The following is a 62,411-nucleotide window of genomic DNA, read 5'->3' as shown; positions in this document are numbered from 1 at the left end:
TTAGGCCGTTGATTGTAGTAATTGAAGGTAAACTGGAGTCAAGAAGATTACATAACATAAGGCATATATAATCACACCGTCTAAAGTAATTCCATTGAAAAAAAAAGTAATTCCAAAGAAAATAAAAGAAGTTATAAAAAAGGATAATAACTAATCAACATTAATTCATCTTCTTTCTCTTCACGGTTTCTATTACTTTGAAGCTCTCTGAAAATCTCAGGAATAACCTTCAATTAACATTAAAAGCCGAACGAGTAGTGATTGGCAATACACAAAAGTTTCATATTTTTGAAGCTAGAAGAAGTGTCAAGAAACTTAGATTAGGGTAAAAGGTTTTCTTATGATCAACGTTAAAATCCTTTGCCTTATATACAACAGCTAGACCTAAGTACAATATGTAAATAACATAAACATACATCGGTTGTCGATATTTACACATACTACCCAATACCCCCCTTCCCCTTCAAGTTGGAGTATGTAGATCACAGATACCTAACTTGCGAACAAACTCATCAAACTCCTTGCGAGCAAGAGCCTTTGTAAAAATTTCTGCAAGTTGTTGCTTCGTAGAGACATGTTTCGTGTTGATAACTCATCGTATGATCTCATCTCTGATAAAATGGCAATTTGAGCGAACATATTTTACCTTTGCATGATATACCGGGTTTCGGCTGAGATGAATGGCAGAGAGATTATCACAGTACAAATGTATCGTAGGGGAGCAATCGACACCCAATGCTTTGAGAAGCTCTCATAACCATAGAATTTCGCTCACCGTATCAGCCATCGCCTTATTCTGCTTCTGTGTTTTTCAAGATATTTGTGAATCACCTAACTGAATAAACCAAGCCGTAATGTACTACACGTGTTGCAGCTTCCCAATGATCAGTTTTTTGATCATTCATGAACTGAGAGAGCATATGTATCGCATAGGAGAGTTTCGGACGAGTCACAACTAAATAAATCAGTCGACCCACAAGGTAACGGTACCTAGTAGGGTCAGATAGAGACGCACCAATGGTTTAGCAAAAGTGTGATTTTTCTCTGTAGGGTGAGTTACTGGTTTAGCTTCGAGTAACCCAGTCTCAGTGATGATGTCGATGACATATTTCCGCTGAGAAAGATACATCCCAGATGAGTTCCGCACAACCACAATACCAAGAAAATATTTCAGAGGTCCTAGATCTTTCATATAAAAACATGAGCTGAGATATTCCTTGAATGGAAGAATCAACGATCCGCTTTGCTTCCTGAGATAATGAGATCGTCTACATAAACGAGTACATGAAGACGGACCTGACCCTCGACAAAGGTGAATAAAGAATAATCAGAGCCATCTTGTTTGAACCCATACTCCTTTAATGCCTTTGTCAACTTGGCAAACCAGCATCGTGGGGCTTGTTTCAAGCCATATAAGGACTTGTGAAGGCGACAGACTTGTGTACGATCGCCAGTGCAAAAACCAGGAGGGAATCTAATAAAGACTTCTTCCGCTAAATCTCCATGTAAGAAGGCAGTGTGGACATCCATTTGATGGACTTCCCAATCGCTTGCCACATCCACTTTCAAAAAAGAACAAGCGCTGACCATCTTACAAACCAGAGCACAAGTTTCTTCATAGTCAAGACCATCGGTTCCAAGAACAACTAATATGGCCTTACAGCATTCAAGAGTTCCGTCTGATCGAAATTTTAAAGTGAAAACCCACTTACATCCTAGAGCTTTCTTTCCCGGTGACAGTGTTTCAACTGTCCAGGTTTCTCTGTCATCAAGTGCATCAATCTCACATCGCACCACATCTCTCCAATGCTCATCCAACATCGCTTCTTCAAATGTTTTTGGTATAACCGCTTCTGTTATCGCTGTGAGGAAAGCACGTTGATGTTCTGAGGATTGTGAGCAACTCAGGAAATCATCTATGGGATGCCAAGATGAATCGACAAACTCACTATCTGATCCAATATGAGTAGTGTTGCGAACATAACCTTGTAACTGACAAAGCTATTTTTTGTCTACAACCTCTGCCCATAGGAACCTCTTCTATAACCTCATGTGCTGGTTCTGGTTCCGCAGCAACATGATCAGAAACTGCAGTGTCATCACTCTTAGAGACCGTATCTTCATCCTCACTAGAACCCGAAGGGTGAGCAGAAATTTGAGGTGACTACCTTATGTTGTGTTGTTTCCTGCTCAGGGGTGGGCGCTGGGATAGCATCAACAGTAGATGTATGTGGCGTTGGAGAAGATGGTTCAGGAGTAGTTGATGGTGGAGGTTGAGTTTCTAACGAAACAGATGGTGATACAGGCTGTAGGTCGAATAATTCTTCAAACAGATCAACTGGAGGAGAACTAGAAGCAGAGGGAACCATAGTAGAAATTGGTGGTGTGTCAGCATATGGAAATTTCGTTTCAATAAAAAAAACGTCCCGAGAGACAGATATGACTCCAGTGTCGAGATTATAAACCTTCCAGCCCTTTTTACCAAAAGTATATCCAATAAAAATATAACGATTGCTCCGTGTCTCGAACTTGTCTCCACTGTGACGTTGATTGTGTACATAACACAAACAGGAAAAAAACCTCAAATGATTCAAAGGAGGAGGTCGTTATACAAGGCCTCGAATGGAGATTTTCCATCAAGAACCTCTGTTGGTGTACGGTTTATTAAATACCCTGCTGTTAAGACACACAAGCTCCAGAATTCCACAGGAAGATGAGAATGAAAACGGAGCGCTCTTACGACGTAAAGGATATGTTGATGTTTCCTATCGACTCTGCCGTTTTGTTGCGGTGTCCCTACACATGAGGTCTCATGTATGATGCCATTGGTGCAGAAATAATCTGTAAGACAGAGGAACTCATACCAGTTGTCACTCCTTATTGTCTTAACTTTCCGAGCAAACTGGCGTTCTACCAAGGTGATAAAATTACATAGAGTAACCGCGGTATGGTTTTGTTCGGTAGTAAAAATATCCACAAAACTCCTGAGTAATCATCAATAATAGTCAGAAAATATCGCGATCCACAAATAGAGGTAGTGTGGTACGGACCCCATAAATCACAATAAATGAGGTCAAAAGCTGAACTTGTCTTATTATTACTCAATGGAAAAGAGTCGCGGGTTTGCTTAGAACGAATACAAATGTCACATGATTTATTATCAAAGCCAGTACTACTAAAATCAGAAATCTTCAACATCTCGATTGCCTTCATGGCCGGATTCCCAAGGCGACATTGCATTGCCACAGATCCCGCGGTAGCTTATCAAACTACTGAATTGACGCAACGGCCTCACACCCACAAAAGAAATAGAGTCCATATTGTTGTCTACCCGCTCCAATCAGCGTCAGTGTGATGCAGTCCTGAATAATGCAAAGTAAATCAGATATCTGGAAGAGACAAAGTCGATCCCGAGTAAGTTGTGACACAGATATAAGATGCATTGTGACCATCGAGAAAAAAAACACATTGAGCAACTGGAGTTGAGAACCAAGATAGACGGTTCCTTTCATATGAGCTGTAGTAAATCGACCATCTGGAAGTTTAATGAAAACCGGTGGCATCTCACACACATCTGTAAGAGATTCAATATTGCTTGTCATATGGTGAGAAGCACCAGAATATATTATCCAAGATTCAAGAAAAATATACCAGAAAAGCGATCATGATCACCCGTATTGCGTTCATTAAACACATGCACCAGAGTATTCCACTGATGATCATTCAACCCACTGAACCCAACACGATCAACATCTGTGATAGTCGTATTTCCAACGAAAGGAGTCACTGAAGTCGAGACTTGATGCACCCGAGTAGAAGGTTCAACTCGTTTCGAGGCTGGTGGCTGAGACGTCACAACCCAATTCTCTGAAGATGATACTCATGTATTTGGTGAAGCAGTTTGACCGGTGGATCGTGGTCGACTTCCCCACCAAGTAGGATATCCAATCTTCCTGAAGCAGTTTGCAGCAAGATGGCCTGTGCGTTCAAAAAGAGTACACTGAGCAGAGGGATCTTTGAGTTCTGGCTGTGAACGTCCTCGATGAGATGCATGCACCACAAAACTCACACCATCATGTCGTTCTTCCATCGTACGACTAGCACGCTTTGATTCTTCATCCTGTGTGACCACCTGATACGCTTCATGTAGCGAAGGAAGTGGATCATGAGATAGCAAAGACGACTTCACGGCACCAAACACAGATTCGTCAAGACCCATCAAAAATTGGTGGAGTTTATCTTCTTCTTGTTCTTTCTCAATCTTTGCAGCAGTCTTAGCACACTGGTAATCCACCAAGCTCGTCCAGATCTTCGTCAATTTACCATAATATGCCTCAACGGCGGTTCCTCGTTGTTGACAGTTATCCAACTCTGTTTTCAGACGCTGAACCCGCTGACCATTTTTAACCGAGAAACGGTTTTGAATATGTGTCCAGAGGTCATGAGCAATCTCATGGTGACACAATGAACCGCTAAGATCGGGAGCAACTGTTTGCTTTATCCAGGATACCGCCATAGCAATATTCGCCAACCAGTCTTCGAGATCTTTAGAATCGTCACTTCAGAACCTGGCTCTGATACTAACCTGGCGCAGCGTACGAATGGGTGAACGGTCGATCTAAGAATTTAGCGTTCTTCGAGACCTTTTCGTGGATTGATCAAGAGTTTCTTTCGATAGCTTCTTGAGACCAACTTCTTGAGAGACCAATTGAATCGAGTCGCACAAGGTATAAAAGCCAAAGCTCTAAAATCAAACGTGAAAAACATGAAGAGTTATAGCTCTCCTTATATAAGGATTCTAAAGCCACAAACCAGCTTAGAATAGGAAATAGAAAGCCAACTAGGAAAAGGAAATAACAAAGATAATCCTAACTTGATCAAATAAAGAAACCTAATCGCAACATGATAGTTTGAACATATCATGTTGGTGCCACTTGAACGGATGCCGCTGCATCAGGATTGCTCCCATCAGTGAAACCAAACTTCTTTCTTGCACGGAGAGCCATACGAAGGTTTAGAGCCCATTCATCATAGTTGGCTCCACGCAACTGAGGTTGAGATATGATCGATCATGGATTGTCACCAGATGAGAGGTCATACGTGTCAATTCTTCTTTGAGTTGTTTCCAAGCGAGCCCTAGCTGCGCCATCTCTTGTTACATTTGTATCTTGTTCTCCAGACATCGTTTCTGACCAAGGAATGTTTCGATAGTATGAACGAAAACACTAGAGCCAATGAAAAAAGAGAAATGAAGAGAGGCGGCAGAGGATCGTATGAACCAAGTTATTTGGTTAGCGCTCTGATACCATGTCAAGAAACTTAGATTAGGGTAAAAGGTTTTCTTATTGATCAACATTAAGATCCTTTGCCTTATATACAACGGCTAGACCTAAGTACAATATGTAAATTGATAACATAAACATACATCAGTTGTCGATATTTACACATATCGCCCAATAAGAAGCCTAACAAGATGGTGCTTTGTTTCTTTAGGAGAGTTTGGAAATGCTCTTTGTATTCCTTATAAGAAGAGACCGGTTCCAAATGAACCACATGCGTAACTCTTATGTCATCCACAAATCTTATGAAGTGAGCAACCAATGCATCAAGCACTGAATAGTGAATACGGCATACGATACTTCTTTAAAATGTTTTATGAAGTACTTTTTAATTAAATATCAGCCATACAAACTACATTTTAAGGGTATGACTGGTTTTCCCGTTACCACCCGCAAACGCAGCTTTTGCGGTTGGTAGCGGTTGCTGGTGTTTTGCAACAATCGCTCAAACCGCTCTAAACCGCTCCAAATCGCTTTGAACCTCATAAATTCAAAAGCTGGTTCCATCTAGCGTTTGCGGTTGCGGGCGTTTGCGGGAGGATAAAAGTTATTTTTTTTCCAAAACAATATAAATACAAAAATTCAATTAAAAAATTAAATTGAAATTATAAAAATGCTAAAATATATCAATTATATTTTAATTAATATTATAAAACTTTAAAATAAAAATATTTTCTATATTTTTTAAAAATTTAAACTATAACTTTCTAAATATAGATTTTATATTTATTATAATATTATTATTTTTTGATATTTTTATAATTGTATAAAATATAAATATTGTTAATTTATTATTTAACCGCTGCTGCATTTGGTAGTTAACCAGTCATAAGTATCCCGCAAACGCATCAATTTCTAACCGCAGAACCAGTCGTACAAATCTCTTAAAACCGCCAGAAACCTCAACCACCCGCATCCGCAAACTCCCGCAACCGCAAACGCAACCGCTGCGGTTGAACCAGTCAGGCCCTAAGTAGATAAATCAGTAATAACGTAAACGAATAATCTGAAAATGATAAAAATGGAATATTTATGCAAATCTTTGTAAAGCATAACATGAGTGGAGCATAGGGAAGGGATAGAACACTTTTCGAGAATACTCCCTAAACTCACACTCTGAAATTGCATGTCCCCAACTGAATAAATAAAATCCAAAGAACAGAATACCAAAACCGGCATATTCTGATGATAATTTGCATAAAAATTCTAGAGGAGGATATATACCTAACAATGTTAGGGTAACAAAGCGGTAATAATATTTTTTTATTGAACGTACTCGGCTTGATACATTGCGTTAGGAGACAATTTCTCCATCGTTTCCTTTTAGTAATCAGCACAAAGCTTTCAGCATTTTCCCAGTTGTATATTCACTCATAATCTTGGCAACTCCGCATCATATTGTCTCAGAAGCGTGAAAATAACTCTTCTACACATTGTGACACTACAGATTTTACTGTGCTAAGTAGATGGAATGGAGAGAAATAAACATTGCCCTTTGTATAATTTAGTTAGTTCAGGGTTCAATTCAGGAAAATAACTCTCTTTTGCATAAAGTCAAACATGAATGAGCTTTACAATTTTTAATATAGAATACCAAACAACAAGAACAAGAAGTTGAAGCAAAAACACAAATAAAAGATATGTATCAACGCACACAGGTGTCCTTAACAAAGAATGACTCGAACAATCCTGATTGATATCCTCGTGATTCACAAAATGTAAAAAACAGAAGCATGACTAGCGGTTTTGAATTGAACCAAAAATTTTGGATTTTGGTTCATGTTCAGTTATGGGCACTGGCGAACCCAAAGAAAAAAGTTAAACAGAGGTCAAATATTACATATGTTGATCATCAAAGAGCTTCAGACTCATGTTTCTGAAACACTTTTGTACACTAAATTCACAATTTGTGTTATGAAACAAAGTAAACTATGTCTAAAATTATAAGTTATTATGTATTAATAATGTCAAGTAAACACACATGAACAATAATTGTATAACATTACACAATATATATAGTACTATAATATAAACAATATATTTAAAATGTTCATTATAAAACCTATGTTAAATGCATATAAAATGAAAAACTTTCCGGCCGGATGCACATATCAAAATTCTAGTTAATATTAAATATAACCCATGTTTAGATAGTCTAAATACATACAAACATTCAATATTGATTGCTTTATCCTCCTCTCGGCATCTCATTAGAAAAAAGTATCACAAAAACATTTCTATTGTGGTGGTGGGTGGGTGGTGGTGTTGGTGATTCACAGCTAAGAAAATATACGGTACGGAACTTGCCTTATGATATGTTAGAGATTCGTCAAACTTTTATATCGGGATTAGGCTTGCAACATCTGTGTATTTGGTCTAGAAGCTTTTATTATTCTTTAAAAGAAAGGAAAGGCTTTTATTATTCTTTAAAAGAAAGAGAAAGCTTTTTATAATTAGACATTTATTGCTAAATTGAAATAAATTTCTCAACCAATAGTATTATAAAAGAAATTTAAAATTAACTGGATATATCAAATTTGAGGGAATTAAGCATAGTTTAGAAGTTAATTTCTAAGAAATTTTAAAATAACTTTAGAATATTGACCATGAAAACTGATAAATATTAATGAGTTTCCCGAAATTTGGTAAAGTTTTTCTCATTCGAAATTGATTTATTTCCCTTTTTATTACTTTTTTTCCTTCTTATAGTTTTTATTTGCGAAGTTTCTCAAATTTTTAATTTGTTGAGAAATGCATTTAAATAGTAGTAGTGACATGTTCTTTAGTCTCTAAAATAAATTACGTGTTATTCACTAATTTCTTTAAGTGTTAATAACTATGTCCATATTTCATATAAGGCTAACTAGATTTTGACCCGTGCAACCGCACGGGTGTTTGTTTTCACTTTTCTATACATAAATTATTGTTTTATAACATAAGTGGTATATATTTTTTAATGTTAATCATATACATAAATATTTATATAACTATTTCAAATACAATAATTTTATAATTTACATGTTATAATTAATTAATTGTTTAAACCGTATGTAATTACCACTTCTTATTATATATTTATCTTATTGTATTTGCATTTAGTTATTAAGCAAATTAATATATTAATGAGAAAATATATTTAAAAATTATTTTGTATTTAATTTATGCTAAATTTTGACCCGTCTTTCAAAACTGGATTTCTTTTTACCAATATTAGATAATTTATTATTGTATATATAAAAGTCTAAGATATGTTAATTTTTAGACATGTATTATATAGTTTGTTAACTTTAAGATGTTCTATCATCATATTATATTTTAAATAAATAATTTATATTTATGAAAATAAATTTTATAAATTGATCAATTGAATATAATTTTATCATATTTATTTTAGTATAATAATTATATTTTAACATGATCATGACTATAAAGTAGATAAAATAGGATATAATTTATTTATTTTCGTTTTTAAACGATAACTTAAAATACATTAAGTTATTGTTTAAATATTTTTACACAGATTTATTAAAATTTTAAAATATAATATATAAATATATCTTATATTTAAAATGAAAATATATTATGATTAAAGTAGTTACAAAGATTTTATATTATTAACTTTAAAGAAATACATGTTAATTTTTATACATGTATTATATAGTTTGATAATGTAAACCCATCTTACCAACATATTAAATTTTATTTTTAAACATAAATATTTTATAATTACGAAAATAAAATAAATAAATATATAAATTTAATACAATTTTATTATATTTAGCTTAATATAATAATTTTATTTTAATATGATTGATTATGATTATATAATAAATAAAATATTATAGATTTTTTATTTTTAATTTTATATAACTGAATATATTAATGTATAATAATATTTTAAACTAATTTCAAAATTAGCAAAGATATTTAATATAATTTCAAAAATGAAGATCTTGTAAAAATCTTTTTAAACAGATTTGTTAGAATTTAAAAATAAATATATTTATATTTAAAATGAAAAGATATCAAAAGATATTATGATTAAAATATTTTAAAATTTCTATTTATTATTAATCTGAACTAAAATGTAATATGAATTTCTATGAATAGGTCCATTAGGTCTATTTTTAAAAAAATCACACATGAATCAAGGTTGTGACTTCTGTTTTAATATATAAGATGTAATCCTCTTATAAAAAGTGATATTCAACATTCCATTCCTTTGTCTTCGAGTTGACAAACTGATTTACCATTAAAAATGAAACTTTCAACCTAGTACGTGGTTGTGGAACCAAGAGAAATTAGACAATCTTATTTGCTTATTTTCTCGGTATACGTATTCAATTTGAGTTATTCTATAAATGCTTTAGAACTTGGAGGGTGAAATAGTTAGTGGGAGACAAAAAGGAAATGGTCATGACCTAGAGTTGGATCAAATCAAATCACTGCAGAATTAAATTATTCGAAATTACGTGATTCAGGTGGATAATCGTGAGTTATTTCTAAATATAAAGGAGATTTTACAAAAGTTTGAAAGAATGTCTTGTTCGTAGTTATGGATTGATGTCGATTCATATATCAACAATGATCTTTGGGTCCCTTCCTAATTGTATGTACGGCTCACACATATTTTCGTGGTTATTGTTTGATTATTAATAATATCCTCTCAAGCTAACTTTATATAACATTATCTACATAGATAGTTGACAAAATATCCCCTATATATTAATCATGGAACATTATAACACGTTTTTATAGCCACGTATCATCACAAAGATGATTCTTATAATTTTTAGAAAAATAAGTTGGTCCATAAAAACTTATAATATGTTTTTATTAAACTAACTATCAAATTAATTATTAGTGTACCGAAGAATATTTTTTTATTTCTTTAAATAAAAGCTACAAAATTACCTAATATGGTTTACATATATATGATAATTAGTGATTATGAAAAATACATATTTGATAACAATTTTGTACCCTCTCTCTTTTTTGTTTAATTTTATATTATTAAAAAAATTAAAAAAATCACATTAAGGATATAATAAAAAAATGTAGATTTCTTCTTATATGTTATATTTTGAATTTTTAAAAACAACTATAAATTACTAAAAATGATAAAAAATTGCACATTGAAAATTTTGTGATCAATGGTTTAACCATTTTTTGTCAAGCAAGATATAAATGATCATATATCGTAGGAGTGAGCGTTTAGATACACGTTCGGGTTCGTATCAGGTATTTAGGATTTTTGGGTATTTTAGTATAAAGGTATAGAACATGTTCGGGTATTTCTACACTTTGGATCCGGTTCGAGTATTTTATGTTTGGATTCGGATATTTTGGCCCAGGTTTGGATATCTTAATTTTGAAGAAAAATAAAATAAATTATTCATTGTTTAAATTATTTTTTGTATTAAAATATATATTTAACTTAACTGGTTTTCTAATTTTCAAACGATTAAACTTTTAATAGGTTTGGAGATAAAACTTTAAAAATAGAAAACCACTAATTTAGTTGTTGTTTTGTAATTTTAGATGCAACTTTTGTTAATGAAAAAAAAATCTTGATATGTATTTTAAGTGAGTAGCAAATGATTTTATGTATATTATCTGATTTTGAGCAATGTACATCATTAATATAAATAATTTGAATAAAATGAGAGGAATAAACTAGATATATAAGGTTAAGTATACTTATGTTTGGTTATCCTCGGATATCATTCGGGTTTGGATATTATCTGTTCAGGTTCGGATATTATCCGTTTGGGTTTGGATATCCAATCTCTCCGAATTCAATAATTGTTTGGTATTTTGCTACTTCGGTTCGGATTTTCGGATCGGATTCAGATACGTGTTCGAGTATCGGATAAAATGCCCAACCCTAATAAATCGTATGAGAATGAAGTTTTATTAATAGATATTCATATTATATATATATATATATATATTAATATCATTTGAAATAAATTATGTACTATATACACATATATAAATATATAAATTTTAAAATTTCCAATGAAAAATTATTGAGATCTTAATATTTTAATTTTGAAATTTGTATTGAAAAATCTTACATTAAATGTTTTTGTGATTAATGGTTAAAATTTTTGTTACAGTAAATATACAAATGTTAAAAATAATATGAGTAGGAAGTGTCAATAATAAATATTTATATTAAAATATACTATATATCTATGTCACTATCAATAAATTTTAATTTATATCATATAAAAGTAAATAAATGATTGTTTTGATTTTTTTACAAAAAACGTGACTGTAAATTAACAAAAGATATTAGTTTAATTTATGTGATTAATCTAATGTATATACTTTTATGTATACAAATTTATTTTTTATATAGGTGGTTTTTGATATCTTATTTCATTCTAAGAATCTCAGAAACACACTTCTTCAAATCGGAGTGATTTTTAATATCGGAAGCATATATTATTTCATTCAGATTAAATAATTTAGTGTTGATTTTTATTCATGAATTTTTTTTGTGAAATATCATGACAAGATTCCAATAACCTCCTTTTGAGTTTGTTCAAAGAATGAGAGATTTAATCATTCGTCTAATATTGTTTCTCCCTATAAGAATGAGAGATTTGAACTATTTATTATAAGTTTTATGGTTTATCATTTAATAAATCAAACAACTTTTAGTTTATACATAATTTGCATATACTAGAATGGTAAAATATTATATATATTTTTATCTGTGTGCTCTTAAGTAACTAAACCTCAAAAGCCTAGGTTAATAAAATAAGTAATTTTTTTTTAACTTTGACATGATAATTGGACAACATTTCTTTTGAATGTTAACCATAAAAATTTGACATGTTTAAATAAAATTACTCCATTTGTGACAAGAGTTCAAAACGATTAACAATTCTTTTTTGTTTATATAATCAGTTAGGAATGTGTATTGGGGTATCCGTTTGAATACAAGTTATTTTTTTGGATATTAGTTTTTGGCTTTCAAAATTAGACTCCATTCAGTACTATACAATTTTGGATAGGTTTCGAACTGGATCCTTCTGAATCTAAGTAGGTTCGGTTCTGATGTATAGATCCTAAATATATCCAAATAATCTATATATTTAAAAATATCATTAAACAATTTATAAGGGATTAAAAATCAAAAATCTGCGGATCAAAACCTAGTTTATATGTTAAATTTGAATTCGGCAGAAGATGTATTTGATGGTAGGATTGAGCATCTCGTGTATTGAAGTCGAATCTCGATGAATACATATAAATATGTTTTATTGATTATAGATGAACTTTACAAAGATGATTTACGTACCTTTTGAAAATGAATCAAACCATTTGTACTTTTATTGATGCTCTGACTGTTTTATATTATCTTTTTACTTGAAACCTTCTTATTTATATAATTTAGAGTCGAGATTATTTATTTTTCTTGACTTTTCTATATTTTTCTATCCATTTTGTTTTGTCATTTTTATCAGATTAATTATCTTTATATATTGCTTTCAGAAAAACTTCTCCCTACGTGTTACTTTTTGTTGTTTAAATAGGTCAATATGAAGTTTGGAAGAACTTTGTCGAGGTTGCCAAACCTCTATTATCGTATATATTATTTAAAATTTCTTCCGATTTCTAATGTGGAGATTTGATCTCTAATAACATCTTTATTTTCCGCTTTAACAATGATCTCACACAGTGGCGGAGGTAGAGGGTAATGAGGGGGGTCAATTGACACCCATGGATTTTATAAATAATGTTATTATTTACCAAATATATTTTGTTGACCCCTACCAAAACAGAATATTGACCTTTATGAAAATTGAATTTTAAAGAGTAGTCTAACTGTGACCCTCCTGAGTAAATTTCCTGCCTCCGCCACTGATCTCACACGTCCCTCCCCAATGATGGAGAGTTTACTCCATGAGCTTATTGAGCCGTCATGTTGAGTGGTCGTTAACTTTTGTGTTACCAGCAGTTGAAAATTAAATCTTTCTGAGTGGAGAGGTAAAAAAAAAATCTTTATTCTCCACCGTTTTTTTGTTATATCGTCGGAAGTGATTGCGGCGAACCATATCGAACATAATCATCTCCTTTTTTTTTTGGTAAACTCCGAACATAATCTTTTTGTTAGTATAACCTAAATAATTTTCTCACAATTATTACTGTTAACTGCGGTGCGGGGCGGAGCGGTTCGCAATATTCAAAGTCATAATATCTATCTCTTATATTTGAGTGGTGCGGATATGTGTATTCGTGAAGAGTTGGGATTGTTCTCATCTTTATGGGAGGATTCCTCAGAATATGTGCCATTTAAGGTTGGTGTTTCCTTTTTATTAAAGAGAGGTTGGCGTTTCCTTAAATGAAAAATGTACATAAGTGATGGTGACTTGATGTGTTTTCATTATTTATTATTAAATGTTCCTTTGTTGTATCATTAGTTTATTTAACTTAGAGCATCATTAGTAATAAGTTGTAATAAGTTTCTTTACCAACGTCTCTCAAGATAATTATATTAGTATCCCTTATATACTAAATCACAAGTCACACAACCAATCCTATTTTGCCACATGTTTTAAGTTTCTTTTATCAAAAAAAGTTAAAAAAAAATTGAAACAAAGCAGTTTTTGACATCTATATTTCCAACGAAAAAAAGAACAAAATTTTTGTATTCCTTGCCACGATCTCCACCTCCTCATCCTACATTAAAATCAGTTATTCAACAAATTTGTTTATTAAATGGTTTCAAACAGTTTAATTTCTTCCATGAGGTAACTGATGCTTTCATCTCTCCCATAATTTTATTTTGATATTGATAACATCCTATCCTCTTTCTTTTTCTTTTCTGGACGAATTTTCAATCTGATGGTGGCTGTATAGTAAATGAATAAGTGATAAAGTATCTTAATTCCAGCAATTAATTATGTTTTGTTGTACAGTTTGCATTCCTTATGTTTTTATTTTTTATTTCTTTTTTTTTTCAGAGGAATCATCACTTTTCTCATTACTGTTTTCAATGTAGAAAATGATTCTCAGCTTAAAACAAATAATTTAAATTGAAGTCGACAACGATTGAAGAAGAATTAAAGGGAAAGGAGATAACTTACACGAAGACTCTCAACCCACATTCCTGTTCATGTTTTGATCAATAGGTCAGATGCAAAACCTTTTAATTATTCAAAGTAGGCATAGAACAAAACCTTGACCACTAAATTTGTTTCTTTTTAAACAATAGTTAGTGTTGTAAACATTGTATGGCTGACCAATTATTAAATATCGAATTGGTAAAACTCTTAAATGACTAATTTTGGACAGTAATTTATATAATAAATATCATAGGATTAACATATATAAATATATCTAGATATGATTGAGGTGAATTCTTAAAACAAAAATAAAATATTATAAATAATTATTTAAGTATGCTTACATCTACAATAATATTGGTCAACCAAGTATACTATCTAAAATATGCAATTTTTTAATATACTTAAATATTATGTTATCATAATTTATTTTCTTCCGATTATTCAAATTTACTTTTACTAAATTAAACTAAAAAAAGGTTTTTGTTATCAATTAAAGATAAGAAAAAAAGAACAATGAATTAAATACCCGAGCTTTGCTCGGGTGAAATATACTAGTTTTAAAATAAAGTAACTACATAATTAAAAGTTTATGTGTTAAATTATCTGGCGTTGACATCTGTAGAATTATTTTTTCAACGCAAATGAAAAACATTTCTTGCTTTCTCTTCCCCTAGAGACGTTCTTTTCATTTCTTGCTTTCTCTTTCTTGTTTCCAATTTACATTTTTAACATGCAAGCCTTTTTAACATTGTGGCCAATAGATAGAGCGAGCGTAACCAAAACATCTGGCAGGTTGAGTGGAGAAAGCATATTCGATTAAAGATCGTTATAATAACTCATGACTTCCTAAAATTAGAAATATTTAGTGTTGTCATATCGAGACGATGTCATTTTTGGCAAGTATTAGTGGGGGAGCATGCTCTTTTTCTTATTAAAAAAAAGTATCATCAAATATTTGACTATAATACGACAAACAAAGCCATATTCGAACAACAACTAATTTTAAACGAAACACGGTGTCGAAAAAAGAAAGAGGAAAAAAAAACCCAAAACATAGGACTTGTGGGATCCCACCTATGCAGCCTTCGTATATATATTGCATCCTTCTCGCTTGTGTTGATGATAATTAAGAAGAAACCCAATATCTACCTTGAAAATTATATACGTTATAAGATTCAGATTCTAAGAGATAGTGTTTGTCTCGCAACTTCTAAGTGTTATAACACTATGGTGAACCGTCGTAGTTCTATTGCGTCTTTAACTTTGTTTATGTTTTTTTCTCTTGTGTTACATTTGCATTTTAGAACTATAGCGGCTGCACGAAAATCAGTTAAAGTGTTCAGTCCGCCTATTCCTCTCGAGTGGTCACCACCGCCACCCCCAAAAGAAGACTTTGCATGGTTCAAGATTAACATATACAAGAATATAGAACAAACTGCGTTCAGACCTACGGGTCCAGGTCCTAGCCAAGGCATCGGACACAAAGATCCACCAGGTGCACCATGAAAGCAAACGTGTCCAGCTTTGTGTCCGAGTAACCGTTGTGCTTGATGCTGATCTTTCTTTCGTTTTTCTCTTTAAGCAAAAACTTTGTCTTTCTTTGGAGTGGCTATGAACTTAAACCGATCAAAAAATGATGGGTTTTCTTCTGTTTGAGATGCTTAGAAGCATCTTTATCTGTATATTTTCACTCATTATCTCATAATAAATAAAAATATAAAATACACTAAATAGAGGTTCATTTCTCATATACCTGTTGAATTAAGTTCCACATCATTCAGTTAATAGTTGAAAATAACTAAAATATAAACTAATATATTTTTTATTGAGAAGTTCATATAGTTTCTCAGTGTTGATGATGCTCTTATATTTTGTTATAATTCGATTATTTGTCTAGATTTACATTTTCTTTCTCGGATCGTATCAATTTACACTCTACTCCTCCAAACGTATAATAGGAACATAATAATATTAACTATTACGAGTTACTGAACTGTTTATTATATATGATATGGAATAGTAAGGTTGGCAGCTTAGGTTTTGAAACCATAAAATTTGTCATTTCTCACTTCCTTCAGGATGACAAAGGAGATTTTAGAAGGAGAGTACAATACCAAAACACTTTAAGAACACAAAGACTCAAATTTTGTTTATTCTCTTGTCTTTGGTAGCTTCTCACTCTCCAACTATTTCTCTTTTCTCTTTTTCTTGCTCTTTGCTCAGCTGCAGATCCCTCTTGACTGCCTTTGAGCCTTTCGCTTGCCTCTTTATAGATCTTGTGAAGTTTCTCTTGTCTCCTTCTTTCTTGAGTTGTGATTTTTTTGTAAAATCAGTAATAATGTTTCCCAAGATGTAATACATGTGCTAACAATGTGTTTACACATTCACAAATCAATGAAATAATAGACTTCAATAGCCTTTCTCTTATCTTTGGATCTTCCATATGCATTAATAAACTCCAATGGCCTTTTTTCTCATTTTAATAAGCAAGAATGTTGGTAGCTTCATATTGATACAACATTTTAAGAAACATTTTAACCCTTCTTCCAACTCATAACAATAATTATCATTAGTGTCTATTACAATAATACTTAAGAGATGGGAACAAACAATAGTAACTAGTCAAAGCATATCATATTTTTTATAAGTTTGTGTTGAAAAACTTAGTCAAATTTAGTAAAACTAAGGGAAAAAATATATTTTGAAAATATGAGTTTTACATATCTTGAAGTTACTTAATACTCTTAAGAATAAAAGTTATTCAAAAACTAGCGTAGAAGACTTCCACGGAAGTCTTCTCGGATCAGCTAGAAACTTTAATAAACATGAATGTTGGTAACCTCATAAATATCACACATTAAGTTATAAATTTCATTCAGTAGCTAAAATATTGATTAATAGACATGAATTAACAAGAAAATGTTAAAAATTCTTTATAGTTTTAGTGAAAATGAAAGTTTATTAAACATTGACGCAGACGACTTCCACGGAGGTTGTCTGGCAGACTTCTAGGAAGTCATCCATTTATGTTAGTTTTGCAATTGATTTTTTACCTAGATGACTTACATGGAAGTCATCCATCTTTGTTTGTTAAAAAAAAAATTCGAGACGACTTCCATGTAAGTCGTCTAGAGAAAACATGTTAGTTTTGTATTTTACCAGATTGTGTCAGAAATTTAACTTTTCCTGGACGACTTTTGTGTAAGTCGTCCAGTAAAAAATTAAAAAATCAATATTTTGTTATACCTAGACGACTTACATGGAAGTTGTCTCAGGTTAGTTTTGCAATTGAAAAATAAAACAAAAAAAAATTATTTTTTTCTAGACGACTTACACGGAAGTCGTCCGTCCGACGACTTACATATAAGTCATCCAAGATAAGCAAGGTTTGACCAGAATCTCGGAATAAAATCATGGATGACTTCAATGTAAGTCGTCGGACGAACGATTTCCGTGTTAGTCGTCTAGAAAAAAATATTTTTTTTGTTTAATTTTTCAATTGCAAAACTAACCTGAGACGACTTCCATGTAAGTCGTCTAGGTATAACAAAATATTAATTTTTTATTTTTTTTACTGGACGACTTACACGTAAGTCGTCCAAGAAAAGTCAAATTTCTGACACAATCCGGCCAAATGCAAAACTAACCCGTTTTCTCTAGACGACTTACATGGAAGTTGTCTCGAATTTTTTTTTTAACAAACAAAAATGGACGACTTCCATGTAAGTCGTCTATAAAAGCACACCTACACCAAGAGATGCATGAGAAGAATATAAAAAACCTAAGTGTGGGAGAATGGAAGCCAACCACCGAGAAACTAAAGCTTAAGCTTGAGACCATAAACAACCTTCCAAGCGCACAAAGCATACACAAAGAAAAACACTATCCGAACCTGGAGTAGCAAATATGGCGAAAGGGAGAGCCACTAGAGACGTGATCAGCGATGAAAGGTGCAACAAGATGAGAGAACAAAGAAAAAAAAAGAGACTAACTGAAATCAACGAACTGTGGAGCCATCCTTGAGCTATAAAAAAGAACATAGAAGTCAGATCACCAAAAAGCAGATCTTGAAAATTAAAACGAGCAGAGACTGTCGATGGTAAACCAGGAAAACAACATCAATGACAACTAAACTTTGATCCAACCCAACGAGATGTAGTTTCTAACCTTAGCCAAAATCGAAAGAAAAAAATGACCAATATTGACCGAAATAATATACAACGCCGTAAGAAACAACCACACAACATAGAACTAATATGTCTGATCTATAAAAAAAATATCAGATAATCTCACAGAAAAAGTAGGTGAGGAAAACAAAAACACGGAGGTGAGTCTTTTCCCAGTAATGATAAGAAGCACTACACACCAGAGAGATAAACAAAATACATAAATGGTGACGGCTCAAGGTCAAAATATGAGGGAAAGTGCAAAAAAAACTAAAAAGAGTAATATTCAAAAATGTGAAAAACTAAAATACAATTTTGACGCTGTTAATCTTAGAATCAACAAATGCAAAAAGATAAAGTTATTGAAATTCAATACATACAACAACACATTATTGAATAGACAATCTCATAATATATTAATAAAACATAACATAATAAAACATCAAATCATGTTATTCCCAATAAATACTGACCATATAATCATATCATCCAAAAATCATATTTAAGAATAATAAAAAAATATTGGTTGTGACCCTCCTAATACATATTAAACTTACAATGATCAAAATAAAATATAATTTTTTGAAACATTATGATTTCATGTTATAGTACGTATTAGTTAATAGAATAACTATAAATTCTTTTTGCTATTTGTGCAACACTCTTCATAAATCTAAAATATAAATATATTAACATTTCATATTAACGCTGTCACTTTAATTTGTTCTACACATTTAAGACTAGAATTTTAAACTTATATACATCTAAAGTGCTTTATATTTTTAAAATGACTAACGTAGCTAAAAATGTCTAATACTGTAACGCATTCTAGTAGTATCCACTACAGCAGCGTACAAAAAATTCTACGATCTCTTCTACCATGTGGTATAAAGCATATGATATTATGCGTTTTGCAAAACTTGGGGCTGAATATTCTATGTATTGTCAAATTAAATGCAAGCATTTCGACTGTATATGATAGTTATATCTATACTATACTAAAAGTTGCATATCCTGAGTCCTAAAGCTATCCACGTAGGATTAAAAAATTAACCTATCATAAAGCTCCAATTCACCATGTCATTGCTTCTTTTTTCGAAATGAAAGTCATTACGTAATGGGCTTGATCGTTTGGCATGGGGTTGGGCTTTGGACTTGGTATGTTCGAGAGAAACGAAGGTCGTCTTTTTCTTTTAACAACTAAGAAGGTCGTCTCTCTTCTACCTGCGACGGCGCCCGATGCTGTTTGGGATTCTTTTCACCGTCTGAAACGATCTGCGTAAAGGTTTCGTAATTAATTACATTGATTCGCTCTCGCTCCCCCCCACTATGTGTCTTTGTCCTCTCCTTGATCTATCTTATCTTTGTAACACTTATATCTCATACTGATTACTTTCGAAATATCTTATGGCTTCAGATGACATGATTAGCTGAAGATGTTTTTGAATTGTGTGCAGTGTTCTTCACGGGGTGATAAACAGAGCAACAGATAGAGGAATAAAACCTCTTCATGTGGCTGCTCTAAAGCGACACATAGAGAGGATGCAGTTATTCTTGGATTTGGGAGCTTTTGTTGCTCATATCACTAGAAGATGGAACCTCAATAGATTTTATAGGTTATTCTTCTAAAGGAGATCTATAAATCTATATATATTTATATTTGTGAGATTTATAACTCTAAATTACGTCTGTAGGTTTATCTGCATACTGTGGAGATTCTGAAAAGTACATAATAAAACTGTCACAGGTTTGCCTTAATCAAGTTTGTTGTTTTATATCCTGTTGTTAGTTGAGCAAGTAATGTTGCTAAGGTATATATGTTATTTATTCTCACGATCTATTGCCAATATTTTCACTTGCTTAAAGGTTGCTGAAAATATATATATTCCTACTTTCACATCTGGAAAGCATGAAGTTCTCAATTTTTGAGGTTGTATTTCCCCATCTGAGGTTAGTTTCTTCTTCCATAATAATGAAAGATTCTTCTATAAAATCTACATCAGCTAATGGTGTTTTAGAAAAAAGTGTGTGAGGGTGTAGCAATATGGTAGAAGTTTGCTGGAGGGATTTACAAAGACTCAGGTGAGTACACTTGCAGTGAGAGATAAATTTAAATTCATGTCATACATTTTGAATTATGACTCTAGAGAGGAGTAATAGCATTCTCTGTTGCAAATTTTGTGGTGTCTATCGCAGACCCGTTCCTTGGATTAGTAGTTGCATGCATTTGTGTTGACTGTTATATCATGGTTAGCCACTGACGTATTTCTTAGATTCATCATTTGTTAATGAATACATTTGTTCTCCTATGACAGATGAGAAGTTTTGAGGTCACAAAAGGAGAGATAACTCCAGCTGGAACAACAAGGGAGTAGAAACAAAGGTGATTGAAGTTTGGGTGAATATAGAAGAAAGAAAATACTCAGATGTTTTAAATATGTTGATGCATAGCAATGCTTTTTTTCTGTCAACTTGCGTAGTAATTGAGTAGGAGAGAATGGAAAGCTTTCAAATACACAGATTTTCTTCTGATGATTCAGAAGAGAAATGTAGACGACGCTTGCTACCTCGGCGATCCAACGGTCCATGAGTTCCAAGAAGCTTGCTCTGAGCACCACCTCCTGAAAGGCTAAGGCGTTGGAGGACAAGCCTTCTTGACCAATGGTCCTTGCTTCTCACCTGATGTCTCTAACTACAAGAAGTCAGAGTACCCTCACTCTCACCAGACTAATATGTTCGGTCTGCACGGCGCCGTTGCGATACGCCTGAGATGCATCCACACTGGGGATGCTGATTTCGTCTTGGAGTTTTTTTTGCCTAAGGACTGTGATAATATGGAGGAGCAGAGGAAAATGTTGAACGCTCTTTTGACCATTATGGCTCATGTGCCTAGGAGCTTGAGGACTGTTACGGATAAGGAGCTCGAAGAAGAGAGTGAAGTGGTGGAAAGGGAGGAGGTAGTGACGCCTAAGATAGAGAACACATCAGAGCTACATCATAGTAATCCTCAGAATCTTGGATTTGTGTTTGATGGAGGAGACAAGCTGCCAAATGATGGTTTTGGTTTGAAAAGAGGTTATCACTACACTAAAGATACTAATATCAATGAGAGCAACACTTTTCACCAGTGGTGGTTTTAATAGTATGGCTGAGAAGAAGCGTACAAAGGCAGATAAAACCATCACTTTGGATGTTCTTAGACAGTACTTCGCTGGGAGTCTTAAAGATGCAGCCAAGAGTATTGGTGGTAAGCAGCATTTGATTTAGTTTTTGTCTGAATGTCCTAAAAATGTTTTCATATAAAACCATGACATTTTCATATAAAAATGTTTTTTTCTTCTTTAAGAAAATCTATGTGTAGTTAACACATAAACCATTATTCCCATGTTTGTTTCGCAGTGGTATTGTTGTGTCGATGGTGATGCAATATGCAGAGAATATTGTAAAGGTAAGAAACTGGCAAATGCATATTCAGTTCGCCAGCAGATTCCCTTAAGTAGTAGTCACTTTTGTATATAAGGTTTAACGTTTATCAATATGTACGTAGGTTTATTCAACATTAGTGCCACTGCTTCTCACTGCAGTTGTCTTTGTATACTTATTCAGTTTTCATGTTTCATTAACCTTCTTCCTGGGCTCAAGTAAGTTAACTGCATTTGCCTCTGTTCTGTCAATACAATCCATCTAACCATTTCACATAAAGTAGCCTAACATACGAGCTGATGTTTACTGTGTTCGCACTTTGCAGGAGATGTGAAATGGTCTACTGGAATCTTTTAGGATGAAATGTATATATTGTTATGTAATTTTTTTGTCCTATTGATATGTAAAGCAAAACAAAGGAGTTTGCGTATGAGAGAGAGAGAGAGAAGAGAGAGAGAGAGAGAGAGAGAGAGAGAGAGAGAGAGAGAGAGAGAGAGAGAGAGAGAGAGAGAGAGAGAGAGAGAGAGAGAGAGAGAGAGAGAGAGAGAGAGAGAGAGAGAGAGAGAGAGAGAGAGAGAGAGAGAGAGAGAGAGAGAGAGAGAGAGAGAGAGAGAGAGAGAGAGAGAGAGAGAGAGAGAGAGAGAGAGAGAGAGAGAGAGAGAGAGAGAGAGAGAGAGAGAGAGAGAGAGAGAGAGAGAGAGAGAGAGAGAGAGAGAGAGAGAGAGAGAGAGAGAGAGAGAGAGAGAGAGAGAGAGAGAGAGAGAGAGAGAGAATCACTACTTTTCTTCAGTTTACGGCTTGGGTTTCATCATATTCATTACGTCTAGAATCTCTACTTATTGCCTAATTAGCCAGAACATATTCTATAGACTATCATCGAAGGTCCGCACAAGCTACGACCAGTCAATTTTGATGGTTGAGGTCAGTTCCAAATATCTATATTATTATTTTCTAAAATAATAAAAGAAAATAAAGTAAGAAGAATTTTAAATAAATTTTATCAATTCAGTGTAACAAAAACCCATTTCAGTTACTTAATAACTAATTCAACTAATACACATCAAAAATTAAACATTATTCATATTAGTTTATTAGTGAACTAAACGATTTCTAAGTTATAAAACTAAGACATTTTTTTTTTGAAAAAGAAAACTAAGACATTTTTGGAAAAAAAAATGAGACAGAGGAAATAAAACCGCCTTCCTCTCCCAACAGTCCATTTCATGTTTTGTAGCCTTCAACAGCTCCCATCAAAATTAGATAAGTGGTTCAATTTCATAAAATACTCTCAGTCTGGAATTTTGGGCAAATGCAAATTAAAATTTATTATATTACATTTAAATACTCAAACAAAAAGTATATCAAAATTTATTTAATATATACGAAAAACCCGGGTGTAGCCCGGAAAAATTCTCTAGTGTATATATAAAGATAATAACTGTCGAAATATGATAAATCTATTATTTATTATGGTTTTATTAATTTGTGAACTTTTCTTTTAATTTGTTAGCTAAGTGTCTTGAATTCAGCTTTTTCGTAATTTTTTCATATTATGGAAAAACAATTTCATGACATTTTAATTATAATATTCATTTATTCAAAAACTATATGGTTTTGTGGGAAATGTTTTATAATTTATATTTTAATTTCCTGGTATTTTAAAATATATGTAGTCACTAAAAAGGATAATTTGCAGAAAAATTATATATATATATATATATATATATATATATATATATATATATAGAGAGAGAGAGAGAGAGGTCACATATTTATAGAATATTATTTTTTTTCCTTATCGTATTTGCATTACTGATGTTATAAACAATTATTGGTCCATATGCAATTATAGAAACCTATAATGTGTGGAAAGGTTCAATTTAAAATTAACTAAAAACAAAATAACACCTAAATTGTGGGATAAAAAAATAGACATACTTAATAATTAATTGATATGATCTCAAACGGTGGTGAATAGATGGGCGATTTGGGAGTTTCACATGTCTTTCGACGTTCGAGCCGGTCTCGTCATCTCTCTTGCGTCTATTTTTGACATGGACGTAAATAAGTATCGGCAAGTCCTATATAAAGACCATTTGTCGGAGATGTTCGTACCCTACATGGACCCAGTTAGTGATGATTGGTACTCTATCACTTACCTTGATTGTGGTGACTTCGGTTGTGGTCAATCTGCGGTGTCTCTTGAGCCGTATACTGATTGTCCCACGAATGCTGCTTTCATGGACGGTATTTTTGCAAGCCAAGATGGAACTCCTACAAAAGTATCCAATGTTATGTGCATTTTTGAAAAATATGCGGGAAACATTATGTGGCGACATACCGAAGCTGAGATTCCGTGGTTAAAAGTAATAAATTATAACATCGTATTATGAAATCTATCTACGTAAATTGTACAATTCTTTAGTGATGTATAATATTATAAAATAGTTATATTAACATAAAATGTTGTTGCAGATCACTGAGGTGAGACCTGATGTAAGTCTTGTAGTCCGGATGGTTACAACTGTGGGCAACTACGACTACATAGTCGACTACGAGTTCAAACCTAGTGGTTCTATCAAAGTGGGGGTAAAACTTTTGAAAATTTTCCATTTTAATTTATTGATTTGATAACTTTTTTTTGGTAAACTAAAAAAAACAAGTTATCAAATCAATAAATTAAGATGGAAAATTTTAATTTTGGTTACAAATGCTTTCAAATGCTTAACTGTTTATCATTTCCATTTTGGTTACAAATGCTTTCATACATTAACAGATTATGTTTACGTTATAAAAACGAACCCGATACATTTCCATGTATATATCGCCAAACATTTACAAATGATTTACAATTATTTAAATATGAAATATTAATTTATAGGTAAACACAGAATGTATGTGATAAATCAATTGAGATTCCAACTCAAAAAAGAAGTAGATTCAGAGATGTTCTTTAAAAACGCAGAATTATTCTCTTAACAAAATTTATGATTTTTTCTCATATTTAATTATTTTTTAATATAGTATTTATTGATGTAAACATTTAGGATATGTTGATTCTTTTATTTTCTTATAAATGTATTAGAGCACATTTATTCCAGTTGTTTAGGGGGTGCTTATCAGCTGTGGTCCCACAAAAACAATAAGCATCGCAGCTTCAGACTCCAAATTAAGCGCCTTGTTCTTTCATTGCTTGCACTGTTTTGCGGGCTCCATTGACACGTGGCGGTCCGCGATTGGTTCGTTTTTAATTTTTTTTTAAATCAGATAAAAAAATTTAGAAAAAAAAAAATTTAAGCACCCCATTTGGGATGCTAGGGTTAATGGTGCTCTTATGTAGTTAACTAGTTTCAACCTGCTATAACAATACAGCTTAGTTAATTTATTTTTATTTAAATTAATGTAATTTCCTAAAAATATTATAGATTCTTTATTTAAACTAAAATTTAATTAATATTTAGATAATATTTTAATAATTATTTCTAATTTAATTAGTTATTCAAATAATATGAGTCAAATATTTATAAGAATTTTATGATAAATATGAAATATCTAAACCTAAAACATATTATTTAAAATATCTAATAATAATTTAATTCAATGACATTTCCCGTAAATCAAACGTAAAACTGAAGTTAGTTCCATATAGTTATTAATAGAAAATAATCAAATATTACTTTTAACCATGTACAATCATTTGATTTTCTTGTCCTTAACATTGTCACTTGTGCCTACCTAGGTCGGTTTAACCGGTGTTCTAGAAGATAAACCTGTGGAATATGTTCACACATCAGAGATCAAAGAAGACGATATCTATGGGACCATTGTCGCAGATAATACCGTCGCAGTCAACCACGACCATTTCGTGACATTCCGTCTTGATCTTGACGTCGATGGTAAGGACAATTCATTTGTCCGTACCAAACTTGTGACCAAGAGGACTCAAAAATCTGTCGGCACACCGAGAAAAAGCTATTGGACAACGAATCGAAAAGTTGCAAAGACCGAGGCAGAGGCTCGGGTGAAACTTGGACTAAGAGCGGAGGAGCTGATGGTGGTTAACCCTAACCGGAGAACGAAGCATGGCAATGAGGTTGGATACCGTTTACTTCCTGGGACGGTTTCAGGCCCCCTTCTAACCCAAGATGATTACCCTCAGATTCGGGCAGCATTTACCAACTACAACGTATGGATCACCCCCTATAACAAGTCGGAGGTTTGGGCTAGCGGTTTGTACGCCGATCGTAGCCAAGGCGACGACACGTTGGCTGTATGGTCCCAAAGGTAACTTACATACATCACTATTTAATTGATCTATTATAATGTGACTCTTTTGCATGATTGCATGCATTAAGAATGCGCAAAACTAACACATTAGCTAGCTAGCTGGTAATCATTTTTACAAAAATAATATTTTTTCATCTCCTCAAATGCCCTTGACATAAAAATTATGCTAATTTAGATTAAAATTTAGGTTTTTCAAATATGACTCAAAATAAAAAGTCAAACACAAAACTAACCAATATATTTTTTGGAACTTTCATTTTCCCTATTCACTCCAGAAATCTGGATTATTCACAAAAATAAAATTATCTTTTTTTTCTTATCTTTTGTTTTCAAAATGAGTGTTTTACTCTATCATCTTCATCTTCATCAAGTATTTACAATATTATCATTGCCATCAATACACCAATCCACCATGAACAACCAATTTGAAGCTCTTAATGCACCAAAATTTTGATTTTTACTCTTCATATATATCTCATTATTTATGCACACAAACTACATCTCTTTCACTTTCTCTCCATATTCATAAAAAACCCCAAGATTTTGATTCTAAACTTTGTAAAGTTCAAACTCATGATTCTTGGTCATTAATAAGTGGGTCTGTTTCGTGGTGAAGTTCTGTGTGATAGGAGAAGCTAATCAAGTTATATCACTGGTTGAAAGTATGAAATTTTTTTTTTCCAAATTTTTCATCAAAAGACTTCCGTGTAAGTCTTCTGGTCGTAGAAGACTTATACGGAAGTTATAAGTCTTCTGGTTAATGCAGATGTTAGTTTTGCAATTGACTTTATGTGTGTTTTTAGAGACGACTTCTTTGAAAATCTTCCAACTTTTCTTTGTTAACAAAAAAAAATCTCAAAAATACCAGAGAAGACTTCTTGGTAAGTCGTCTAGGATAAACAAGTTAGTTTTTCAATTGACCGGATTGTGTCAAAAGTTTGACTTTTACTAGATGACTTGCACGGAAGTCTTCCGGACTCTCGGTGGAAGTCTTCTCACTGTCGGTAAAAGTCGTCGCGGGTTACTTTTATAATTGAAAAATAAAACTTACATATTTAATTTTAATTAGACGACTTCCATGTAAGTCTTCCAGAAGACGACTTACACGGAAGTCTTAGAGAATATTATTCCGAGATTCTGGTCAAACATTGGTTATCACAGAAGACTTCCGTGTAAGTCTTATGCCGGAAGACTCACATGGAAGTCGTCTAATTAAAATTATATTTAAGATTTATTTTTCAATTGCAAAAGTAACCTGAGACGACTTACATAAAAGTCGTCTAGTTAAATGTAATATTTAAGTTTTATTTCTCTCGTGAAAGACTTCCATGTAAGTCCTCTAGAAAAATTCAAATTTCTCACACAATTCAGTCAATTGCAAAACTAACATGTTTAATTGTTTATCCTAGAAGACTTACCGGTAAGTCTTATCTGGTATTTTCGAGATATTTTCAAAAATAAAAGTAAACCGATATTTACAAAGGAAGACTTCCAAAAAAGTCTGCTGTAGAGTAGAATTCTATGAAAGTCTTCCTTTGTACATTTTTAATTGCAAAAATACCTAAATAGAAGACTTCCTCGAAGTATTCTAGCGAACTACTTTTGTGGAAGTCTTCTATGTTAATGTTTAATAAACTTTCATTTCTCTGAAACCATAGAAGCTTTTAACATTTTCTTGTTAATTCATGTATATTAATTGATATTGGGGCTCCTGAATGAAATTCATAATTTAATTTATTTTAATTATGAAGTAGCAACATTCATGTTTATTAATATTTCTAGCTAATTCGAGAAGACTTCCAAAAGTGTTAGTTTTTGTAAACTTTTTAAGTAACTTTTAGATATTTTTTGAACTTTCAAAAGTGTTATGGTTTAATATGTCTTCTTAGATCACATAAGATATACTTTTTTAATTTTCATGAGTTAAAATTTCAATATTCACTTAAAATTTAAGCTTCCCACCTAAATTTTAATTTTCCGCTTAAATTTCCCGCTTATATTTTATTTTCCTTTTTAATATTAAGTCCTCCGAGAATATTTCTTGGAAGACTTCCGAAGACTTTCTGGAAGACTTTCGAAGACTTCCCAAAAGACTTCTAGTGAAAGAGCTTTATGTTTGAACTTATGTAATGTTTGATATTTTTTGAATTTGACTAAGTTTTCTTAGAAGTCTTCTCCCTTAGTTTTTTGCAATTTGATTAAATTTTGATGTTATTTTGTTTTGCTATTGAAGTTGTATCAATAACTTCAATAAATTCAAGTATTTTTGGCAAGATAATATTGTAACCATGAACATATTTACTAAAAATTTCATTAATATCTCTTCAAATTTATAAAAGAATTCACAACTAAAAGAGTCACACATAAATCACAAAACATTCCATAAATAAAACTATCACACATTGAGTTAAAGATTATTTCTCCACAAAAATAAGATTGGACTCTATTTGACATGGGAGAAGACTCCGTCAGAAGACTTCCATAAAGTCTTTTTGAGAATTATGTTTTAGAAGACTCTGTCAGAAGACTTTCTAGTCTTCTAGGACATTATATTTTAGAAGACTTCCAAAATCTGACTCAAATCTGATAAATCTACATATCCAAAAATGTTCAAAGAGATTAGAGAAAAGTTAGAGAGACATGAGACAAAAAAGAAAATTGATATAAATTTTGGTGTTTCCAAGTTCAAATAGATTAGAAAGAGGTTAGAGAGTTTTAGTTTGAGAAAAAAGTAAGAGCTTTATGCAACTAAAGATTAACTAATGAAAACAATCAGACATGGCGACCTACCAAAACGCTCAAAGTACATTCTGTTTTTTTGTTTGGTCATAAAAAACTATTTATAATTTCACTTGCTTTTTAGATTAGTTTTGCATTTAATTTAAGTTGGGATATACCTTTGTGTTTAAAATCAAGTTATGGGTCATATTTAATAATTTTCCTTTTAAAATTTAAGGGACTGATAAAAAAAATAACAAACATAAAGTTCACTAATAATTATAGAAATATAAATATTAGGTTTAAAATTTATGAAACCAACACATTTGTATGCATATAACAGTTTTACGTAAAGTTTTAGATATTATTGTGTACTTAAGAAACAAATTAATGACAATTTATCTTTGTGGGACTAAATTTGTGTAACTCAATGTTAATTACAGGAATAGAAAAAGAGAGAATAAAGATATAGTGATGTGGTACACCGTCGGATTCCACCATGTTCCATGTCAAGAAGATTTTCCGACAACGCCTACGTTGTCTAGTGGCTTTGAACTCCGGCCGGTCAACTTTTTCGAGCAAAATCCTGTCCTCAAGACCAAACTTATCAAACTCACCACCACTCCAAAGTGCACTCCTTCTAAGAACAATTAATAACTAGTTTATCATTCATGATTTGATCCTTTATGAGCATTTGTGAAGACTTCAAGAGATAATTATGCGTATCTATACAATTCTCATAAACTATTAATAAAAAAAAACTATGTAATGCATTTTCATCATAATTTTTCAATTTATAATTATTTTAAATAATTTTTATAAATATATTTCGAAATTAATTTTTTTTTTTATATTTTCACTTATAATTGTAATAATCCTAGAAAATGTATTAAAAGCCGCAATGTTTTTTTCAGACTTCCCATTCTACATTCTCACTTCTATTAATTTTTAGTTTGATACTTGTTTTGAGAAATTTACTTTTCTAATACTTATATTTTTATAACCTTAACAATCCTACGAAATATTTTTTTATAAGTGTGTCTTTAGTTTCACTTTTCGATCTATATTGAGTTGAGTCTTTTGGTCACCAAAATGAGTTTATTGTTTTGAGCCATTCTCTATGTTTTTAATTTGGTCATCAGTCGCAATTCAAAATCAGGGCCGGCTTAGATAGGGGGACGAGCGGTGAGACCGCCCCAGGCCTAATCCGTTGTCCCATGTTTCTTAATAGATAAGGATCCGATTTTTTTTAAAAAATACTTGTATTTTTATATTAAAAATAAGAAAAGGGGTCCAAAATTTTTTTATATGAAAGTATTTTTTATTTCCATAGATTTATTTTTAAACATACTTTAGGTATTCTGAAAAAATACATATATCTATCAGATTTTTTAAAGAAAAATAGTAGTTTAAAAATTAAATTTTAATTAAATTTTTTTACACTAGGACTCATGACACCATTGAGCCAGGCCTGTTCAAAATGAATTTATTGTTCAAAGCCATTATCTCTCCCCCAGTTACTATTCAAACAATGAATTTTGATCGGTCTCAAAACTAAAAATTTTGTGACAAAAAAATATAAGTTACTACAAAAAGGCCACGAAATAGAAAACATGGCTATTTAATATAAATCGTAACAAACAAATTATAAAATTAAACGAGGCTTAAACTTGTCACGGTTTTGCCATCTATACTTCATGGAAAAAATGTCGCAAAGTAAAATGTGGTTAAAATCATAGCTAATCGGCAAAATTATTTTTTTGGCCACATTTCAATCACAAAAGATTTTCTTGGCCAATCCATAAAATATACTTTTGCCATGATTAAGTCATTTTTTTTTTGTGTCTGCTATAAATAGCTACGGTTTTGTCATGAATTTTGTGTGCTATTTGAAACCATAAACATGATTTTAAACCCTAAATTTTGGGTAAATTCGTTCAAGCTCTTTGTAATACTATGAAAACGAGAAGTAAGTAAATAATAAGTAGGAATCAAGATCAAAAGTATTGTTTTGTTTATCTTTATAGTTGGAACTACAACATATTGGATAAAAACCCTAGTTCTAGCCGCCTAGCTCTATAGAAGAATCCTTATCTAGTGTTTGGGTCCCTCTATTATAGATAGTCGTTAGTCGGAAATTAGGTTTCATCCTTTCAAATCCAGAAATATGGAAATATCTTCCTTTAGTATAAGTTTTCCATTTTACTTAGAGGCGTGAATGAACCCGGGTGTGGAACCAAAATTTGTTTAGGCAGGAATCAAAGGGTGGCATCCTACTCGAAAGCATGAGTGGTGACTCCCTGAATTAATTATCCCCAACAGTTTTCCCCTTATCTTTTGATTTCACGGATGAAGTTAGGAGATAACATTTGCACTTTGATCGACTAGAGTCATACCTTCTCATAAGGTGTATGATTAGGATGTTGCTGCTTCAAAGTTTTTCCGGGTTGTTCTGGCCTGGACCATATAAGAACCCGGTACTTGATATCTAATCGCGAGTAGTAGAAGAATATATATGTCGATCCGTTGGTGATTTTAGTCCATGGTCGTACGAGATCATGTGATCTGGTGGTATTTGTGATCATGAATTCATAATTCAGTGATTAACGAGATCCGTCTTTTGGCGGAAGGATTTGGTGGCACATGATTTGAGGGGCACATAGTCTTTTAGGCACATTGCAGATCAGGTAAAAGAATTGTCGATATACTTCAGTGTGTACCTTGTATTCCTGCTTCTAGTCAGATGAATCCTGGCCTGGACCAGGAAATAATTTTTATGATGCCACAATGAGCAAAGATTTTCGTTTGGATGATAATGATCGCGTAGATCTGCCAGCACCTATCGAGAAAAGTTTTTCATCTTGCAGGAAGCATAAACTTTTAGTTTGGAGGCTGGAGCAGAGATTTGATAGGAAGGAGAACTTATCTTATAAGTGAAATCCGTTATGGTGGATTATTTGAATTTCTTTGGGGGAGTTTATTTCCCTCTTAACGAGATATAGTTGTTATGGTCATCGAAATATTGCTCTTTTCTTTTTTCATTTTCGGAAAGAAACCTAGGCTTAGGAATGTTAGAATTTGATATACATATGCCCATGGAGTAATCCTTTTTATACCTACTTGACAACTTTGTTTTCTAAAGCTTCGAACGGATGGAAGAGTGTCTCAATTTTTTTTTTCCATCTTCTTTCGTAGGTGCATGAGGCCAAAACAACTTTTTGAGAGCCACTTTTCCTTCCCTAGTTCTACATGGAGTGGTGTTCCCAAAGCTGATCATGTTACAGTGGCTCCTTGAGGTACTATCATCCCCATGGTTTTGGGAGGACCGGACTTTTTTGAGATTATAGAGGACAAGATTCTTAAAATCCAAACGAAATTCTCCTACATCCATCGAATGGCAGAGCCCAACAAGATTTGAACGGGCTTTTGATGGAGGAATGGATGAAATTCCATTTATGAGACCTTCCTGGTGGCAGGTTTTAGAAGGGGAACACATGCTCTAATAGCGGAAGTTTCGTCGTACTTTGGTATTTCTCCTTCACAACTCGATCCTCTTACTTGGCGAACTCTAATTTTCGCCAAAGTACTGAGAGAGTGCATATCCTTTAGCATATATAAGATTTTTTTATGATATTCCCTTACTCCACTAGCTAATAGAAGAGAGTTCTATCATATTTGTTCCCGAGATGCCCAACTATTTGTGAAGGAACCGTTGAAGGCTACCTGAGATATTATACCTTTTGGGAATCACTGGAATATGAGCTATATGTTTATGAAGGTCAGATGGAGAGTTCTATCATATTTGTTCCCGAGATGCCCAACTATTTGTTAAGGAACCCTTGAAGGCTACCTGAGATATTATACCTTTTGGGAATCACTGGAATATGAGCTATATGTTTATGAAGGTCAGATGGGCTTCTAGCTTTCCCCTGTTTTGGCATCTTGTTGTAAAGATTCTTGATTTCGAGATCTGGATTATTTATATAACTCTTAACTAATATGCATCTTCGTGTTAGCTTTCTCCCCGTCAGTATCATTTGATACGAAATCATTGGTGTAGGAGGCATTGAGCATTTCTAGGATATTAGATGGGTTTCATTCTTGGTGAGTCGGGAAGCTTTGTTTCACTGTCATATCTAGGGTAAATATCCTGCTCTTTGTGGTTGTAATTACTTTGTGGGTGTTACTTACCTTTCCATTTTTATTTTATATTTATAGAGAATAGGCTGGAGGTTCTTGCAACGGCTATTTTTGAGCGGGCCATGTATTGTAAACCCAACAAAGAATTTCGTCAGTATCAATTTGTGATGGGGTCGATGATGATTCAGGAGGGCTTTATCCTATGTCGGTTCCTGACAGAGGATATATACCCTCTGGAGACCTATCTCGCTAATGGCATTCTTTTTTTTTACAGTTTTAATTTTTGGTTTTTGGATTTTGTCATTGGTCATTCGATGACCATTCTTTGTTTTTGAGAACATTTTTTTTTTTATGTATTGAGCTTTATTCACTGCTTTACTCTTGTTTGTTTTTTTTTGGCCAGTTGTTTGCATTCTTCTTTCTAAGTTTCTTTCATTTCTTGTTGTCTTTATTGGGCCTTATGATCTGCTTGATCGGCCTTTTTCTTGGACAACATTCAGAAATATTATTTATTATTAAGGATCATGTAAAGATTATATACTTTTGTAGGAAATATTTTCTAATTTTTTAGAGACGACGCCAATTGTTTAATCTTGAAATTATACACTAATTTAATTGCAGGTTATTTGAAAAACGTATATTGATGATAAAAAAATAATTACAAGAAAATAATATGATTATAAGAATTATGTCAAATCAATAAGAACAAAGAAATGATATAACCTTAGTTTTTGTTTCAAACTGTATGTGTTTTTAGTCTCCTTATATATAGGATATCTTTTTTATTTCCTTTAAGTCAATCCAATTCAGCTCGATCGGTTTTAATTAGTCTGAACTAAGGTTCCGAATGGTAACTGCGGTTTGAGCAGTACGAAATAAGCGGTTCAACTATGGTACGGTTTTAACAGTTATAAAAATGTATAGATATATAGTATATATAGAGATTTTTGTTACTGTTAACTGTGTGGTCGGGACTATGGTTACCATTTGAAACCTAAATTCTATTTATTTAATGGATCTTGTCTGACATATTTTCCATCTCCAATATTCACGTGGTTCTGACCGACATTCACGTGGTCCTGACCTCATATATCAGATTATCTAGAAGATAGTTCGAACTTCGATAAAGAAAGTGACAAAACGTGGTCTTGATGAAAAGAAAATTAATTTAATTACAAAAGCTCGTGCAGTATATATTGGCAAAGCATATTTTTCCAGCTGTAAAAGTTCACGCTGGACCTTGACAATTATTACGCTATATGATATGGTTCTGCACTTATGCTTATCTAAAGAACAACTCTACAATATAATATAAAGAGAATACTAATTTTGCTGGCCTCTCAAGATCAAATGATCTGAAAATATGGAGTGTATTTGGTTGGCAATTAAATAGTATTTATATTGCTTTAGATAAACTATGATAAAAAGAATCATAATCATCAAGATCTAGTTAAAACATACTTAAGTTTTAACGGATGACTAGATTCTGATCTCCCATTTCAAAAGGTGGATATTTAATATTTGTATATTTTTTTGTAATTAAAAATCATATTTGTGTATAAATCTTAATCGAAATCTATTTTATAAAATAATAGCAATTCAAAAATTAATCCGGCATATACCTGTTTCTTTGTAATCATATTCCCGTTTATTTGTAATCATATTTGTCTATTCTAGATCTTGATCTGTGTTTCAAGTTCGGATGTAATGTTGGTTTGTAATTTTTTTTGTTTTTTCGTGTAAATATGTAGCATTTTTCTGCAATCTTTTTTTATATGTTTTAAAATTTAATTTTATATGTTTGTGTATAATAATTTTTTTAAATTATTAATAAGAAGTTTTGATAATTATATTGCATTTGTGATGTTGCATAACTATACAATTGTGCCATTCAATACATTAATTTTGCACTTTATTCTTAAACAGTTGTTATTATTTTTTAAATAACAAAGTATAATTATAATTTTGTTTAGTAATTAAATAGATAAAATGTAAACTAAAAATTTATATTATATTAATGATTTTTTTTTACAATTATAAAGTGCTTATCTTACATGGGCTTTTAACAAAAGGATATATATGAGAAGTAAAACCTACAATCAGCTTATACTATTTTATATTATTTTTGAAGTTTTTATTTTATTTTCAGATTCTAACAATAATATAAAGTTTTATAAAAATAATTTTTATTTTTACACACATATATATATATATATATATATAGTTAATGAATTTTATATGTTTGTGTATAATATATTTTTTTAAATTATTAATAAGAAGTTTTGATAATTGTATTGAATTTGTGATGTTGCATAACTATACAATTGTGCCATTCGTTACATTAATTTAGCACTTTATTCCTAAACAGTTGTTATTTTTTTTTAAATAACAAAGTATAATTATAATTTTGTTTAGTAATTAAATAGATAAAATGTAAACTAAAAATTTATATTATATTAATGATTTTTTTTTTTACAATTATAAAGCGGTTATCTTACATGGGCTTTTAACAAAAGGATATATATAAGAAGTAAAACCTACAATCAGCTTATACTATTTTATATTATTTTTGAAGTTGTTATTTTATTTTTAGATTCTAACAATGATATAAAGTTTTATAAAATAATTTTTATTTTTATACATATATATATAGTTATTGAATTTTAAATTAGATTAAAAATTAAAATTTGTTTTAATTACAATGCCAAATCAATATCCGATCCAATTTTTAAAACATTGATTATAGTATTTTACAAAATGACCAGATGTTGCTAAATAAGTTAAACATTGTTTTTAGTGCTGAATTTTGAACTTGTGCAAGATTTTATATTTAGCAAAATAGGTTAAATTTATTAGTTTGGGTGTCCATCAATTTTTATAAACATATAAAGTGGACAGTTAAATACAAACAATGCATCCGTTATATGTTTTTTACAATGCATCCGTCTTAATTTATTTTAGTGACCATTCAGTTTAGTTTGCTTTTTATTGTGAATTCAATAGAAATTGAAGTTTCAATATTTTCAATATATGATCATCCACCAACGTTTGAATTAGAGTGAAATGGTTCCCGAGATTTTAGGAATTAAAGTGGAGGGTTAATAAAAAGTAGTTATAGTTATTTTTAAGGAGGTTATGTGACAAAAAAATATAGATCATGTTTCTAATTTAATAGAATACTAGATCATGACCCGCCCGCCCGGTCGGGCGGGTTTTCATTCTTTTGCGAAAGCGGGTTGTGTTTTTTTTTATTGTAACGCAAAATTTGCTATGAAACTTGTGTTTTGATTTTGTTTGTGTACATTATGAAGTTAATTTTTTAAACAATTATTACATAATTGCTCAGTGAATTTATTATATTCTGACGTCTAATATATTTTGTGTGTAATTTCAAAACATTTTTTGATATATATTATATTTCAGTTTGGTTTATTTTCAGGAAAAAGTTATAAATATAACACTATACAATATTACTATACTATGTAATATATAAAACTATATATGTTTATATTTGTTTTAGAAACATAATTTGAACCAACGTAATCATAACACCAACATTCTGTCCCAACGTATACATGTAATTTACACGCAAACGAAATTGAACTTTCTTTTTCTCTTTCCCCATAGCTTGAACCGTTTTAACCCCATGAAGATCCACGACTTGTCCAATAACATCTGTATGAACAACAATACATAATGAATTTACGACAAAAGAATTCAAGATCTGTCCAAAACTTTAGTGAGATCATAATATTCATTACAAAGTAATCAATAAACATGTGTACCTTTAAGAAAAATATTTTTCTTCTCTTCTATATTCCTTAACTCATCGTAACTTGAAAGAGAAAGAAAAACATGATCAGATAGAAAATTACATCCAGTTACCACTGTGTCGCCTGAAAAATCAATTTGTATTGATGAATTGTTGGGCGATATTGTCCAGAAGCGGCTAGAACTTAAAAAGTATCGATAGTTTTCCACTCTCAAACCGGTAAATCACGTTGGAGACAAAAAAAATTGATTCCTTTTGCAAGATGCTGCAATCTTTACACCCTACATAACATAAAAATTCAAATTATATAATGAATACTATAAGATGGTAACTAAAATATAACAATAAACAATACTGACAGTTTCATCAGCTAAGAAGCATTCAAATGTGTCGCCTCCAAAACTGGTGTTTTGTTTCCAAGCATGAAGTACTTTAACGCGGATTAGCCAATTGTTTTTTAATGGTTTGACACCATTAAGTAATCGAAAGTGCTTAGTTTCGTCATTCTTTTTTTTGGAGCTTATCGTGGATGTGTAAATATGATTTAGAAGACCAGTATTCATAGTTTAATTTTGGGGCAAAGAAACGAATGTACCACCCAAATATTCACTAAACCAATTAAGAAATCTATAATAAATACCAGATTCCATAAAAGTTTTTATTTCAAAGTAAAATTCGAGATATCTATATCGGTTATGTAAATAATCATATGCATCGAATATACTACACAATTATTCCATAGGGCAATTTCCTAATCTATAATAAATACTAAATCACGCAATATGGTCACCAAGATATTATGCATATTTGATACGACTTGGAGAAAGGGCTTTTAAGAAAAGATGTTATTGTTAAGTAAAAATTGATGTTTCTGTTATGAAATATACCGGAAGTATAAATATAGATATCAATTATTAACAGAAACATAGGAACTTCCAAATCGAAATATTGTGTTTAATCAGTTTGAAAAGAAAAAAAAAGAGTAACTAAGATGAACTTGTGGTATGAACCGATGTTCAGAAGTGATTTTTTTTTTTAACAAAATATTTTTATAGCATCTGTTCTGATATCTATGTGTCCATCGAACATTAAAATTGGTGCATGTATAATGTATTCTTGTCGTTTGGCATAGTCTAGTGGTTGGTTATTATTTTTTGTTTATGTTTTTAAAATTCAGTCCGATTTTAACAGGGTTATAAGACATAGTCGACGGCTATATTATGATACTGTATAGTTTGTATTAACATAGATATCAGTATAGGTTCAGTTATGGTACGTTTAATAATAATTATGTGGTTGGATATGGTACGTCTAATTCATAAGGGATTAGGCGTTTAATTAAAACTATGAAGAAGTCGGTTATGGTACCTTTAATTTATAAGAGATAGGCATTTAATTAAAATATGAGGTCCACCTTAAAAATCTACCTAGAAGAAGTTGTGATGTTTCTAATTTAATAAGATAGATTTTTAAGTAGGTTATGTGACAAAAAAAGTATAGGTCATGTTTATAATTAAATAGAATATTAGGTGTTTGGCCGCGATTTCGCGGATGATAATATTATACAAAAAGTGCATGTTGTGTTTATAATGTTATAATTGTTGAATAATAATTAGAAATATTAAAATTTTAGCATTTAATAGTTTGATAATCAAAAATTTTAAGATCTATTTTAAGAATATATTAAACAGTATTTGAATCTAAAATTCGAAGATAACTGATTGTAAAACTAATTTTTATTTTAGCATTGGAAAAAAAATCTAATATATCAACTATTGAAATTGCAAGATTTAACCTATGAACGTATATGTAACAAAAATTTATTTAAATAATTTATATTTTAATATATAAATAGTGTGTTATAATTTTATATGATTTAAATGACTTATTTTTTAAAACATAATAACCATAAGTCACTTAAATTACTTCTATTTTAATAGATGAGATAATAAGTGTAAAATAATTCTATATGATTTATAAATCATTATAAATATACATATATATATAGTTATAATTAGATCTAGAAACATTTACCATTTTGCATCTAAACGAGATGTGCTCAAGATTTATAAAAATAGATTTGATAAAGGTATCGTAAATGATTTAGAAACTCTAATAAAATGATTTTTTAGGCCAGAATTAAAAAATGTTTTTAAATAATTTCAAAATCTTTATAAATGATTTATAAATCTCGCGTGGGTTTTAAGAAATATAAAATTTCTAATAATGCTTTATATACAAATCTAATTCTTTATATAAGAAAATACAACCATTATATTTATTTCTATGAAAATGTTTTAAAATATTTTAAATAATTAGGCTGAGGCGCATATTAATCATGCACACAGATCTGATCAGGCCCGATTGCGAGTGAACCCGTCATTGCCCACTACCTCCGGTAGATGGTGCTTTATGGATGGTTCATGGAAGGAACATGATAAATTTTCGGGACAAAGATGGTGTAGTACTCTGGAAGGATTTGATAGTTTGATGGGAGCAAGAAATACTAGAGTGTGTCAATCTCCCCTTCACTCGGAGATAGATGCACTCATATGGGCAATGGAATATGTGAGGAATTTAAGACAGTAAACTGTTACTTTTGCGATGGATTGTTCTCAGTTGGTGAAGATGGTTTCTGAACCTGAAGAATGGCCCGCATTTGTAAGTTATCTGGAAGATATCAAGATCCTACAAAGAAGTTTCCACAGCTCAGAGCTCATCCATATACCAAAGATGCTAAATTCAAGGGCGGATAGTCTAGCATGCAGTGCAAGAAAGCAACCCTTGTTTGTAGTCCATATGGATGCGGAGCTACCAGTTTGGTTCACATAGTCTATATGAGTCTGTTGTTTGCTGACAAAAAAAATAACAATAATTATAAGTAAATAATTTATAAAAATAAAAAATTTGATGAAACATTATATATTTATTCTATAATTATGCAATTAGTTACCATAAATTACTATTTGTAATATTATTTGTATTTTTTGGTAACTTGTATTAATTGGTTCTAGTGTTTCCTTTTATTTTAGATTTGATTAAAATAAATATTTAATAAAAGTCATCAACGAATCAAATTATAACAATTTTTTAAAACTTCACCAATGAGTGACACTTCTCAATTAATATATAGGGAGATATGTTAAAATCGTTTATATAATTATTTCTATCATACCATATGTATTTATTTAAATTTCTATAATGTAATCTATGATATTTAATTGTTTCTATAAACAAATTATGTTAATTTTTCTATCTTAAAATGTTTAATTGTTTGTTTGGTAATATAAAGATTAGATTAGGAAGTTCTAGGATTAGTTTCTTTTTTAAAACTTTAATTAAATAAATGAAAATTCAAATACGAACAACCAATTAAATTAAAAGAATTAATTCTAAACTTCACCTATAAATGACATCTAAGTACAAGTCACTTAAGTGACTTCTCAATTAATATATAGTAGGATATATGTTTTAATCGAACCTAAGAGCATGTTTATTACAGGTCTTTTAGGTTGTGTCTCTTAGCGTAATATAAAATACGGTCTCTTAGCTTTTAACTAAAAAAACTAAGAGACGTCTCTTATTTAAGAGATGTCTACGTCTCTTAGCTTTTTTAGTTAAAAACTAAGAGACCGTATTTTATATTACGCTAAGAGACACAACCTAAAAGACCTGTAATAAACATGCTCTTAGGTTCGATTAAAACATATATCCTACTATATATTAATTGAGAAGTCACTTAAGTGACTTGTACTTAGATGTTATTTATAGATGAAGTTTAGACCGTATTTTATATTATGCTAACAGACTCAACCTAATAAACCTACAATAAACATGCTCTTATAAAAACCTAAGTGTTTATTGATTTCTTCCGCGCCAAAAAAATATTAGTTTAAATCCTCTTACGGATACACATTTGCCTATAAATTTAAACATAAACCAAGTCCATTAAATCAAACAATAAACCGTTCACAAAGAACAATATGGCTCAACTCCACTTCACCATTTTCATCTTCTTTTCTTTCATTTTTGCAATCTCATCTTCAAGCTTTGCTCCACCGCGTCACCCATTTGATCCCTTAACCGAAACCGAACTCAAACTCGTCCAAACCATCATTAACAAGACGTACCCCATTGGTCCGAGCCACAAGTTTACTTTTCAATACGTTGGTCTCAACGAACCCGACAAGTCTCTAGTCTTGTCTTGGTACTCATCACCGAAACACAACATCAAACCACCTCCACGTCAGGCTTTCGTCATCGCTCGAGACAACGGAAAGTCTCGAGAGATTGTCGTTGACTTTTCTTCTCGAGCCATCGTCTCTGACAAGATCCACGTAGGCAATGGTTACCCTATGCTCACAAACGACGAGCAAGAAGCAGCCACCGAGCTTGTTCTCAAGTTCAAGCCGTTTCTTGACTCGGTCACAAAACGTGGTTTAAACGTTTCGGAGATTGTGTTCACGACGTCAACAGTTGGCTGGTATGGTGAGAGTGAGGCGGAGACGGAGAGGGTTATTAGAATGATGCCGTTTTATCTTGACGGGACCATTAATATGTATCTTAGACCTATTGAAGGAATGACGATTCTCGTTAACCTTGACGTGATGAAGGTAACGGAGTTTACGGATAGGTTAACGGTTATTATGCCGAAGGCTAACGGAACGGAGTACCGTATCTCGGAACTTAAGCCGCCGTTTGGCCCGACGCTTCAAAATGCCGTCTTTATGCAGCCGGACGGTCCAGGATTCAAGATCGATGGACACGTCGTGAGGTATAATGATTAACAACTGTTGCTAAAAAAAAAGGATTAACAACTATGACTTAACGGGAGACACACCGTTAAAGATGAGATCTTGCTATGCTCTATATGGAAACTAAAGGTTTAAATTTGAGGGAATAAATAGTTATTATCTGAATGCTTTTTACAAAGGGAAAAAATTGTCTTTTTTTTGTTATCGGTTCGTACATTATTTAAGAGATGTCTACGTCTCTTAGCTTTTTTAGTTAAAAACTAAGAGACCGTATTTTATATTACGCTAAGAGACACAACCTAAAAGACCTGTAATAAACATGCTCTTAGGTTCGATTAAAACATATATCCTACTATATATTAATTGAGAAGTCACTTAAGTGACTTGTACTTAGATGTTATTTATAGATGAAGTTTAGACCGTATTTTATATTATGCTAACAGACTCAACCTAATAAACCTACAATAAACATGCTCTTATAAAAACCTAAGTGTTTATTGATTTCTTCCGCGCCAAAAAAATATTAGTTTAAATCCTCTTACGGATACACATTTGCCTATAAATTTAAACATAAACCAAGTCCATTAAATCAAACAATAAACCGTTCACAAAGAACAATATGGCTCAACTCCACTTCACCATTTTCATCTTCTTTTCTTTCATTTTTGCAATCTCATCTTCAAGCTTTGCTCCACCGCGTCACCCATTTGATCCCTTAACCGAAACCGAACTCAAACTCGTCCAAACCATCATTAACAAGACGTACCCCATTGGTCCGAGCCACAAGTTTACTTTTCAATACGTTGGTCTCAACGAACCCGACAAGTCTCTAGTCTTGTCTTGGTACTCATCACCGAAACACAACATCAAACCACCTCCACGTCAGGCTTTCGTCATCGCTCGAGACAACGGAAAGTCTCGAGAGATTGTCGTTGACTTTTCTTCTCGAGCCATCGTCTCTGACAAGATCCACGTAGGCAATGGTTACCCTATGCTCACAAACGACGAGCAAGAAGCAGCCACCGAGCTTGTTCTCAAGTTCAAGCCGTTTCTTGACTCGGTCACAAAACGTGGTTTAAACGTTTCGGAGATTGTGTTCACGACGTCAACAGTTGGCTGGTATGGTGAGAGTGAGGCGGAGACGGAGAGGGTTATTAGAATGATGCCGTTTTATCTTGACGGGACCATTAATATGTATCTTAGACCTATTGAAGGAATGACGATTCTCGTTAACCTTGACGTGATGAAGGTAACGGAGTTTACGGATAGGTTAACGGTTATTATGCCGAAGGCTAACGGAACGGAGTACCGTATCTCGGAACTTAAGCCGCCGTTTGGCCCGACGCTTCAAAATGCCGTCTTTATGCAGCCGGACGGTCCAGGATTCAAGATCGATGGACACGTCGTGAGGTATAATGATTAACAACTGTTGCTAAAAAAAAAAGGATTAACAACTATGACTTAACGGGAGACACACCGTTAAAGATGAGATCTTGCTATGCTCTATATGGAAACTAAAGGTTTAAATTTGAGGGAATAAATAGTTATTATCTGAATGCTTTTTACAAAGGGAAAAAATTGTCTTTTTTTTGTTATCGGTTCGTACATTATTTTATTTTTAACCTGAAACTTTAGAACTTAAAAAAAAAAATTGAGTACAATGATTTCATCAGTAATACTTTAAAATAGTTATGATAAAACATGAATGTTGCTTTCACTAATTAATTTTCAAGCCAGTTTGCCGATAAAATTTTAAGCACCAGTCAATTATTCTCTTAGCTAAAATATAAAGTACAAAAAACTGTGTGCTACCTTTTCATTATTTTAGTATTAATGATAAATACAATATATGGGCAGGCGAGTAGTTACCATCTGAAACATGTGTGAAAAAGATAATTGAAAACTGAAAGTTCTTTGTGTAAAGGACCCATGGACAGTGAGTTTGGCTGATTTTTTCTATTTGGATTTGGAAATTTATCACATCTCTATTGTTTCCTTTCATGTGCGGTTATAACATTTACGTGACTAAAAAAAACTAAAGATCGCCCTATCCCCACACAGATACTTCAGATTTCAAACTTTGGAACTACTCTTATTTCTGAATTATTATTTTGCTATCTGTATAATTTGAATACTAACAATAGGTTGTCCACAGCTAGAAAAAAGGAAAAAACTAGCGCCTTCCATATGATGCAAGCATATATCTATTAAACTTTCAATAGTTAAAATCAGAAGTTTTTTTCTGCTTAAACTTAAATCAGAAGTTATTAAATACTTATTAACTGTATAAAATGTCGTGGTGAATAGATGGGCAAATTGGGAGTTTCACATATCGTTTGACGCTCGAGCCGGTATAGTAATCTCTCTTGCATCCATGTTTGACATGGACGTTAAAAAATATCGGCAAGTTCTATACAAAGGCCACTTGTCGGAGATGTTCATACCTTACATGGATCCTAGTGATGATTGGTATTTCATCACCTATCTTGATTGTGGCGATTTCGGTTGCGGCCAGTGCGCCGTGTCCCTTGAACCATATAGAGATTGTCCAGCAGGTGCAGTTTTTATGGATGGGGTTTTTGCAGGTCAAGATGGAACTCCTGCGAAAATTCCAAATGTTATGTGCATTTTTGAGAAATATGCTGGAGATATCATGTGGAGACATACGGAAGCTGAAATCCCAAACTTAGAAGTAATTTTACAAATATTATGTTTATATTATCATCGAGAATGATTATATCTTATGCAGATTCTTATGATATAAAAATGATTTTTGTTTTTATATATGTTGATGCAGATTACAGAGGTTAGACCGGACGTAAGTCTTGTAGCCAGAATCGTGACCACCGTTGGGAACTACGACTACATAGTTGACTATGAGTTCAAGCCTAGTGGTTCCATCAAAATGGGGGTAAAACAGTCTTATCCTGCCTTAGTCTATTATATAGCCTGCTATACATTTCCTTTATTATATAACTAGGTAATAATCCGCGCCTTACGCGGAATGTGATTATTAGTTTCGTTATTTTTAATAAAAAGACATTAAATCTGTTTAATCTGGATATTCGTTCGGTTTTCAGTTTTTTTTGTTTTGTTTTTAATCTTCTAAAATATAATTATTATTTTAAATTAATATTCATTTAGTTTATTCGGTTAAAATGTTTGATTTTTTTTGTTTTTTTAGTAAAAACCAAAAATTAATATTATTTATTTATTTTCATGTTATGAATTTTAGATAGTCGTCATGTCGAACTATTAGTTTCTAAACAGAAAATAGTTTAAGAAAAAGAAAAGAAAATTATTAAGATAAATTATTTCACTACAATTTGGTCGGTAGCGAAAGAAGTATTAAGAAAAAATATTTCAACTTTCAAAAAATTAGATACTTCAGTTGTGGTGAATACTTAGTTACAATGTGCTCACATCAAGGTGCAAATATATATGTATGTAAAAAGTATATAAAAATAGTTGACAAATATATAAAGATATTGTTAATTAATATTAAATGACATTTTTTTCAAAATAATACATGGAAGATAAAATTAAAATTAATTTAAAATAAAAAAGTCTTGACATTAGTCATTTTTCATATAAATAAAATAAAATTGTATCCGTAAATAGAGGTGGACACAGATCGAATATCTGGGTATTTGGAAACATTCGTGTCAATTCAATCTTTAGCCACCTAGATATTCGGTGACTCGGATATCCGAATTTTTTTAGAATTTTAAAGAATATCCGATTTGATCCGTAAATAAAATAAATTTTTTAAAAATAATTGAAAATTTTAATAATAACATTTTATTACAAAAATAAAATATTATTTAACTTTTAAAATTCTAGTACCTAATATAATAAATTTAATACATAAAAATATTGTAAAACTGATATAAAGTATAATATATAACATATATATATCTATAATTCTTTACATATATGTAAATATATGCATATAACAGATCGAATTAGATATAGGTTCCTTAAAATATTGGTATTTGTGATTTGCGTCTTTTTGGATATTGTATTTTAGTATTTGATTTCTTTTGTAGAGTTATAGATATCCATATTTTTTGGTTCAAGTCGAAACGGATAACGACTCGAATCAAAATTTATGAATATTTTGCTCAACTTTATTCGTAAAAAATAAAAATAATATATATAGTTTGGCTTTTGATTCGTTATCTATTTTTATTCGAACCGAAAAATTTAGAGTTTATTGGAATCATGAATGGGAGTTTATATTTAAAAAAACGCAAAATACATAGTGTGAACACATTTATAAATATAGTGTAAACACGTTAACATATTTATTATCGAATTATTGTGAGACTGCCACGTGTTTATTACAGTGTGAATACATTTATTACAATGATTCTCTTTTAATATATAAAGGATTTAATATTATAGTGTTCTTTTTAAGAAACGATGACAAAAGAAAAAAACCAAATCATGATTGAACCACAACTGTATGATCCGGATTCTCGACTTTTCTCATTACGTTTTGGCCATTAAAGATCCAATCACTCGGTTTGAATTTAGCTTTTTTAGTTTTTCCTATACATAATATATACATGAAATATGATTAGAATCAAAATTTCGGTTCGTTTGGTGACTTTGTTTGAGTTAGATCGAATCGGTTGGATAAGTTTACACATATTGAACACTCCGATAAAAAATATAAATTTCAATAAATGCAAATAATACTTCTTTTGTTTCAAAACAATTTAAATTTTGGAGTTTTTACACATATTAGAAAACATCTTAAATTTTAACTATAAATGCATTATTTTGTGAATAAATGTTTTCATAATTTTTCTTGTATCAAAATTCAATAAAGTACATAATATTTTTAAAATTTACAGTTACCATTATTTTCTAATAAAAATACATTGAAAAAAAAATCAATCATTTTGAAGGGAATTGTATGAATTTTAGTTAAGCCAGTAAATGTAATTTACAAAAAAATTGTTGGAATTTAGATTTGCTTTGTTGTTTTTTTTGACATCTATTTGCTTTTTTTATAGTCTGATTTTATTTCTGCCTCTTGTATATGCGTAGGTGGGCTTAACCGGTGTTTTAGAAGTTAAACCGGTAGAATATACCCACATATCCGAGATCAAAGAAGATGATATTCACGGGACAATTGTTGCCGACAATACCATCGGTGTTAACCACGACCATTTCGTAACGTTCCGTCTTGATCTTGACATCGACGGTTCACCTAATTCTTTTGTCCGTAACGAACTCGTGACAAAAAGAACCGCAAAATCTGTTAACACCCCGAGAAAGAGCTATTGGACAACGAGTCCAAAGACGGCTAAGACCGAAACGGAAGCTCGGGTGAAACTAGGGTTGAAGGCGGAGGAGCTCGTGGTAGTAAACCCAAACCGAAAAACTAAGCATGGCAATGAAGTTGGCTATCGTTTACTTTCTAGTCCACCATCAGGCCCACTTCTGGTCCAGGATGATTATCCACAGATTAGAGCTGCATTCACCAACTATAACGTGTGGATCACCCCGTATAATAGGACGGAGGTTTGGGCGGGAGGTTTGTACGCCGACCGGAGCCACGGAGACGATACATTAGCCGTGTGGTCTCAGAGGTAATTCACATCTCTATTTAAAATTCGATTATATTTGGTACGTTGCATGATTTGAATAACTAATCGTATTTACCATCTTTACATAATAAATATATAACAAAAACTAACATGAACTGGTAAAGAAGTTACAACTGAATCTCATATTTAAAACATTAAAGATTAGTTCTTTTTGTGTTAGATGTAAAGTTTAAGGTACGTATATTTTGTATTTAGAAGAGAAATTGTTACGTCTTTTTTAAAAAAAATTGTGGGACTAAACGTTATGTGTAACCGAATGTGACAGGAATAGAGAAATAGAGAATAAAGATATAGTGATGTGGTACACCATCGGATTCCACCATGTCCCAAGCCAAGAAGATTTCCCAACGATGCCTACATTATCCGGTGGCTTTGAACTCCGACCTACCAACTTTTTCGAACAAAATCCTGTCCTCAAAAGCAAACCCATCAAGATCGCCTCTGCTAAAAACTGCATTCCCAAAAATGATTAATAACTAGCTTATAAAAATCATTGATGATTTTGATTTACGTCATTTTGATCTACATAATTATGGTGGACTGTGACCAATCAAGTAATAATTATGATGTGGTTTCGAATAAATTGCTTCTAAAATAATCATCATCTTCGTTAATCAATTAGAATTTTTAACCTTTTTGTTTGATCCAAAAATGGTGTTTATACTGGTGGTTTTGGTTGAATCAATACAATAAAAGAATCTAAGAATGAGAATTAGATTCTTGAGGTTTAAGAGAAAATCTTTAGATGAAATCAAATGGGAAATGAACATAAAAGAGTTTATTGATCAAAGATTGTATTACAAGTATGATTACTAGTGTAAAGTAAATCTAATAATCCATAAACTCTTTACAAGATGTGTTCTTAGTGTAAAAATGGAGAGGACCACCACTAATAAAGAGATAGTTTCTTATTTATAGAATAAAGATGGCTAGGGTTTCATAAGGAAGTGGGTCTAATTAAGTGTCTAATGGGCCTTGAGGAAGGATGTAAATCCACCCCCAACAGTAAGCCCCCCAAGTTCGTAGAGAGAGATTAAGTCGATCTTTATGAATTTTACGAATAGGGTTTATTAGACAATTAATTAGATACATTCCTGCCTATGATGATTTAGGCGAGTTTACTTTGAACTTGTGCTTAATAAAAAGCAAATTTGCTTTAAACTCGTGCTTAGCGAAAGACGAGCTTACTAAACTCATGCTGAGACGGAAGCGAGTTTATTGAGAGCTCGTGCCTAGTAGAAGGAGAGTCTCTATAAACTCATGCCTAGCCAAAGACGAGTTTTTGTAAACTCGTGTCTAATGATAAGCGAGTCGATTGCAAATTTGTGCCTAATAACAAGCAAGTTCAATTTAAATTCGTGCCTAAGGTACCAGTTTACCGAACCCGAAGTCTCGTGTTGAGATCGTGTGTGCCGAGCAAGTTGTTTTGTTGATCCGCGCATTGCCGTGACTGGTGTAGTCGGCATAGAAGATGTTTGCTGAGATCGAAACTAGACTGCCGTGGGCTCACTGGTGTGGTGAGTGCGAGCTCGTGATTGGCAAGTCGCCAAGAGTTGTGAGAACTGTGATCTAGTTGGCGCCAGTTGCAAAGAAGGTCTCATATTCTTCATCTTCTCCACTTCGCTTGTGTAAGAGAAGAGTGCTCGTATCTCGTCTGTGCGATGACAATATGAATTTGTTCATGCTGAGACAGGATACAAGAAAAGTTGTGACCTCCTGTATTTGCTCCACGTACAAAAGCACTTCATTCTACTATACAGAGAAAATTAAACTTAATTAATTTGATCTCGTATTGAAAATTGTGTGTCTTAAGACACAAGCAAGCATATAAATTATTAATATGGGAGATCACGTTTAGTATCAACCTTACTAACAAAATATTAAGTGAAGATTTTGTTCTATCACAAAGTATAAAGCGGTGATATATGACGTAAACAATTAACTAAGTAGATGAGAAAACTTATCTCATCAGATTTATTGTCTGTCATGGCAACAGCTACGAGGATGATGAACATGATCTCAAGATGGGCGTTTTGAGGAGATCACGCCAACTGCTCCCCGCTTTTGCCGAGGTAGTGTACTTGCTGAGGTTACACCAAGACCAGTCTTGAGATTACGACGAACCAGTCTGAACGTAAAGCTCAAGCCGAGAAGTGAAGTCTCTGGATAGATGAGTTCTCTGCGATCTCTTTGATTTTTATTTATGACCAGATGCGAGATGGAAAGCTATGGATCGAGAAGAGTTGATCTCCAGTCCTCATCGCACCACTTTTGCCGAGCAGAATCACCATGTTTGCTGAAACTTTTTTGCATTGTCGCAACAGAGTGGAGAGGTTTCTGCAACGCTTTCATGGCTTCTGAAAAATCCGTAAAGCTGTTGCTGGATAAGGACAGTAACAGAAGAGACTTCTTCATCTTAGAGCAGTGGCTGAGAGAATACACAAGTACGTCATGATTAAACCTTGCTGATTCTATCATGTTTATCTTCCTCAGCACGTTTAGCTCCTCGTCCTCGTCATGTTTATCGCCCCATCAGAGCTCTTGCTGGAGCGAAAGAGATTAGAGATGGAGGCCCAAAACAGCTCGGCGTTGAATCCAAATGCGTAGCTTCGTTGTCGAGATTAAAAGAGACAGAACTTGTTACGGTGATCTTGTCGCAAGGAAGAGACAGAGCATCGTATCACAACAAAGCTCAAGCCGCAATCTTCAATGAGTTTACGACGAGAAGGTTTTGCCAATTAGGCAAGCTCGTCTCGAGATCTTCAGCGGAGAAGCAGGGCCTTGCCACCACTGAGCTCGCCTTGATGGAGAGAAGAAGCTGTCGACTTTGGAGCTCAATTCAGTAAAGAGTAAATCTTAGAAAAACATAGCTCAAGTCGTCAATAAGCTGTCGATCGCCGTTTTACCAGGCCTCCGTCACCGTTGGGCTGAGAGTCGCTCAAGGTCTGTATCCAGGTGATTCGATGTTGTTTAGCTCCCCAGGGAGGAACGGATGGAGGTTGAAGCTAGCACGAGCTAAGGAAGCAACCGGACCTCCATCGCAGCAATCAAATGCGAGAAAGTCTCCGGCTTTATCGGGAGCGGAGCAAGCTAGGGCTGATTTCTCGACGAGAGTGATGCTGATAACGCCTCTGCCGCTTAGTCTTCGCTGCTCGTTTTGATGATTTGGAGCCGATGGCCATTGTTCATGTACGGCTCCGTCGTCGGGATCTCGCCAGAGTGAATGACGAGGACGAGGTGAATACGTCATCTCTTGGGTTTCACTTGGGCTTTCAAAACAACATTTTTTTTTGAGGCCCAAACAGCCTGGGTTGTTTTTGGTGAAGATCGAATGTAGAAACCGACCAGATATAGGGTTTTCTCCCAAGTTCGATTTGATTTGATGATAGTTCTCCTTAGCCCCCTCCTTCTAGCGCCAACTGTTTGATCCAAAAATGGTGTTTATACTGGTGGTTTTGGTTGAATCAATGCATTTACGACGCTTCTACCCGTAGGGGTACCTTTTTCTTTTTTTTAAAAAAAAAAAAAAAAAAAAAACCCCGAGTAGATGCACCCCCGAAGTCATTTCTACTCAACCGAGTAAATGCGCTAACAACAGCCACTTTTACTCGGGAAAACACGAACTACGAATGGCTTGATCCTCAACCGAGGTACGTAGGCAGCCTTAACGGGTCCAGCTATACAAAAACCAAAGTTAAAACCTTGTTTAGACCTCAGTCGAATAAACAATGATTTTCCATACCTAACGGTTCACAATCCTCCAGCAGAGGACATGCGCACACTCACGTTCTTTTCCTATAAGCCATGTCCTGATCAGACACTTAGCTTAAGGACCAAACGGTCGCGAATCACCTATGCCAAAGAGCATTGACCGACCAAACAGAGTGAATCTTTTCCTTTTCCCGACTAACGCGTAACGGATTAGCTACCTGGCTACTCGATCGTCACCAGGAAAACGGACCAAAGAACCTTCCACTCTTGGAATCAGTTCTTTGTTTTCGAGAGTTGAACACTCGCTTGGTCGAGACCTCAAATTGAAACTACAAGGAGACCTGAACGAACCTTCCTAGCGTTTTTCTTTGTTTCTTTATCTACTTGCAAAAGCTAAGGTTCAGGAATCTAAAGTTTCTAGCCGAGTATATCGCGAAACTATAAAGATAGCTGAAACATCACTTAGAAAAAACTGCAAGTACAGATAGAAAACATAAAGGGCATGCTTAGCACAGCAACTCGCCGACTAAAATGAAATAAAGACATATGTCTAAAGGTACAACAAAAGGGTCTATCAAGACCACAAACACAGAAATATATAAATTACAAGTTCTAAAGAAATCAGATCGTTTGATCTTCATCATTCCCGTTGAGTGGTTGAGCAACAGAAGGTTCAACCGGGTTCTTAGCAATGGGAGTCGCATCCTCCTCCGGTCGAATCGAGGCAAGAGGCTCCACACCGGGCGAAGAGCTCGCACCGTCTCTCTCGATGACATCGTCGGTCTTCTCCTCCTCACTTGGGCGTGGTTGCGATATCTCTCCAGCATCACCATCACCCTCCTCGCCTTGATCCCCCGACGAAGAATCCGAGACAACAACAGGGTCTTCAACACCCGTTTTCTCAATCCCTTCATCGGTGGTTGGAGAACTTCTCTCGGGAATCTCCTCTAGGTCCTCCTTCTCGGGCGATTCCTTATGGGCGCTCTCCTCGGGAACCACGGCCTGTTCTGTCGGGGCCGATGTGACGTCACCCAATGGTTCCTAAGGCGGTTCCTCGGTCACCTCGCGCGAAGTGATCAGCTGGGAGGCTGTCTCCGGCCTGATCAGGTCCACGTTCGATCCGTAGGGGTCGAACGTCCTCTTAAACCTCTCTTCCACAAAACGAGAGGGGAGAACAAGCGGGGAAAGGGAGAAATCTCTATCATCCAACGGACTTACTCGCAGCTTGGTGACTTCTGCTTCATAAAGCTTTTCTTGCTCTGCGAACATGTCGATCATGTCTTGCGGGATCGCCACTCCGCTCTCCTTTATCATCTCAAGACATTTCTTTGTCCCAGAAGCTTGCCCGTACAGGTTTTTCGCCTTCCCAAGGGCGTCTACACGAGCAAAGTGATCTCGCACGCGAGTAAAAGAGCGACCCGCCTTCTCGATCATAGCAGTTTCAACCCTTTCTCTTTCTCGGGTGACTTCTAGAGCCCGGGAGTCCTTCAGACGTTGCCTCTACCTGACTAACTTGTCGACTGCGGCGTCCCTCTCAGCGAGTAGCTCGGCCTTTTCCTTTTCAAGGCCCGCAGCGACTCCTTCCAGGTGAACCTTCTCGCGCACCAATTCCTTCTTTGCCGCTCTGTCAGCCTTCAGCTTGTTCTCAAGCTCTTCGAACTTAACTCGAAGAACTTCTTTCTCCTTCGCTGCCTTCTCATTATTCAGCTTGAGTTCAGCTCTTACCTTTTCGATGACCTTCAGCCTAGTCGCAGCCAACTTGTCTGCAGCTCCTAATTGGGTCATCGTCTGCTTCAAGGTAGTATCATACCTTTCGACAAGGAAGTTCATGCTTCCATCACTTTGCAAAGAAGCAAGAAATTAATCAGTCAAAACGGCTAAGCTCAACAGTTTCACAAGCAAATACGGAACACACTGCAAAGGAGGAGCAAGGTTACCCGAGCTCTCAAGGCGGCGGCGTCAATGTACTCATTCCTAAAGAAGAGATCCTCCAACTGCGGTAACTCTCTCGTCCCACCGCGAATTTGACGCGTCAGCTCCGCACATCGCAACGGGTTAAGGATCAGGGGGGTCTTCTCGTCGTAGAGAAACTCCTTGCGGTCGGGATATTTGACCCTCCCCTTTTTGGGGAGAGAGCCTTCTAAACGAGGACCCCTACTCGTAGAAGAGCCGGGGACGGATTTCTCGCCACCGGCAGGCTCAGACCAAGAACCACTCCTTTGCGTCACGGCCTTCCTCTTCTTCTCCAAAGGCACGTCAGGAGTCGTCTCATCCTCCCTAACGGCATCAGTTTGGGTTGGCACGACGACCGAAGAACTAGGCTCAGTTCCAGCGACCTTTTTCTTCGTCTTCTTTTTAGGACGCTCTGCGAGTATCGCGTCGCCCTCAGTGGCCTCCTCGTCTCGGGAAGTCGCCTCGTCGCGGGTTCTCTTTTTCTTCTTCTTTATCTTTGGACCCTCAGATGACGTGGCGAGAGAAGCAGACAAAAGCGGAGAGGTCTCATCCGACGGCTTCTCTGTCGTCTTCTTATCCTTTTTCTTCTTCTTTGGACTCGGATCTGGAGCCTCGACACTAACGCCCTCCTCGCGCGAGTTGGAAGCTCCCTCTTTTGAACCTCCACGATCTCCAGAAGTTTCGACATCTCCAGAGCCAGTCGCCCCAGAGGGGTTAACCGGAGCCGATTTCTTCGACAGCAATTGCAGTCTTCCCTTCAACAGAGCACTCAGATCCGGGACTCCTTCCATTTCCCTTGCTTTGTTAAGAAGATTCTGTTGCTTGCGAGTAAACAGAGAAAGACGAGACCTGCGGGGACCGACTACACACGGAAGTCTCGACTCCCAATCAACTGCAAAAGATAAAAACCTAAAGTTAGAGAATCGCAGAGTTCAACCTCAACGAGTCAGAAGAGTTTCAGGAAAGGAAACAACAAAACCTACCTCTAGCAATTCTAGCTTGTTGACGACGGATCCACTCGCGACTAAGGTCCGGCCAACGAAGATGACTGTGAGCTGCGATTGCTTGGGCACTCTCAAAAAACTTCTCCGGGTAGGCAATCGTATTCGGATGACGAACTGCATAAAAAGGAAGCGACAGAGACAGTTAGTTTTGTTGAGTAAAGAACAGGAAAACTACGAGATCTCTACCAAGTTCTTTATTCCATAAAACGCGGTAGTCGTCCCCAGGCGGTTCCTCAAAAGCATGTTCATCAGACTTAACGTAGAAGTATGCGCGCTGCCAGTCCGGCGTCTTGTTCGGATGACCAGTTAGGACGTTGTAACTCGAACGCATCTTCACCGAGAAAATCCCATTTGGCTCCGCCTTTGTGGAGGTTAGTTCTTCGAATACTCTCACGCTCATCGAGATATCCATCTCCGCTGCCAAGACCATCAACATCACGGCTATGCGTAGCGACCCATTCAACAACTGAGAGATCGCGATATCCCTACGGAACGCGTACGACGTGATCAACCGAGGGATCGGGAACCAGAGCTTGGTCTGGTCTTTGAAGTATGACTCGTACACGCATTGATATCCCATCGGAGGCGACCAAGGACGCTGTTCGATAGAAGGAATTAGGTAGGTAACGCCGGCGCCGCCACATTGTCTCAATAAATCCTGCACAGTCTTGTCGGATGAGCAGGAGCTAAACACATTCCCCCATGATTGGACCCGCGGGTCACGCAGCACCTCCGAAGGAAGACGGGGTAACCTCTCGAAGATCCCGCCCGGATGGTAAATGACAGGGCGACAGTCAATCCGGTCATAGCGAGTACTCCGAATCGCAAGGGGATGTTCCAGTCGATCAGAACCAACTCCTCGACGCGCTCGCCTACGGGGTCTCACGACCGCTCCAGGCGCTTCAGAACCGCTACCAACATCATCTTCAAGACGTCCCCCGCCTTCGACGTCTTCCTCGTCCTCAACTTGCCGCTCTTCCTCTTCGCGAAACTGTCGGTGGGCGTCGGCGACTAAGAGACATTGAGAGAGACTCAGATTCTCTGTATCTCTGAGAGCGTCCTGATGGATCAGCTCGAACTCGTCTAAAACACCACCATCTGCGTCCTTGGCCGGACTTGAAGAATCGGCGATATCTTTCCCTTTTTCTTCGCGAGACAATCGACTCTTCGAAGCCATGACTATCGATTCGGGGACGACTAGACCGGAAATTAAAATAAACCGCACCGTCCTAGAGACGTATCTAGAGAGAGAAAATAAATCTAGAGAGAAGGGAGAGAAAGTGGAATACCTGAGCTTGCAGAGAAGAATGACGGGAGCAAGGGGGAAGAGCCTATTTATAGCAAAAACAAGGGCACGCCCTCCGAAGCGTAATCATTAGGTCTACAGGAGCCTAAATGGGCCTCAAAGGCCGCCTAAATACCCAAAGGCTTACTCGTGACGGTTCAGTTTCTCGCTCGAACCGGTCTCTAATCAAGGCGCTCGGCCAAAATTAATCTCCGGTTTCGGTACAAACCGGTTTTCTAACGCAAACCGGTGAGATCAACTTGAATTCGTACACACTAGACGACTCTCTGGCCGAGTAAAACGTATCCTACGACAAAAACCTCGACGAGTAAAACAGGTCAGGAAGAAGTGTTTCTCTAAGCGACTAGAAACGTCGATCAAACGGCAAACGACTAAACATGTTAGGACATGTTATCCGAACGAACCTGATCCACAAATTCACTGAGACCGCTGCGCCGCTCACAAGTGAACTAGGGGGGGACTTATTGTAAGAGATGGATTACATCCCTCCACAAGGCCCGCCAAATAACAGGTCCTAGCCCAATAAGCTCAGCTAGTTTAGTCGGCTCAGCGGCTAAAGGTGCTGACTCGGCTCCAGAGTACTTTTAGCCGATCAGATAAGCCGATCGATGATACTCGGCTTGGAGGGAACAGTTCCAGGGCCTGCATACTCGGCCTTTGGCGACGAGGCCCAAAAGACAGGGCAATTAGGGCATCACCGGCAAGGACACTATAAAAAGAGAGGAACATACAACGACAAGAGGACTTTTGGACAAACTACACACTAAGCAGCTAGATTTAGGGTTTCCCATTTGATCACTCAGATCTTGTTGTTTAGCCCTCTAATCTTGTCTTCTTACTCTCCCGACAATCTTGTAATTCCTTGTCTGATTCTAATAAAAACGTCTTTAGTCACCTCATCTTGAAGTTCATCTTTCCATTTAGCTGAATCTCGTACAAACACTTTTGGCTTTGAATTAACATTTTCAATAGAGTTTCGTAGAATAGAATCCCACGTTTTTCTTTAATATACTCAACCTGTAATCTATACCGTATCCATTTTTCGAGAGATTCTTGATTTCTAATCTTATATTCACTTTGTTCGCTCATTGTTTCTATTTGCCCGCGGGCCCCGCCCAATTTGACCCGCTGCGGGGCGGGTGCGGGTCGAAGAATTTGAAAATTTGCAATGGCGGGTACGGGTGCGGGTCAAGATTGTTTTAAGCGGGGCGGGTGCGGGTCAGTCGAATTTGAGTCGCGGGTACTCGTTGACCCGCAAATTTAAGAAAAAAAGATTTTTTTTTTAAAAAATGTTTTTTTTTATAAAAAATATATTAAATCTCGTAAATATTTATATAATTTTAATTATTAATATATTATTTTAATATAATTTTTTAAAAATAATATTTTTTAACTATATAATAATTATTTTTAATTAAAATAATTATTTTTAATATAATTAATATTACCCGCGGGTTAAGCGGGTTACCCGCGTGTTTTTGCGGGGCGGGTGCGGGTAGAAATTTTTTTGTTTGTGAGTTATGCGGGTCGATTTTTTGAATCAAAAAAATGATTCAACCCGCAGCGGGGCGGGGCGGGTCGGGGCGGGTTGACCCGCAAACCCAGCACTATACAAGTCTACAACATTTTCTTAAATAATCACTAATTCAAATTATTTTCATCCAAATTGCTGTGAAGTTGAACGAGTTGTTTATAACCAAATAAAGATAAAGAAACAAAATCAAATGAAAAAATGAGTCAAACCCGCTTGAGACACAAGAGTTTATTCTATTCATAATTCATAATCTCAAGATTACACAAAAGCCAAGCAAAGAACCCAACAACCCAACCATCACAACAAAGAACAATTAAATCCACTTTCTACAAAACGCCAATATGTATCAAAACGCCCATCTAGCTTAACAATAAATATGTATACGTTCACATAAAGATAATTCTCTGTAACTGTGGAGTAAGCCTCAAGGAATCTCCTCTTCCTTCTCTGGGGACTATAGAACAAATCAATGGAGGTTCAAGAACAAGATACGCGGAAAAAGCGACCTGAGTTCTCTCCCATTTTCATATTCATCGTTTTCCTTGGTCTCTTCGCGTTTTTCCTTTGCCTCGCGTCTGAGTTTCAGAAGGCTAAGGTAAATAGTTTTGCCAAGTTACTTGTTTCTTAAATCATGGTTTTTATGTTCTAATAACACAAGAATCTGGTAATTTTTTTTCAGGGGAAAGATCTGAAATGGGATGGAGAATCATGTTATCTTCCCGAAAGTCATGCTTTCAAGTTTGGAACCGCTGCTCTGGTTTGTGTTTCAGTTGCTCAGATCATTGGAAATGTTGTGATCTGTAGAGGTTTCTTGAAAACACACAAAACGGAATCGACGCCATTTTGTCTATTTCTTCTGTTGTTTTCTTGGTAAGAAAAGCTTTATTAAATCAAATTAACCAAGAAAAACAAATCAGTTCGTTGTTAATTTTATAACTTCTTTAACTGCAGGGTTAATTTTGCGGTTGCGGTTATGTTGACGACCGTTGGTGCAAGCATGAACAGAGAGCAGATATACGGCAAAGGGTGGCTAAACGGTGAATGTTACCTTGTGAAAGACGGTCTGTTCGCATCATCGGGCGTTCTGTGCGTTTCAGCACTGGGTGCAGTTCTTGGAGCGTTTGCATCCAACGTCAAATCATCATCACAGGTTGACACTCAAAACAAAATTCTTACCCACAATGTGTAGTAATTCTCTTTTTTTTTTCTGCCCCTTATAACTCTGAAAGTTAACTTGAAAACAAAGAAATACGATCAGATATGACAATACGATACTCATTAGATCGGTTGTTTAAGTGTTACATATGATTTTTATGTGTGCCCATATCATTTTTGTCTATTTTCGCGTTTATGATTGTGTTTACATCAGCATATCATTTTAATATATACTTGTATATATATAACGACCAGAAGTAGTTTCAAACATTTTAATCCGTGTATTTACGTTTATAAATTGCAAATGCTATTCGATAATTTTTGTTTTGTTTGTTTTTTACATGTTTTGAACTGACATTCACACATGTAGCCTACACACAAGGCTCTAGCGTGAGAATCCGCGTTTACAAAAAAAAATGTGCGTTTTCACTTTTGTGGCCAACCGAAACGTGTTTTGGCGAGGACAGTGAAATAAAGAGATGTTGACAGTGCGTCTAGTGTGATGGAGACTGACCATCTTCTAATTTAAATTGATACCACTAGGCCAAATGGCCAGTACATCCAAGGCAACAGAAACACGTCTTGGGATATACACGTCCCTACCGCAATGTATAAAAGAAAGAATAAACAGCTAAATATCGTTTTCTTGTTCTTTAAGCAATCATTTCTTGCCCTTGGTGACAAAAAGAAAGTTCCTAGGTTACATCACTTCAAAATGTTTCAGGATATGCACACTTTATTAGCTGCAGAAGAAAGAAGTCTCAAAAACGAAAAAAAAAAAATCCTCATCTTTCTGATAGAATCTGTAACGAAACACACCCACAAAGGAGAAACTGATAATTCCTTCAGTAATAAAACAGATCGATTTAGAAAATTTGAAGAAATAACAGCTCACTGAACTCCTCTACAAATATCAAAAGCATTCAAACTAAAACAACCGATATTTAACAAACTAGTATAAGTCTAGTAAAATTTTATAACTGAGAAACAACCGATATGCAAAGTTTTTGGTGGAAAAGACAACAATGGCATATATATGCTAACAAATGAGTAATTAAAAGACCCGGACAGCAATGAACCATAATTTGGTGCAACTTTGAAAAATAAACGCACCCGTCAGCAGCTGTCATTGAGAGGAAGAGGATGATTAAACACTTCTCACAGCTTAGTTTCGTTTTACAAGAGGAAGAGGATGATTAAATGGCGTTTTCTGTCTGCCATAGGTACTTGCTCTTCTTTGATTACCTAACCTAGCCTAACCTAACCTACTTGAGAGCATCTCCAATCCTACTCTATTTCTTACTCCAAACCCTATTTTGGAGTAAATGGAAATTACTCCATAAATAGAGTAACCCTAGTTCTTACTCCATTTTGAAGTTGAATTTTTTTTATTTATGAAATGGTCCTTTTGATTTTGAATATTTTTATTTGATACTTAAATAATATTTAAAAAATACACTATAATGAAAATAAATATAATACTCCACAAAATATTATTTAATAGTTTTACATAAAAGATGCATAAACAAAAAAAAATCAAAACTAAACATCAATAATTTATAGTATAATATAATACAAATAAGTGATTCAATGTAAACTATTTTTGGAATCTGCGAAGTATCGTTCAAACGGAATAGATGAGTTTGTTTATCTTGTGGGTCAACATTTCGATTGATTACATTTGTACTTGTTAAGCTTAATATTTGCACAAACATTTGGATCAAGTACGTAATTAAAATTACAAAACAAAACTTTATTTTTTATTTATGTTCTTTTAATGCATAATTTTGTTTTTGAATTAGAAAAATTGCATATAATGAAAATTACACCAATTGAAGTTGGAAGAAAATCTCTAATTTTATTTTTATTAATAAATATTTAATTTTAATAAAATATATTTTTATGAAAGTTTTCTAAATATAAATAGTTGGGTTAATTGTTATTTTTTATAAGTTTGAGGTACTACTGACAATTATTAACTAAATAAAAAAGGAAATTACTTGTGAATGTTTTTTTTTGAGTAATAGATGGAGTAATACATTGGAATAAAACCCAACTTTATTGAAGTAAAAATTGGAGTAATACTGTGAAGATGCTCTGATAATGGCAACACAAGCAACCTATTTAACATAGACTACAACTTCATTCTTTCCACGTGTATAATATTATGCTCATAAGTTTGCCTCTATCTTATGGTGATGTAATAACCTGAAATATAGTCATCTAAGTTTCTGCTTCGTTGTGGAATCCTCATAATATTATTGCAGTTATGTGATAATTGATTAGAGAAGTGAAGATTTTGATGAGTGGAAAATAATAAGAAGAGAAAGAAGAGATGTAACTGTAAGCTTGATGTCTTATTGATATGTTAGGAGTATACACATGTATTTATACGTAGGTCGTAGAGGAGACTAGGTCCAACCGTCCAAGTAATATATGTAGATTCCAAAGATATTTGTGAGATATCAGCGGGATACTATTGTATCCTTGACATGCTCTGCAGACTGCAAGACGGAGGGGCCGTGGACACTCTGATCTTGTCTCGTAGCTCAACGAATATGTTGCGTGCCATAGGTTTGGTTAATGCATATGCGAGTTGATCCCTTGTGTTAAGAATGTTATTATGTATTTTGTCTTGTTATGAAGTGATAATCCAATGCGGCAAGTTTCATCCTTGAGTGGAAAACATGATTTGCATAGAGAAAAGTGGTGCTAACGTTTTCACATCAGATAACTGGATGAGCAGATAAGGTGATTCCCAATTTTGTGAGTAAACTGCATATCCATCACAATTTAGAGGCATTGTTTGCAGCTGACATGTATTCAGCTTCTATTGATGATCTAGGTACGCTTTTCTGTTTTCTGGCTGACCAAAATATTGGGTGGTTGTGATGAACATTTGTAATCGTCTGAGTCACCAACACAAACAGCGACATAGAAGGCATGTAGTGACGATATGTTTGATGACGAGAAGAAGATGCCAGGAGTTGTGGTGTCAGGGCGATACCCGATCACTTTTTAGTTGCATGCAAATGTAATTATGTTGGCTGATGCATAAACTGGGATTGAGACAGTTTATTCAGTATTTTTTATTTATTTTAATGGTGAAAGACTATATGAAAGATTTTTAATTCTGATGCTAATTTTTTTATTTAAAAAACGTATTACACATGTTATGTATAATTGAACAATTTTTTATTAAAAAATGAAATAATTAAACTAGTACAACATATCAATATTATTTGGTCTAGATAGGCAGAGAGCCTTTACTCCTTTTAATGGTTGCGTCTTGCAATTTTATGTTAAAAATTTCAAGTTGTATATAAGTGGGCGTAAAATTTATCTAGGCATCAAATTTTACTGAACCAGCAATGATAATAGGATCAGGTTAAACTAGATTAGATTAAGATCCGCACATTGCGCGGAATAAATGTTATATATAAAATTATTTTTATATTATATATTTTTACATATTATAAAATAATAAATATATATTAAATAATCAAAAATCAGTAATTAATACATATATAATTAAATGGTGCAAACATATAAATCAATTTTATTAATCCAAACAATAATTTTTTTTATTTTATAAGATATATAATTAAATTTAAATGATATTAGCAATATTATATTTTTAATATTAATGTCTATTAAATACTTTTTTCAACTCAATATTATTTTTGATCATTTGTATCTTTTATAACAAAAAATTTAAATTACTGATAACAAAATTTTCATTGTGAGATTAATAGTGTTAGTAATTTATATTTTTTATAAATTAATTGTCAATGTTTGTTCAAAGCTTTTATCAAAAATAAAATTTCAAGTAAATTTCGAAACTAAAATATTTATGTATTTTATATGGTATGTAGTTTAATTTAAAACAATATATATATATATATCTTTTTTAATCTTAGTAGTTAATTAAACTAGAAATTTTACTTATATGATTTTGTAATCATTTTTATTTTGTCATAACAAAACTTTTAAACCATAGATCACAAAATTTGAATGTGAGACTTTTAAAAGTTTTAGTAATTTATAGTCGTTTTTAAAAATTCAAAATATAACATATACAGAAAATCTAATTTTTTTTATTATATATGGTTAATGTGGTTTCTTAATTTATTTTAATAGCTTAAAATTAAACAAATATGATAGAAAATAAACTAAGTTTTATCAAATCTTTATAATTAAAAATCATTAATTATCATATATATATATATATATATATATATATTTTAGCCACATTAGACAATTCCGTAACTTTTATTTAAGAAAATAATAAAGAACTTTAATAATGAATTTATGGTTAGTTTAATAAAAAAATTATTATATAATTAGATTGACCAACATATTTCTCTAGTGATTTTAAAAATCATCGTAGTGATGACACGTAGCTACGAAAAGAAGGTGTAATGTTTCTAAATTAATATATA

The 62,411-nt window shown here is 33.6% G+C and overlaps 4 protein-coding genes and 4 long non-coding RNA genes across 15 annotated transcripts; 4 read left to right on the top strand and 4 right to left on the bottom strand.

Moving 5' to 3' along the window:
* Positions 1-9,637: 9,637 nt before the first annotated feature.
* Positions 9,638-16,929, bottom strand: LOC117127239. Its single transcript, XR_004450146.1, has 2 exons — positions 14,444-16,929; positions 9,638-14,036 (listed from the first exon to the last, which is right to left on the bottom strand). It is a non-coding gene; the product is annotated as an uncharacterized LOC117127239 (long non-coding RNA).
* A 2,737-nt stretch (positions 16,930-19,666) lies between these two features.
* On the top strand, positions 19,667-22,533 carry LOC103833802. Of its 6 annotated transcripts, XR_626290.3 has the most exons (10): positions 19,668-19,876; positions 20,049-20,207; positions 20,286-20,338; positions 20,458-20,541; positions 20,617-20,673; positions 20,907-20,974; positions 21,072-21,838; positions 21,991-22,039; positions 22,139-22,232; positions 22,340-22,533. It is a non-coding gene; the product is annotated as an uncharacterized LOC103833802 (long non-coding RNA). The 6 variants fall into 6 exon arrangements; XR_004450142.1 differs by having other exon boundaries at positions 19,667-19,876; positions 21,991-22,232; XR_004450145.1 differs by having other exon boundaries at positions 19,669-19,876; positions 22,139-22,476.
* Positions 22,534-22,718: 185 nt separating this feature from the next.
* Positions 22,719-30,742, top strand: LOC103833844 (primary amine oxidase 2). The gene is made up of 4 exons (XM_018653551.2): positions 22,719-24,380; positions 24,490-24,603; positions 25,754-26,298; positions 29,463-30,742. Exons 1-4 carry the CDS (start codon positions 24,015-24,017, stop codon positions 29,671-29,673), a joined length of 1,236 nt encoding a protein of 411 aa, XP_018509067.2. The 5' UTR covers positions 22,719-24,014; the 3' UTR covers positions 29,674-30,742.
* Positions 30,743-33,228: 2,486 nt separating this feature from the next.
* LOC117127240 lies at positions 33,229-40,439 on the bottom strand. The gene is made up of 2 exons (XR_004450147.1): positions 34,154-40,439; positions 33,229-33,994 (listed from the first exon to the last, which is right to left on the bottom strand). It is a non-coding gene; the product is annotated as an uncharacterized LOC117127240 (long non-coding RNA).
* Positions 40,440-40,682: 243 nt separating this feature from the next.
* On the top strand, positions 40,683-47,920 carry LOC103833801 (primary amine oxidase 2). Of its 2 annotated transcripts, none has more exons than XM_033276892.1 (5): positions 40,683-41,705; positions 43,993-44,377; positions 44,483-44,596; positions 46,744-47,288; positions 47,572-47,920. In XM_033276892.1, the coding sequence occupies exons 1-5, from the start codon at positions 40,915-40,917 to the stop codon at positions 47,777-47,779; spliced, it is 2,043 nt and encodes a 680-aa protein (XP_033132783.1). In that variant the 5' UTR covers positions 40,683-40,914; the 3' UTR covers positions 47,780-47,920. The 2 variants fall into 2 exon arrangements, with proteins under 2 accessions (XP_033132783.1, XP_009108111.1); XM_009109863.3 differs by lacking the exon at positions 40,683-41,705 and adding an exon at positions 42,045-43,095.
* Positions 47,470-55,151, bottom strand: LOC108869454. Its single transcript, XM_033276893.1, has 2 exons — positions 48,691-55,151; positions 47,470-47,757 (listed from the first exon to the last, which is right to left on the bottom strand). The coding sequence occupies exon 1, from the start codon at positions 55,149-55,151 to the stop codon at positions 54,117-54,119; it is 1,035 nt and encodes a 344-aa protein (XP_033132784.1). The 3' UTR covers positions 47,470-47,757; positions 48,691-54,116.
* A 1,498-nt stretch (positions 55,152-56,649) lies between these two features.
* LOC117127241 lies at positions 56,650-57,986 on the bottom strand. The gene is made up of 2 exons (XR_004450148.1): positions 57,863-57,986; positions 56,650-57,389 (listed from the first exon to the last, which is right to left on the bottom strand). It is a non-coding gene; the product is annotated as an uncharacterized LOC117127241 (long non-coding RNA).
* Positions 57,174-58,836, top strand: LOC103833800 (protein MODIFYING WALL LIGNIN-1). 2 transcript variants are annotated; one of them, XR_004450140.1, is made up of 4 exons: positions 57,174-57,409; positions 57,494-57,684; positions 57,766-58,312; positions 58,365-58,830. XR_004450140.1 is itself a non-coding variant. In XM_009109862.3 (4 exons), the coding sequence occupies exons 1-4, from the start codon at positions 57,284-57,286 to the stop codon at positions 58,361-58,363; spliced, it is 540 nt and encodes a 179-aa protein (XP_009108110.1). In that variant the 5' UTR covers positions 57,174-57,283; the 3' UTR covers positions 58,364-58,836. The 2 variants fall into 2 exon arrangements, 1 of the variants encoding a protein (XP_009108110.1); XM_009109862.3 differs by having other exon boundaries at positions 57,766-57,964; positions 58,340-58,836.
* Positions 58,837-62,411: the final 3,575 nt, after the last annotated feature.

The sequence above is a fragment of the Brassica rapa genome, chromosome A08 (assembly GCF_000309985.2).
Source record: "Brassica rapa cultivar Chiifu-401-42 chromosome A08, CAAS_Brap_v3.01, whole genome shotgun sequence".
Classification (NCBI taxonomy): Eukaryota; Viridiplantae; Streptophyta; class Magnoliopsida; order Brassicales; family Brassicaceae; genus Brassica; species Brassica rapa.
This window is presented reverse-complemented; position numbering and strand designations above follow the sequence as displayed.

Bases quoted from the DNA above. Each gene is read 5' to 3' on its own strand.
- LOC103833844 (XM_018653551.2), top strand. From the start codon at position 24,015: ATGTCTTTCGACGTTCGAGCCGGTCTCGTCATCTCTCTTGCGTCTATT. The intron at 24,381-24,489 runs GTAATAAATTAT...ATGTTGTTGCAG, and splicing joins CTGAGATTCCGTGGTTAAAA to ATCACTGAGGTGAGACCTGA. The intron at 26,299-29,462 runs GTAACTTACATA...TGTTAATTACAG, and splicing joins TTGGCTGTATGGTCCCAAAG to GAATAGAAAAAGAGAGAATA.
- LOC103833801 (XM_033276892.1), top strand. From the start codon at position 40,915: ATGGCTCAACTCCACTTCACCATTTTCATCTTCTTTTCTTTCATTTTT. The intron at 44,597-46,743 runs GTAAAACAGTCT...GTATATGCGTAG, and splicing joins GTGGTTCCATCAAAATGGGG to GTGGGCTTAACCGGTGTTTT. The intron at 47,289-47,571 runs GTAATTCACATC...CGAATGTGACAG, and splicing joins TTAGCCGTGTGGTCTCAGAG to GAATAGAGAAATAGAGAATA.
- LOC108869454 (XM_033276893.1), bottom strand. From the start codon at position 55,151: ATGGCTTCGAAGAGTCGATTGTCTCGCGAAGAAAAAGGGAAAGATATC.
- LOC103833800 (XM_009109862.3), top strand. From the start codon at position 57,284: ATGGAGGTTCAAGAACAAGATACGCGGAAAAAGCGACCTGAGTTCTCT. The intron at 57,685-57,765 runs GTAAGAAAAGCT...CTTTAACTGCAG, and splicing joins TTTCTTCTGTTGTTTTCTTG to GGTTAATTTTGCGGTTGCGG. The intron at 57,965-58,339 runs GTTGACACTCAA...TCACACATGTAG, and splicing joins ACGTCAAATCATCATCACAG to CCTACACACAAGGCTCTAGC.